Source organism: Emydura macquarii, unplaced genomic scaffold (genome assembly GCF_026122565.2).
Source record: "Emydura macquarii macquarii isolate MOO-44397 ecotype Brisbane River unplaced genomic scaffold, CSIRO-AGI_Emac_v2 contig_2890, whole genome shotgun sequence".
In the NCBI taxonomy this organism is placed as follows: Eukaryota; Metazoa; Chordata; order Testudines; family Chelidae; genus Emydura; species Emydura macquarii.
In genome coordinates, this window is record NW_027133027.1 from 648,459 (window position 1) to 720,547 (window position 72,089).

Genomic DNA, 72,089 nt, shown 5'->3' on the forward strand with positions numbered 1-72,089 from the left:
CACAGCATGACAGGCTCTGTGGGGCACTGCTGCCAACGGAGGTGGGAGGTGTGCAAATGTAAGCGTTGGTCCCCGGGTGTCGGAGTCTCCTGGAAACCCGCTGTATGCCACTGATGAACTAGGACACTTTATTGGTACCTGGGCAATGTGGAATTTCCAGAGTGGATTACTGGAGTCTGAGCTCTCCTTACACTTTTCCTGGGCTCCTAAGGAGCCTTTCAAAATCTCCTAGAAGCCACTTCTTCAGGGAGCTGTGGGGAACAGTGCCATTTATAATCCGAGGGACTGCAACAGTAGTTAACAGTACATTACAACTGTTAATGTAGGGCAAAACTGGAACCCAAGCAGCACTCATTAGGGTGAGGACACTGCCCCACAGCTGCTTACCCAGGCGCTATCACACCCATTCATTTACAAGCGCTTCAGGTCTCTAACAGAGCCACAGCCCGAAGCTGAAGCAGAAAGAAAGGAGAGAACAGCATCAGCAGAGTATTCAATTCATTTGCATCAGTCTCTGCCCATGTTGTGGGGCACTGAAGAATTGACTCATATGCATAATAAAAAAGGCCGGGAGCTGAGTGCTTCATAGGAGGTGCCCATCCATTCAGAGCCCCAGAACCAACCTAGGGATACCAACTGATGCCCAGCCACAGTCTCTCCCCAATAATCTAACTTCCCTGCATGACTTTATTTATCACTAATCCTTTTTTAAATGCTTTGGGGTCCCTGACAGACCTATTCACTATGTGGCCTAGCTAACAGGGCAACCTAGTGCCAAATAAAGCTGTAATATTTGGTGTCTGCTCTTTGTAGTAGACTGGTTTGAGCCCAAGAACTATAACAGCCTATTACTAACAGGCAGCCAAGGGAGTTTTTGTTTAACTTGAATAGTAAAGGCCTGCACTTGTATATGTGGCCCTTATTCCATTATACTAAAAGGGACTGAAGAACATCTTTTTCTTTATTTAAAAAAAAAAAAATTCCCTCCCCTTCTAATAGATGGGAAATAGCCTGCAACATGAGTAACAAACTCTTCCATATGGAAATGATCAGGATAATCTATCATGACTGACTCATCTAGACTGATAAAAAATAATCTTCCTTTTCTCTCATTTAGCATCCACTTGTCATTGGCCAAATCTCAGTGTGGTGTGGTTACACAGTGTGTATGTTCTGTTAGAATGTTGTGCAGCCAATATACATTGTCTCATAGGGAAATAAAGGTTTGTTAGGGTAACGTAAGTGAGTATTAAATACCTATATATTAACGCTAAAGTAGCACACTAAAATGTGATACTTCCATTCCATCTTTTGCTTCTATAGTAGGCTGATTTCTGCTGTCTTCATCTAAGTGGTGTGAAGGTCTGAAAATGTCTGTGGTCTTAATATACATACATATTTTAAATTAACTTTTTTATAATTAAGTGTAAATGAATTAAATTGAAGGTGAAACTTCCCTCAAGTCTCTTTAACTATCAAGTAATCTGCACATTCATAGCCTGTTTGATCAAGGTGACTGCAGAAAGCATGGATAGCACAGCAGATCACTGGGAGTGTTTGAAGAGTAAGTTCTAAAACACAAATCACAAGGAAAATAAAGGAAGGATTTTTTTAAAAGGAGAGGGACTACTTCATAGGACTATAAAAATTCCACGCTCAAGCTACCTTCATTCAGAGTGAAATATGATTTCCTAACTTAGGGTCTGATCCAAAGCCCATTGAAGTTAAGGAGAGTTTCTCACTGACTTCACTGGGATCAGTAAGATCAACTGTCTTCTAATTGTGCTATTTTGAGTAGTGTCAGCAATGTAACTTTTCTCTTCTGTATACAACACTGGCTCCTGGCTTTGATATGATGTTTGTCACTGTAGCCAGAATTTTCAGGCGGCTCCCACACTCATGGCCAGATTTTCAAAATTTAGGACCAAAACTAAGCCGCCGATGGGCAGATCCTCGGTTGGTGTACATTGTCATAGTTCTATTGCAAAGCTAAGACAACTTACATCACATGAGGATTTACCTCCAAATGTTTAGATGTGATCAGCACATTGACTGAGCTCTTTTGGGAACTTTTGAAAGCCTGGTCTTATTTTGGTACCTAAATGGACAGTAAGCACATGGAAATTTGGTCCTGAATTCTTTTTTGAAAAGGTAGCCCCATGTCTGTATGTGAAATGTGTCCTATACAAATAGCATTATAAAATTCCTTCCTGTCTCGATAGACAGTACAACCTAATATCAGAGTATCCATAATGCTTTATATATTGTTAATACATACATTTCACAACAATATGAATATATGCTGGAATTATAACTCTTAATACTCATTGTTCACATATATCATGCAAAAGTATTAATGATCAGTTATTCGTTTTCCAGTGATACATCATAAGACATATTATTGTGGTAATCTTTGTACAAAGTGTGCAGGGTGTGAATACAGGGGTGCTTAGTGTCACAACTATACCAATGGCCAGATTATAGTGCATCCATATTTGGCATCCTGGAAGGGTGAATTTGTGTAAGTCTATTCCTTTATCTTATCTTTGTGACAATCTTAATCTTACCTGAATGACACATTTTATTATGACATTTTTTATTGAGTACCAAAACCTGTATTTCTCCAGAGCACAAAGAGGCCACTACTGTGAATTTGTCATTAACATGCTAAAGAGTTATGCTCCAAGAATAGTGTGACCTATTCGTCTCTATTTTAATAGAACTCTCATCTAGAAAGATTTGAAAGTGGTCTTTGCCAGACACAGTGTTCATTAGAACACTGAAAGGGGTTCATGTGAAATAATAATACTTTGTACTTCTACAATGTATTTCATTCAAGCAACTCAAAGCACTCTGCAAATTAATTAGCCTCACTGCACTACTGTGAAGTAAGTATTAGCCCCTGTGTGTCTCAGGTCTTCTAGGAAGTAGTGTCTAGATGCTAGATAGGGGAAACTGCGGAAGAATGATTTGCCCTAAATCTCATTTTGAGTCAGTGGGAGAGCAGGGAATGGAACCCAGGAGTCCTGACTCTCATCTTCCTGGACTATTATTAGAAAACATTGCTAGACACAACACAAATATACATAGATAGCACTGAAGATTTGGAAAGGAAATGATTGATGAAATGTTCATATAGGACACAATTTTAAAAAAAATCTGATTGATTTTAAATTGATTTTTATGCACCCAAATGTAAATGGCCTGATTTTCCAAGATACTGAGCACACGCAGCTAAAAATCAGGCCACTTACATTTGTGCCTCATATGGATTGAGATGCCTGACTATACGCATCCACTTTGAAAATTTTGGTATTTTGTCAGAGCAAAAGAAAGAAATTGGACTGTTGAGTGTTATAGGCTTATTGTCACTTATCAGTTTCACACATCTTCACATCAAGGCTACGGTGCAATATAAATAGGTCAGGCATTCTCATACGATGTGCTTCTGACAGGAAAAGGCCCAAGCCTACAGAAGGGAGCTTAAACAGGCTAAGAGCTGTGGGCCATAGCTGACGACATATTTATTGGTGATATTTTCTGTGTTTTCATAGTGGGCCATATCATCAGCTGGTGTAAATCGGTGTGGCTCCATTGAAGTCAGTGGTGTATTGCACACTTACAAGGAAGAGAATTTGGCCCTAAAATCCACACTGTAGGAGGCAACCATCTGCCTAACTTATCTGGATGTTGAGGAGGTGTCTTAGTAGGAGGTGGCAGAAAATTTTGGAATGAATGCCAGCATCCCTCGAATGATCCCTGTCATGTATTTCCCATGTACCCTAATGCCCTGCTACTTGGTTCCTGTCCCAGCTGACTCCTCCAAAGTGTTCAGTGCATGTTAGGTAGAACAAATATTCTTAACATGCCCACTGCAGAATTTAAATAGATGTATAAAACTTCAATTATGAACTCTTATCAGTTCTATTAAAGAAGCCATGCACTTGAGGGAAATAAATCCAAAAAGTCTCTGCTGGAAAGAATGGAAAAAAGGCTTTTCTCCTTTTCTATTTGTAGTTGGTTTAAGCAGGGTTATGAAAAAAGCAATTGCCTTTCATCTTTGGGACCACAGTTAAAATACGCATCCAAAGGAAAACGGTGAGCTGCGCCCTCCCAGCTCACTCCATATTCTTGACAGCTTTTCATATCACATTAACTGTGTACATGGGCTCAATTAAATTTATTAGGTCAGGACAGAATAGGGACGTTCATCCAGCAGCTTTTTTGTATTGTCTGGTTAAGGAGATGTAGGTAACTTTAAATCTCTGTTAGTCATCCATATGAGTGGATTAGTGAGTGATTCTGTGAATTATCTCTACATATGCTGTAGAAACTGTTTTATCTTGAGATGGGGGAGGGGGAGAGACCCTGTGTTCTGTCTATGTAAATCTTATTTGTATATATGTTGCACGCTACCAAAGTGCTTAGATTTCCAGAGGGGTAGCCGTGTTAGTCTGTTTACAGCAAATACAACAAAAGTTCTGTGGCACTTTAAAGACTAACAAATTTAATTTCATCAGGCATAAGCTTTTGTGAGCCTCAGCTCACTTCCTCAGATGCAATAGGTAGAAATGATACAGCAAATGGATAACATATAGGAGGCATCGTGTATATGTATATGATGCCTCCTATATGTTACAGCAAATAGGTATCATTTCTACCTACTGCATGTGAGGAAGTGAGCTGAGGCTCACGAAAGCTTATGCCTGCTGAAATTAAATTTGTTAGTCTTTAAAGTGCCACAGAACTCTCGTTGAAAGTGCTTAGAGTTACACGGAACATGGAGTAAGCAAGATCCCTGCCTTGAGGAGGTTCTAATCTAAGAGACATGAGAAACAACAAATCAGATGCATAGTTACCTTTCTCTGTGAATATCCGTACTGCTCAAGATGGTGGATTAAGATTGACTAGTTTCAGGACAATGTGTTTTGAGGAGGAATTTGTGGGAAGGTGGGAGCCTGCCTTGCCAGAATATGGTGGATGGTAGACTTAGCATTGAGGAAGGGGCAGAGATTGGAATACAAAAGGAATAACTAAGTAATAGTCAAATCATTCTAGTTAATGTCAAATTAGGATCTATTAGAGGTCAAACAAAAGAGGTATCACCTTCTGAAGTACATAGTGAAAATTTTCTCATTGACAGGCCTCTCAGGAAGGAGCTGGTGCCCTTTCAGGGTTTGTTTGTTCAAATTCACTGTGTTCTTTTGATCATTGACTTTTGGTGCATTGTACTTTCTTAGAGTGAGTGCCAGTAGTAGGCAGCGTATGGTAAGCAGATGAGCATGTTTGATTGAAACTGAGAGAGTATATACAACTCATACATATGCATATATCTGGTTTACAAACACTTAATTCATAATTCCAGCATGGATTCATAAGTCTTAATACATATTTGCATACATATCATGTAAGAATATTAATGATCACTGGGTTAAGTCTTCAAATGATCTCACAAGGCATATTTTGTATAAAAACCATTACAATAGTGTGTAGGGTGCAAATACAGGGTGCTTAGTGTCACCCTCAAATGTTTGGCACCTTAATTTATATTCTTGTTTGTGATTGTGATGATGTCACATACTTGAATAGAAGCTCCAGACTGAGTGATAATGCTAATTTACTGCTTTGTCATGTGACTGCTTTAGGCTGTTGCAATCCAGGATATTTTTAAAGCCTGTTTTACCAATGATGATCAGTTTCCCATTACAATAAAGAGATATTGTGTTTACTGTACATACTTCAGCCTAGTGGCAAAACTGTAAATGAACTTTAATGGGGAGCGCCATGTCAATAAGAGCAGTAAATCGTGAGGTTTACTCCAAGTTAAGTGATGAATTAGCTGAGTAAAAATTGTCATTAGCCCCTGACAAAACTTGAGAGATGCTTCTCAGATGGTGAGGGGACATTTTGGTAACAGACATAAAGAAATAGATGGGGGTTAAAAATGGATTTCTGTTAGCAAGAAGGAATATCAGTAAAGTTCAGAAAAGTAAATCTTGTTGCATCTAGTATAAAACTGCTTCTTTATGTATTTATATTTTTCTGAAAAATAAATGCCTTTTTACATTATTAAAATAGCATGAAATTAAGTAGCAAAGGTCTTTTCTACTTCAGAGGGAAAATCCTGCAAGTACTTTGGCTGTAGGCCCGGGGGGGCTGTGTAGGAGCACAGTAAGTGGAAGAGAGAGGAAGGGAGGAAACAGAATGTTTAACATTCAGAATTTGTCCACAGCCGATAATTTATTGGAACTCATCTGTAACAAGGCCTGGCACTGATTTATAAGTTGATTTGAAAAATAAATAAAAGTGATAGAAACCTGCATTCGGTTTTAATGATAGACTGTTGCAGCGTGAAAAGTAAGGATATGAAACATTGCAAGGAAATTAGATATTATGCCCTCAAGACAACTGCAGCTACCAGCCCATTAATTGTTAGATATTTATTAAAAATTTCTTTTCATGAGTGACTGCAGAATATTTGCTCTGTTAAAGTTGTTGAGTTCTGACATGAATGAAGTGTAGGGAGCTCTCCCTCCCCCCCGTGCGAGTGTGTGTATTTGTGTGTGCCTGTGTGGCCAACAAGGCAACTGAACCAAATAGGTGATGAATCTTTATGGCACAAACACACAAGTGCTGTCTTTAAATTGACATAGAATAGGGCAAGGAATGCTGGGAAGTTTGTTGCTGTTCTTTACCTTAACAATGAAGGGCTGGATTGTAACCTGAAATGCTCCTGCTCCTGCTCCCAGTGAAGTTGATGGCAAAACTTGTGAAAGACCTTCTGCTGGTGTAAATTTTCACAGCTCAATGACGGTTTATATCAGTTGAGGATCTGCTCCATTGTGCCTTGCATTTTGCCAGATGTTAACTCATAATGCAGTACAGTAGCTGTGGAAAAAAAAACACTCTGCAGAGTGTTCATAACAGCTTGAAAGGAGGAAAAGGAAGGTGTATATTTTAAAAACTGGTCCATAGTAGCACATTATCTTATCAAATTAGATGCTGTATTTTTATCACTGTTCACCAAGAGCTTTTTTAAAATAAAATTCAGCACCAAAGAAAGCTCTGCAAAAATGAGACCATCAAATGTTTCCCTCCTCTTCTCCCTCACACTGCAAATCTGCCACTAAAAATGGCCCTTTAAAAATGCAGTATGATTTGGGGGAAAGATTGAGATTATGCACATTTATGGAGACAGGATTGATGCTTCCATAAGGCACTGCACGGGGAGTCCTGTTTCTTATTCCAAATTTTACCACTGATCTGCGATGGGACTTTGGGAGATCATTTCACTGCCCCATGCCTCAGTTTCCCCATTTGTAAAATGTGGACAATACTTAGCTTCTTTCGAAAAGCACTTTGAGATTTATAGATGAAAAGTATGGTGTGTGGGGGAGGAAATATTTGCTATTTGTATTCAATAGCACTTAGAGGCCAGGGCCCCATGATACTGGCATTGTATGGACAGAACAAAGATCTTATGCAGATCTTATGGTTTAACTGTGAAAGACTTGGATTATTTTCATTATGAATAATATAGCAGTATTGTATTAGAAATAGTCTGAAGTAAGATAGAGCTGGGCAGGAAACATTTTCCTGTCTTGCAAGAATTTTTGGGATTGCAAAATGTTCTGATACTGAATTGGGATGAAAAAATCAATCTTTAAAATCTTCATGAACTGACGAGCTGAAAAAAATAAAAAAGGCACATTGGGTCAATCAAAATGTTTTTGATTTTGAAAGGTTTCATTTCGGTTTTGACCATTTTTTGTATAAATTAACAAATTTCAAAGCTTTTAATTTAAAAAAATTTGAAATTTCAAAACATCCAATTTCAACCTTTGTTTTCCATAATTTTTTTTGAATTGAGAATTTGACAAAACTCATCCTTTTCTGCAAACAATGTTGGTTTTGATGAATCCGCATGTTCTGATAAAGTTTCATGACAAAATTTTCTGACCAAGTGTAAGACTTAAAATATATCTAGTCTGTTTGTTACTTAGATCATAAGCTGTTTGGGGGCAGTGACCACCTTACCATCATTGGTATAGCACCTAGCACAATGGGGCTCCAACCATGACTGGGACCTCTAGGCTGTATCACAATAAAAATGTAAGTAATTATTCTTGTATCTGTGCCTCCATTTTTTCCTACTGACTAACACATTGTAACTAACCCCATATTTCAGTCCATTAGACCGCTTGTATTTTACTGGGGGGGATTTTGAAAGGCATGAGGGGAAGTTAGGTGCACAGTTCTCCCACTGAAAGCCAGTGGGAGTTGGATGCCTGAACTGTCCTTTGGGTTTTGAAACTCTTCCCTTACATAATCAAACACAATTTACAGTTTGAAGCAAATCTCTATTTGTGTTATATGTTCATAGGCATTTCTAATGACAATGAAGTCTGGGAGGCCACATGCTTTGTTTTCAAAATCTGGATTTAAAACGGGAACATAGTTACATTTTATGCAGTACAAGAAAGTCAGGCAGCTATTAAAGAAGATTCACAGTTACAGGGGCATATTAGTGTTGAAATTGGCTCTTGAAATGAGAAATTATAACATGAATTAACATACTCCCTCATTCAAATAATTTATTTCCTCCCTCAAGGCCCCACATCACAGCTAGAGCTAGGCAAATAATTAATAACAAATTATTTTTTTTTATCAATTTCACCTTTTTTTCCTGTTTGTAAATTGTAAACAAATGCAATGTAATTTCCTTACATTTATTTTTTTATTCAAAATTAGTTGCCAAATAACTGAAGAATTCCTGGTCTGAAGCTTATTCGCAAAGGGTTAGGTGCATGTATTAGCTAGTTCTAGGTGTTTTGGGTGGTTGTATAGGCCATATGGTTTGGTTTTTTTTCCCCTGAGTGGTTGAGGGGAATTTGTAGAATCCGCGTTATAATCCTGTGTGTTAAATTGACTCTGAAACTTGCTTTCTATGAAATAAAATGAATTGTTTCCATGAACATTCTAATCCATAACTCATTCAGTAAGGCCTGGGTTCTCAACCTAGGGGTCATGACCCCCAGGGTAGTTGTTAAAAGAGCCAGAAGAAGTATATCCATGCTCCTCCTCTTCTTCTTCTTTTTTTTTTTTAAAGCAATTGCTCAGCTCTTGTCACAACCACCCTTCTGCCTGCTGTGGAAGAACACATAGGAGGGACTCTGCTCAGTACATGTGGCAGCTGGGGGATTGAAAGGCAGTGAAATGAATTGGGGTCTCTGGCATGGCCATTCAGAGCACTATTTCTGGGCCACCAGGGCAGCCCTGGAAGGTATTTTTAAATTACATTTTTCATTTTAAATCAGCTAGACCCAGCGTGGTTATCAAGCTAATGAAATTCTCACATCCCTCTTTCTGCTGATGGGAATAAAGCATGCAGTACAGTGTCCTAAAACTACAGCATAAAGGAGAGAATGAAATGACACCATGATATAAGAGTAAAGGAGGAGAGGAAAGGCAGTCACGTTGTTACGGTGCCAGGCTGGGACTTGAGGGTTTAGGACCCAATTCCCAGGTCTGCCACAACTTTCCTGTGCGACCTTGGGCAATGTCTTGTTTCTATGCCTTGTCTGTAAAATGGGGATAGTGATATTTCCTTCTCTCCTACCCTTCATTTGGGTCAGTTTGTTTAGATTATAAGCATTTCTGGGCATTTTTGCTTTGGGGTTCTATAGGGACTACCACATTGTGGTTGCTCAGCACTTCTGTAATAAAATTTAATGGCAACCACTGGAATGTCTGTCTCATGGAAATCCTTTTAGGGCGTATATTATCCTAATGCCAAGCATTACAAACCCAGGAAACACAGAATGTTTACACTTAAACGAAATCCAAGTAAGGAACAACCTTACTTCTGCCCTGTACTGATGTTGCTTGACTATACTGGTGAATCTGTCCTTAAAAGCTAACTATAACTACACAGTTATGGTTAAAGCATTTTGGTGTTTGAGGTCCCACATTAGATAAAACTGGTTGACCAATCTAAGGACCCGGTCGTGGACTGGGAGTGCGACCCTAGATGGCCCCGCTGAACCTGAAACCCCAAAGAGGGGGTCTTCCTCCTCAGACAGCTCTTTGAGGTCCATCTTTAAATTGTCTGCAAGCCTTTTTAAAAGCTCCTGATGGGCCTTAAAGTCAGGAAGCGGGGTCCTCTGGTCTCTGGCTGTTGTATCGGGGGGGAAGAGGAGGAGGATTGTGGGAGGGGACCCGTGGAGGGGCCTTCCATTGGGTCAGAGTCCTCTTCTGACGATTGACCCTTGTCTTGGCTTGGGGGTGGCGGTTGGGCTGCCACTGAAGGCACTGACCCCGTTCCCTGGGTCGTCTGCGGCAGCCGAGGCCCCAGTAGGGCCATTGCCATGGCCCTTGCACCCAAGTCGGTACTGGTCCCGGTGCCAGATACGAGACAGGCCCCAGGGGCCCCGGGCTGTGAAACCTGTGACACCTAGTACGATCCCTGTCCACCTCGGGTGGGGATCTACTCCGGGGCGATCGAGTGCCGTTTACGGTGCCGGCGAGGGGGCAAATGACTAGAGCTGGTAGACGAGTGCCCCCAAGATTTTCGAGCCCTATGGCGGTTATCCGCCGAAGATCTGGGGCGGTCACGCTCCCTACTGTGCCGTCTGTCTGTAGATAAGCCGCGGCTTTGGATCTGCGGCGCCGAAGGGTTGCTCGGTGCCGAGTGGTGCAGTGCCGGAGCCCGCACCGGACTGCGCATCTGGGATCTTGAGTGGTAGCGCTGCGACGCCTGGGATTGAAGGCGTTGTCGCGGTACAGAGGCATCCCCCGGTGCTGGGGCACTTGCTGGGCTGGGCGTCCGCGATCTAGAGCGGCGCCGGCTGCTAGGTACTGCTGTTGGGTCGTAGGCTGGGGATCTCGACCAGTGCCGAGGGCCGTGAACTTTCTCGTGCACCGGGCTGCGTACTGGGGATCGGGAGCCTCGCCTTTGCAGTGCAGTAAGTCTCGGCACCGGAGTAGGCGATCGGTGCCGAGTGCTCTCGGGTGAATGGGACTGGTGCCGCGTCTCCATGCGTGAATGGGACCGGTGTCTGCCGTCCCTTGGTGAGCCCGACCGGTGGCGGGAGCAGCGCACCGAGGATCGATGGTGCCGAGCCTCCCTCAGTGCTGCGGTGACTGAGCGGTGCTGGGACTCAGATGACCAGTCAACGCGGGATGTGGAGCTAGAGCGACTGCTCCTGGAACCCCAAGACCACACCCAGTGCTGCAGTGTCGAGGCGCTCGACGACCCTTGGTCGGAGCGAGGAGGGGGGGGTGTCCTTTCCCCCTCCTTGACCATCTGGAGGGAGACAGCGATCCCTGGCTCCTCATCCCACCGGGGTAACCCAGCATGGGTTTACCCCGAGACACCGTCCCGGAGGCCCTCGACCGAGGGAGGGATGGAGGTGTGGGCATGCCCATCAGGGTGCGTGCCGCTGCAAACGCCTCTGGCGTCGACGGCCCCTGCAGGGGCACTCCCCCACCCCCCGGGGTCGGGGGAGGCTCCCTGCGCGGAGATGCCGGTGCCGGAGCAGTCTCGACGGCACGTGGCTGGGGCATCTCCTGTATCACCCCCTGCTGTACTGGTCGCAGGGGGAGTCCATAGGTGCGGCCTCCGGCTGCTTCTTCTTTTTAGGCACTGTCTTCTGCCCCGGTGCTGATGTCGGTGTCAGAGGAGCGCTGTGCACCGACAAAACGCTCGGTGCCGCCGGTGATCTGGAGGGGCTCGGAGTCCGGATGCAGAGCTGACTCCATTAAGATGGTCCTGAGACAAGCATCCCGCTCCTTCTGAGTCCGGGGCTTGAATGATTTACAGATCCGACATTTATCTTTGCGATGCTGCTCTCCCAGGCACTGGAGGCAGCGGTCGTGCGGATCACTAACCAGGAAAGCCTTGGCGCAAGCAGCGCAGGCTTTAAACCCGGTGGAGCCAGGCATGGCTCCGGCGGAGCCCTAAGGCTAACTATATTACTAACTAACTTACTAACTAACTACTCTATGTTCAAAAACAATAACTACTTAACAGATTAACTATTAACTGAACGGAGAGTGCTACTTGCAAAGCAAGGGGCAGACGTTCCACTGACTGTCACGGGCGGAAAGAAGGAACTGGGGGCCACGGGGTCGGCAATGCCCTATATACTGAGATATGAGCGCGGTACTCCAGGGGGCACAGGAGCTAACCCGCGGGAGTTGCTAGGGGCAGAAAAGCTTCCGGAGACTCGTGCACGGGGCGCGCACTCACCTATATTGGAATGCATATGAGCAATCACTCGAAGAGAGAAGCTAACTATAACTACACAGTTATGGTTAAAGCATTTTGGTGTTTGAGGTCCCACATTAGATAAAACTAATTTTTTTTTTAAGGACCAATTCACACCCCCCCACACACACATTTTCAACCTCCCCATTCATCAGAAGGCAGATTTAAGGTTATTGGAGTTTGTAGTGCTTTGTTTTGGGGTACCTACAATATCTCTGTAAAGTTCTGTAATTCTTAAATTAAAAAATATCAAGAGTAATCTCAACCTTACTTCTATTTTAACTAGTTTTTGTCTGGAAATTTCGTTAAGTATTTTAAATTATTAAAAAATTCATACAAAAACACTAAACAAGAAATCCAAAGAGAATGCTATCATATAATATTTCTAAAGATTTAAAGATCCATTTTATCAATCTTAAGTCATTAATTTTTTTTTAACTTTTCAGTACACTTTCACCACAGGACAGCCAGTAGAACAAGCCAGCTAGTGCACATCAGCCAGTTTATTTGGGTTTACATCTCTTTTGCATTTTCCAAGAGAGTGCAAATCAGGCAAAACAGACTGATTTTGACCCTTAATTTGCAATTAACTTATTGGAGTAGTGGGGCTGTGCTAGACTGATGCTATGTGAAAGGAGACCCCAGTCCTGAAATCTCAATGTCTTTGCGCTTTAAGGGCTTCCCCAGTGCTCCTGCCTCTGGTCCCCCTGGCAGTGCTGTACTGGACCAGAGGTGGCAGTGATGTGGGCTGTCTATCAAATATTGAAACCCAAGCTGATATGAAGCCTTGGAACTTCTAAAGAAAAAACTAATTAATGTGAATATTTATATGTATTTTCACCAGAAGTTCAAATTGTATTTAAAAAATGCTGTAAAAGTGGGGAGGATACACTGACTTTTTCATACAAAACAAAGATGTTGAATCCCTGCTCTAAGTGCAAAACAGAACTCCTTAATTATGGAGGTGCCTCCATAATAACCTGTACCATTTTTTGTTTTCCAATTATTTTCATGGGCTTCAATTTGTACCCAAAATGTTTCTTCAAAAATGATTAATTGCTGTTAATTCTGCATAAAAAATGATTGTTTCATGCATATTAAACATATAAGCTGTAATAGGACTCCTGTACTTCATCTATTAAGAAAAGTACTTGAATTATTTACTTTTCTTTAGGACAGATGTTGTTCCTGGAGTGCATAATAATCCTAGCTCTTTTGTTTCAATAGGAAATTGCAAAGATAGGGGGCTAGCTGGTGTAGTTGAATGGTATTCTGAGGCTTCTATTTTCCTTTCAGTGTAAGTAGGAATTACAATCTTCATGCCATGAAATGAACAGACCTGCACTGCATACTGCTTACTTGTGTCAATGGGTTTTATGTTAGTTTGTGAAGCGTGCTATTTCTGATTGGGTCTGCAAGGATTTGACATCATGCTTCTTACAAACCCACCACCTATATTTGTCTGTGGAATGCTAGAATTGTACGGAAACATCTGATTGAATGGAACATAATGATCATGGCTGAAACCTGTGAGTCGGATGAGAAAGAAGTTCCACTCCCCAAACTGACTTCAGTTCCCTCCCTTAAAATGGTTAATACTGGTTCCCACACTGTGATCCCTCTATGATGGATAGCGTGTCCCAAGACCAACCAAAGCTGACTGATATCTGTCCTCTGCAGAAAGACATGATTACATATTATAAAGGGCTGTTTGAAAATTTCCCATAAGAATATTTTTGGACAGAAAACAGGTTTTGAGTAAACTAAAATTTTAGTGGAAAGTGCTTGTGCTTTTCATAAGAAATTTTGATATTTTGTCAGAAAACTGGCATTTTTTTCACTCAGTTTTTGGCCAGATTTTTTTTGGCTTTTAGATGACAATTTTTGTCTTTTCAACTTTTCTTCAAAACACTGAAACCTTAAAATTTTCCCTGGAAAAACCACCATTTTCCAACCAGCTCTAATACGATCATATCTATCTTGACATTTTGTAATTTATCCTCCGACCATCCTCACCTGTGGGTATCAAAGCTACAAACCAGAGTATTCTCTGAAACAGAATTAAAATATTACTTTGAGTTGGGAAACAAATAATACCAGTTGACTTAGCTGACCAATCACAACAGCATCAACTATTCAGATGTATTTGTTTTTAAACTATGGATTGATTATTATTTGCCTCTACTACTTACGAGAGAGGGATTCAATTCCTTGCTTTGCCTTAGACTTCTTGAAGCATCTTGGTCAAGTCACTTAATCTCAGTGCTTTAGTTTCCCATCTATATAATGATATAATAATACTTCCCTACCTCACACGAGTGTTCTGGGAATAATTCAATAAATGTTCAAGATGGTGCTCAGGTAGGTAGTTACCTTAATTACTTCTTTACTTGACAAGTAGGACGGCCACTCACGCATCCCCAGAATACTGGGATCGGCATGTGAGGTCGTGCTGGCAGGGGCTGGGTGGGGTAGGGAGATCTTCAAAATGGTATTTCCCCATCTGATACCAGACAAAATCATGTCTGGTTTTGTCTCAGTACTGAATGGGGGACAAACCTTAGACAAGGAGTGTCCAGCTTAAAACCAGATGATAAAACCAGATGGCCTGCCTACTGACAAATAATCTTTCTGGTCCAGATTGTAAAGGTTTTTAGGCAGAGAGGATAAAAGGTTAAAAACAAAAAAGATTTACTAAGAAAACTGGTCTGCACAAATCCCAATTAATATAAAAAACAATTGTGACTGAAAGTGGCAGTGATTAAAACCACACTTAAAAAAAACCAAACTACTGCCAAAATGAACAGAGCATTAGAAGAGGAGACTTGAATTGAATCAAGGTGGGAAGGTTGAAGAAACTGACCCGTTTACTGCTGCTTCATGCACCAAGTGCTGTAGATAAGGAAAAACTCTTCCTTATTGCCCCACATATTAGGAACATCAGTGATGAAATGCTGACACATTCTAACGTCTGCATGTCAGAGCAATATCATTGTATCCTCTTGCAGTGAGACTAAACTGCAAGAGACCAAGGTGCCACCACTTGCTACCCTTAGCTTGGAAAGTGGATTGTACTGAATGACTAGCTATACTAAATGACTCTTATTTTTGTAATACTTTACGGTTCATCTGTTACTTCTTCCCCTCCCTCCCTCCCTCCCTCCCCTAAGTACAGTCAAGGACTATTTGTAAGCACCATTACAACTTTCTCCACAGAAGTCTCGGTGTGCCTAGAACAGAAGGGTCAAGCTCATTTTGAAATTTTCAGGGCCAAATTTCATTTTTAACTATGCTCTGTGGGCCAGGGTATCATATGAGCCTCTGTCCATAGTAGAGCTCCCACTGATGTCAGTGTAGAACCACAAAAATACATCAAATGGGCTGGATCCAGCCCCAGGGTGGGAATTTGACACCATTGACCTGGAATCTTGATCCTTCCACCAAAGCTCTAGGTATACCTATAGTGCTATACGTGAATGCTAAATACAATTTCCAAACATTCAAGTTTACAAGTCTGATGGATTTTAAAAAAAAAAAATTGAGAAAAGTGCTTTTATAACTGTAATTTAGCTGTCCTTTCACCTGTGGAGAAACTATATCATATGCTGCAAAAATACAGCAGAACATCTTGTACCAGTGTCTTTTTCTTTGCACATCTGCCACCCAGTTATTTGTATAATTTTAACTCTTAGGTGCAAAGGGCTAATGTATTTTCTCTAATTACTAATAGAACTGCTATTTATAAACATAATATTTATACATACTGTAGTACATTTTCCAAGTTATTGAAAAATCTGCTGTTAACTGAAAAGAACTATCTCAGACTTTGTTAATTCAGGCCTGCTTTACCCCTATGCCTGGGAAGCCAAAAGTACTAAGTGATAGTTGATCTTGCTGCAGGCAGGCATGGCTGATTTGTTAATCTGAGATTGTTTTAATCCTAGGAAAAATGAAGTTTGATTATTGAGCTGTTATAGCTAGGATTCACCCACTTACTAGGGGTGTGGAGTCAAGGGCAGGAAGAGGACCGGGTATGATTCATAACAGGGATTAACTGCCTTTGAAATCTCTTCCCTATGTATTTAGCGCTCAAAGGTGAGGATTTTTTATCATGAATGGTTATGTAGCACAACAGCAAATTTATAGTTCCTTCCTTGAACAAGCACAAACATTTACAACCAGATCTTACCCTCAGTTACACCTGCACAGTGGGGTTGTACAGGTGTAACTGTGGGCAGAATTTGACTCTCGAGAAGCAATTAATTTTGAATTGTGTATTTAAGGCATCCAACGCATTCCTTGACTATGATGATCTGTTTTCAAAATATTTGAAAAACTATTTTCGGTGTGAAAAATACATGATCCAGCTTCAGTTTCTTACTCTGAGGTGGAAAGCAGCAAATACACGATGCCTTCTGATATATTTTGGATTACATATTTCTTGGAGCAGGAAGTGGCATCCTCTGTGTGACCCAATCATGAAAATTAAGGCTGGATTTTCAAAGGTTGTTAGCACCTGAAGATGCAGATATGTGCATGATGAGATTTTTCAGGGGAGCCTAATCCGCTTAAGTGCTTTTGAAAATCCTGCTCAGCCCCTATCTACATCGTTGGATCCCTAAATAATATAGAAAGTCTGGGCCTTAGTCTCTCATAGAAGCTTTCAGGACTGAGCCCTATTTGTGTACAGCACATGGATAGTGCTCAAATAAGTTATATTAAAGCTACTTGTAATATCTAAAGAGTAGGATGTGGGCTGGGGAATGTTTCAGATGCTAAAATTGTATTTCAGGGCATGTTATTGACAATTTTATAAAGGACCAGGATCATGGGACTTTCACAGCCTTTGATCCGTGTTCATTTTATAGAGCAAATGCCCTGTCATTGCACTTTGTTTTATTTCTGGATGTGGAGTGGGAAGCAAACAGACATTGACAATGCTGTGAAAAACCTGTTGATCATAACCCCACATGAAAATCGTTTGTGTTAATTCTGAGTGTAAATACTTCCACGGTTGGGAACTACAGGAAATGATTGGAACAGGAGTTAACAATTTTACCCGATTAAAACCTTTGTCTTGCTATCTATGCAATATTGATTTGTGTGAGTTGAAGTACAAGAGATCTGCCCACATCTAAATTCTATTGCAGGCAAGGTTCCCTTTCTGTATTTTGCTAGCAAACGCGTACCATGTATCTAGCACTGCCCCCCCTCCCCCCTTTATAATGAATGTTGGGCCTGTTCCACTGAGCCAGTCTTCAGTTGCCTCTCAGTTACTGATGATTATTGCAGCATTTACCTTACTGGAGTCAATTATTACTCACCCCACGCCCATCAAGTCTCCCGTGTTCCCCTGGAGATGGCTGGTTTTGACAGCCCCCTCCTGGGATCCCAGTGAGGTGCCTGAATCTCTTGAGGAAACAGGTAGGCTGAAAAGGAAGCAGCAGTTGAGATGCTTTTTACCCAAAAGCCCCATAGTCTTTTCCAAGTAGCTCCAGTCTATGGCACGAGCTACCCACCAGAGGCCAGGGGCCGCATCGTGCATTGAAGTCAATGGAGCTATAACAACTTGCATTCTCACAGCCAAGAAAGTGATTGTCCATTACCACCAGCTCTAACTAAACAATGCTGAAGTTTTAGTGTGCCTGTACAGTGCTTTAAAACTGACGAACACTACAAAAGAGGGTCAGATCCTCAACAGCTGTAAATCAACAAAGCTCATTGACTTCTTTACCCAGGCAGAGGTACTCGCCATAGTTTCTGAGCACTACTCTAAAAACCTGGGTAGGGGTAGAAGATTAAGTTATATGATCCAGGTAACATAATGAAACGGTCACTAACAATTACAGATAACTCAACATGTTAAATAAAACACCAAACATAAAGGAAGCACAAAGCCAAGAAACTTAAAAGAAAATAGTTTAAAAAGCCACAAGTGCAAATATGATAGTATCTCCGTCTAGAAAAAAATTAGCAAAAAAGGAGAAACTGATCAAAATTTCAAAGAACAAGCAATACTTTCTTTGTAACTGAATAGTTGTAGATTTGTATTTTAGTGTGTTCATTGCAGTTTACTACTTTTGCTTCTCTGCTAAGAAGGCTAAATAAAATGGTGGTTGATACCCTTCCATTAAGATCATATGGATTCAAACCATTAACTCATTTCACATGGGCCCCTGAAACGCTGTCAAATGACAATGGACTTTTGGTCACTAACAACCTGGACAAGATTCAAACCAGTAATATTGAAAACAAAAGGCTCTATGCCTTCTCTCGTGACAGCCAATATCCCCTACCCTCTTCAATTTGTTTCCATAGTCTTGTTAAAATAAATGCAACTATACTAAAATGAAGCTTGTGGCAAGAAGCATAGAAACTCAAAATTAAGGTGGTCATTCCCCTCTAAACTCATGGAGCATAATACAAAAGTTGTATGTAATTTAGAAATCCTTTTAATATCTAGGTACAATAGGATTGAGCTGAAGATTCTGGACTTGAATCTCTGAAGGACAATCTTGGACTAAGTAATTGGAAGGGGGAGTCGCATATGAATTCTAGTCCCAATTCCCCATAGAATAGGCGACTTTGGCACGTTGCAACCTCTCTGCTGCCTCATCAGTAAAGATATTTTTCTGCCTCACCAGGATCCTGTGAGATTAAAAGTGCTGGTAAAGTGCTTGGGTTGTCAAGTAGAAAGAACTATATAAAATGTTAAATTTAAGATACAGTATTAGGAAAATATGAGTCAGGAGAAATCTTTCCCCTAAAAAAACTGAGCAGTTACCTACACTATAGGAACCGCTTCAAGAAAGCCTAAGTCATCCATTTGATTCAACTAGTTTGGATTTTGCCAGCTCCCCAGGCTGTACATATAAACATGATCATGGCCAAGAAGAGTATAGACTTTGACCATTGCCTGTTTAGACTTGGCATTTTTAAACACACAAGCTGGTTTGTGTGTGGGAACAAGAGCAGAAGGAAACCCACCACACAGGTCAGGGAGGCAGGCACTCATTTCTATGGATATTACTAGTTTTTAAAATAATATTGCCTTCTACTTCGGGTCTTATAGATAAGATGACAGATAAGAGATTTCACGGAGATAGTGAATGAGAGATGGCTTGGTGAACAGGTCTGAGGAGGGCATTCTAAGTGTGATGGGAAAACATGAAAGAAAGCATGGAAACACTTGCAGAAGTGAACGAAAGGGACATCAAAGCTGCTGTAACTGACACGGGGTAGAGACTAAATCAAAGTTGTAGGCAGGGATTGTGGGATTATGTAGAGCCTTAAAAGTCAGGAGAAGTTAAAACTTGAAGATCCATGCCAGAGTGATTTAAAGAGGAGGAGGTGACATTGACGACAATCTGAGAGATGAGTTTTTATTCCTAAATTTCACATTAAACATAACCACTGCCTAAGCAGGTAACAATGGGATGACAGATTAAATCTACGATAGTGTCAAAATGCTGAATATGAGATTTTTTTTGAAAGTTAATTTATAGGTTTATATAAACACACACAAACATGAGAAAAATTAATACCTTTGCAGAACTGACATAAGAAGATGAAGGAAGAAATCCAGTTAATGGTTATCAGTTACTTTAATACTTTTGGCATACAAAGGTGCCCAGGAAATGCAGTAATGCAACCTCATGTGGGAAAGCAATAGCAGGTGTAATCTCTGAGCGAATTGGGTCCCAGTTTTGCAGTGGTGTCTCAGTGGATGGCAGAACCCAGAACTCCTGGAGTTTAGAATTAGCTTTAATCCCATTTTATCGACATATAGGATTTTAGGATTAGTCCACGTCTCAGACATCCTGTAAAGGGAAGGAAGCTCTGGGGGGAGAAGGTGGGAAATAGTCTCTCTCATTTCATGCTTAGTGTAAGCTTTTTCAGACGGGTTATCTTTTTGTTCTATTTGTACAGTGTTTAGCACAATGGACTCCTACTCTGACTGAAGCTGGTAGGTGCTAATGCTATACAAATAACAATCAGCTTTAGTGACCTGATATAAAATACCATTTTATGAACAAAAACAGGCACATAAAGAGGAATGTTCCCCAAAATAAGCCTTAAATAAAGAACAGTTGAAGGTTTGTAAGTTTCTCTTATCCACTTGCATTACAAAGCTTATTATAAAATGGTAATCCACTGAAGTGAATATTCTCTTAATGTCACTACACCATAGTATAAGTAGCATTCTGATTATAGGCCATGAAATTGAAACAGACCATGACTGGTGACAAATTATGGGTTTCTTGCTTTTGTGAAGTTTTCCCTTACATAACTCAGTTACATACAGGGGATTAATGAGTATTAAAACTCACACCTATGAAAATACCAAAACCCCTTTAACTTGCTCTAGCAACTCTAAACCCATGAGATTAGTTTGCTTATAGAGTCTAAGAGAAAGTATTGTAAATACCAGAACACCTATAATATAAAGCAAGCAATTCTGAAAAATGTCAAGATGTTTAATGTGTAGTCCACTAGCTCAGTCAATAATCAAACTGTGAATAACTTTCTTTAATTCCATTAACACTACACAGTTACCAAATGGTGAAATTTCAGACCAAATGCTGATTAAAACAAGATACAGATTGCAGTGACTGACCATGTTCTTTATAATTTCAGTTAGAAATTGTGATTGGACTGATGTAAGATGTATAAATGTACCACCTGTATAATTAATTCTTATATAGTACTTTTCATTTGAGGACTCCAAAGAAATTTAACAAAAGTCAGTATTATTCACATTTTACAGATGGAAAAAATGAGGCACAGATACAGAACCCAGTAAATCAGTAACGCTAACCACCAGATTATAGTGAGGCAGTAAACACTGCACTTTAGATTCTATTACTGTTTTCACTTGCTCAAAAATTGCCTGAGAAATATTCCTTTGGGATTGACCTCTTCTATGCTTGCTCTCAGCCCAAACGTTAAACATTGTCATCAAATCTGAGGGGAATCCATTCACCTGTTCTTGAGTTCAGACTGAAATAACACTTTCAGAGTCAGTAAAAATTCCCAGAACCCACCCCTTTGCAAACTTGGCATGTGACTTGCCCTCATTGGGGAATAGCTGCTTAAGTCTGGCATGGAGAGGAAGGAACAAGAGCTGTGACTGGAAAAAATTGCATCTGAACTCATTTCAAATCCTGATTGGCTCCTACTCCACTATTGCATCAAATTTAAAATTGTCACCATCTTCAGTCTCCACCTTCTCTGTATTACACACACCCTACTTATCGCTTGACATTTTTCATGTTGCCTTCCACCCCCTCCTCTCTGCAACTGTTTGTCTTATCCACTTGTTTGTCAGCTCATCAGGACTTGTCTACACAATCACTTAGTTTGATTTACACCCCCGTTTATCACAGTGAGGTATATCCAAGCACACTAGGGAATCTCTAGCATGCAGCAGCAGGGTCCACGTAGACACATAGGGCCCAGGAGATTTAAACCCCAGCTTGCCACAAACTAATGTTCATGTACACAAACCCTCATACAATCACCAGCCCCATAGTACAACCGATCAATGTTGTGAGTCCAGAAGCTGGGGGCTTAAAAGAAACATCCAATATTGAGACTCATGAAATCATGAGAACTGGCAACAAGGGGGACATATACTAGAATTCTTTGATGATGTCAAGCTTGTGGACAAGTGTAATCCAGGTGATATGTGTACTTGGACTTTCAGAAAGCCTTTGACAAGATCCTATGTCAAAGGCTCTTATGAAAAGTAAGCAGTCATGGGATAAGATGGAAGGTCCTCCCATGGATCAGTAACAGGTTAAAAGATAGGACACAAAGCATAGGAATAAATGGTCATTTTTCACAATGAAAAGTGGTAAATAGCAGAGTCCCCCAAGGATCTGTACTTGGATTTATGTTGTTCAGCATACTTAAATGATCTGAAAAAGGGAGGTAAACCGTGAGGTGGCAAAGGTTGCAGAGGATACAAAATTACTTGAGATAGTTAAGTCCAAAGCTGATAGTGAAAAGTTACAGAGGGATCTCATTAAACTAGATCACTGTGCACAAAATGGCAGATGAAATTCAATGTTAAGTACAAAGTAATGTACATTGGAAACAATCCCAACTATAAATACAAAATGATGGGTTCTAAATGACCTATTACTACTCAAGAAAGATCTTGGAGTCAGTAGATAGTTCTCTGAAAACATCTACTCAATGTGCAGGGGCAGCCAAAAAAGCTAACACTGTTAGCAACCATGAGGAAAGGGACAGAAAATATAACACCACTATATAAATCCAAGGTACAGAAAAGGAAACAAAAATGATCAAGAGTATGGAACAGCTTCCATATAAGGAGAGATTAAAAAACAGACTATTTGGCTTGCCGAGAAAGCAGTTAAGGGGTGGAGGGATATGAGTGGTCTATAAATCAAAAATGGTGTGGAGAAAGGCAAGTGTTATTTACCCCTTCACATAATACAAGAACTAGGGGTCATCCCATAAAATTAATAGGCAGCAGTTTTAAAACAAACATCAGCAAGGACTTCATATAACAGGCAACTGAACTGTAGAATGCATTGCCAGAAGATGCTGTGAGGTCAAAAGCATAACTGGGTTGAAAAAAAGAAAAGTTCATAGAGAATAGGTCCATCAATGATTATTAGCCAAGATCGTGAGGGACAAAGTTGTATCCTCTGGATGCACTTACACCTTGGACTGCCAATAGCTGGAAATGAATGACGGGGGATGGATCACTCAATAACTGCCCTGTTCTGTTGATTCCCCCTGAAACATCTGGCACTTACCCCTGTGGGAAGACAGGATACTAGGTTTGATGTACCATTGGTCTGCCTCAGTATAGCCATTCTTATCTTATATAAACTAGCTATTATTCCCCATTCCCTGACCTCTGCCTATTTTTGTCTGTCAGATTGTGAGCTCCTTGAATGTCTGGAAAGCACATAACCACATCATGGGTTTACCATAAAGAGGCAATATTGGCTGAAGCCATGCCACAAGTATGACAGCACTAGGTTCTACAGAGAACTGAACATTTTCTTTGATCATGCGCTGCTCTCTCTTTGTAGACAATTTGCATAAAGTGTTTTTCCCCAATTGTCTTACAGAAACAAGAAAATTTAAAAATAAAAAAAAAAAATTTTTTCAGCTGCAAGAGCCTTTACAATGTAAACTGATCTGCTGGTTCTCTGACAATCCAGCACTGAAAAAAGTGGTTCCAGCCATGCAATAGAAATATCAAGGACATAGATTCCATTTTCACTTCACCCCATTCACTTAAATGAGTGTGATCTTTGAAATCTAATTTACCTCATTTAAAATTCAGACAGTTTCCTTTTAAATGCTCATAGAAGTGAAATACTAAAAACCCTATGTTAAAAAGTCAGGAAATATACGTAAGTCTGACAAAGATTGTAAGGATTTTTACTAGTGTACATTTAAGAGTCTATCTTACAGTCCATATTTTGGCACTAGCTCCCACTGAGATTTAAATGGGAGCTTTGTCCCAAGAAAGATTTGCAAGAGCAAGCCTCCAATTTTTGTAGCATTAACATAGGTTTTTTAAATTTTAAATTGTAGGTTTATATGTGAGAGCACAAGTCTATGGCACAGGCCAGAAGTGGCTTTACACAGTCACTTGGTTAAATGAAAACAGTAAAATATTTGTTAATACTTCAAATTTCTTTTAAGCACTGTTAAATACTGCAAAGTGAAGGGTAGTATCAATGCAGAAATAAGCCCTGAATATAAAAAGCCTTGGCAGTGTGAGCGACTCAGAAGTGTTTTCATCCGTTGCCTTACGTCTGAGCGAACTCTAGTTTCAAAAAGCAGCCCTTATTTGAAATGGGATGTTAACTGTCATCTACTCAGGTTTGGAGTTAAAGCTTTAATTTGAGGACAGTGAAGCAAAATCATATGTTTAATATATTAACCTATGTGCTGTTAGAAAACTTTCACTCACTGCTTTACACTAGTACAGTAGGCAGCAGACAACTCTTGTGAGGTGAGGTAATATTGCAAGAAGACACAGATCTTGGTACTTTTTTCATACCGGGATAAACAGCAATGTCTGTGTGTACTGTTTAATAATTTTTAAAAGCTGAATGGGGGGGGAATGGAAAACCATGATTCTTTCAGTCTCAAATTTAAACTGTTAACCAGATTTTGCTTTCAATAGATTGCCTCAACGTTATACCTTTGTTAATATAATTGGCATATCTCATCAAGAATTTAAAACTGAATTTTATTTAAAATGAAAAATCACGACATACCATATTCTCTTTCAACTTTAAAATCTCAATTTGGTCAACCAATTGCTGATCAGCTTCCATTAAGCACTAATACAGTATTACTTTAAATAATCCCACTCCAACAATAAAAACAAAGAACCAATAATCTCAAATCAGCCACACCTGATGTGATAAAAATGCCCAAATTAATCTTCTATTGTCCCCCATTTGGGGTATAGTTTCTCAGCCGTCTGCCACGAGTTGCTTTCTTTCCTTCAGTGGCTTGATAATGTCTTCTGAGACTAGGCTATAACACCTATGATGAATTCAAGTGCTCTGAAGAGAAGGCTCACATAAAAATGTTCGTGTCTAACTATCCACAAGCAGACAATACGCCTTCAGCTCCTTTGGTTTTAATAATGTTCCCTTTGGAAAGTGAATCAGTTGAAGACTGTTCCAATAAAATAAGAAGTCAGAGTCAAGACATGGCATAAAACCACTGTCTACACAGTTTGCGATAACGTCCTTATCTTTCTTTCTTCCACAGTTTTGTTCCAAAGACCTCGTAGTGAAGGCAGCTTGATTTTATCCATATTCTTACTGTAAACATTGAGAAATATACCCAGGACAACTAATAAACCTGACCACACATACCTAAAGGGGAAAAAGGAAAATCATTATAGTATTAACAGTTTATTTTTAATGTGCCAATGATATGCCTTGCATTCTACAAGACAAAAATAAAGTATCAACTTCTTGAGTCAGAGAATCTAAAAGATGGTCTCAGATAAGAGAAAACCAAGTGGTAGACTCAGCCAATGTGTTAGCTTGGATCTTTAATTTTTTTTTTTATCTTCTCTCCTTCCTCTTATTATGTAAGTAGGCTGGAGAAAGCAATTTATTTGATATAGCTTAGTATACGTGGAAAAGTTTTAATTAATTGTAACTGTTCTGAGCAATATGAATAAAATAACCTCAGAATTTAAGTCCTGCTCTGCTGTACATTCCCATGTTTTATAGGGCCTATATTTTATGACTGCTGCTCCTAAATGGGGTTCTCTTCTCCATTACCTTGGATTGCCTGATCTCAGCACTTTTTTTGTTCCACTCATAAAATTGTTTGTTTACTGTTATGTTCTTTTAAAGCCTACACCTTTTTCAGAGGGACTAAATGACGTTTAAGGATTTGGATGAAAGCTTTGCTTATATTCCTCCAATAAAACTTATTACAAGTACAGTGCAAAGTTAAACACTATTTTATTTCAATCCAGAAGTAATTAGGCTTGATAGAAATCATTTAGTCTTATTTACCAATGTAAATCTTTTAGAAGAGTTTTAGAAAATTTTCCAAAAAGCTATGTCAGTGTTGCCAATAAATTTGCAAGTAATGCATCAAGGTAATAGAAACTTAATTATAAAAAAGTATTTTGGGTAAGATTTCAAAGTTGAGCCCTATTCAAGGAGGAAATTGCATCATTTTACTGGAGAGAATACAGTTCTTTAGCAAGTTTTCTCTACAGAATAAGCCCCCAACCAGCTAATTAATTAACTAGTAAATGCTAGATGTTGCATAAGACTTTCTTAAAATACAAAAATAAAAAACAACACCTTCCTTCCTTCTCATCCCCAAGATGTACAATGGACTTGTCTTATGTTTTGGGGAAAAAAGAAATCACTCTCTGGCATGATAATCATTAACCACCAACCAGTCAATATTTACAAAAAATTACAAACATTTGTAAGGGAAATGAGAAAAAAACATCAAAATGCCTGAGTAAGATTAACTGGTAATGTTATTCAATTTCAATGATCAAGAATCTGATTTTATGAAATACACAAGTCATAAAAGAACAATTCAATACTTACTGGAATGTGAACGGCTTTGCAAAGAACAAAAAGGAAAGCACAATGGTCATTGCCTTTCTTCCTGTTGTTACTGCAGAGGAAAAACAATTGTTAACTCTAATTTAGATCTCGTTATAATCCAATTAAAGCTGTTATTAGCTGATATTAATAAGCTAGGTAATTAAGGGTCTATACATAGCAGGGAAATTTGTACTTTTAACTAGTGAGCTTCCCTGGTGCAAACTCCCAGATACTAGATACCCCCACTGTACTAGATACGCTCAACCAGCATCAAATAAGGCTTGCACCGGTGTGGCTTCTCCTGGTTTGAAACTGGTGCAGCACATCCACAATGAGGTTTGCATCGATGTAGCAAAACCATCGCCAGTGCAGACACTCCCAAAGTAACCAGACTCATTTATCCCAAAGCTCATTTATTCTCACCAGATCACAGGTATCACGGGAAAGTGATAAACCATCTTTGAAACAGTTGCCAGTAAAAATTGTGAACTAGATTATGTACATTTTTAAAACAAAATGAGTATAAAAATGTTAATAAGCCTTAAGATTTAGATGTGCTGTAGTACTCATATTACAATCTTACTTTTTTTGGGTCACAATTTTCTAGCATGGACATTTTTTTCCGGTTTTATTTTGACGGTGATAGGTAGTTTTGAAGCTATTGAAAGTCTTATTTACATAACAGCATGCCTCAGTACAGATAAATAACTTTGGTCAGGGCACTGAACATGATATGGATGTCAGAAGGCAATTATTAACTTTAGACGGCACCTGTATTTTACTAATCTGAATCTACCTGTGATCTTGTCACTAAAGAAAATCTGAGTTGTAGTTGATGAGGGCATAATCCAATTAACAGATTTAGGTAAAACCAGAACCTGATGGATCACGCCAAAATTAACCACAACTTCCGTAAATTGCATCAAAACCTCACAAATAATCTAATATAGTCTACATGATCATATTCTGACTGCATAAGTATAGAAATACTGGTTAACAGATGAGACTTGTAATCAGCAAGTGCACTAACTGTTTATACAGTAGTTAAATATGAAGCTACTCAATAATAACTTCTGTAGCTTCTTTGGTAAACCTTAGATTTTTCCACAAACGTTCCTGCAAAACTAGGATTAACATGGGCAGAAGTATTCTCTTACACCTTTGCTTTATCTTCATCTGATCTCAATTTTTTTCTAATTATCTTTACATTTTAAGACATTTATGCACATTAAATAAAATGATTTTCAATTACATGAAAAACAAAGGGAATAAAAAAGAAAACAGTTTTAATTAGAAAAGTTTACAGATGAATAATTTAAAAATGATTAAATTACTTGCGTTTTTCTAATTAAGATTATTTCTGTTCTTTCACCAAATCAGTTATTAATTAAAATATTTATGTAACCATTTCCTTCTAAATTAAGTGGCTTCTCTTCTTTTTTTCCAATTAAGTCTGATAATTTCTCATTCTGCTAATAGAAATACAATTTTCATTACTCTTTCACCCCTCTCGCAAATAAGAGGGAGTATAGGGGCGTTGGGGTGGGGATGACAGTAATGAATGTGATATTCTTCCAAGACATGGTAAACATTTTTCCATTGCTGCAGGCAAAGTAAAAAGGGCTAGAGTGCTAAGACAGTCAAGGTCAGGTACAGGAATCCCTGGGAAGGTTTTGCTATTCCATAGCATTCCTTAACACAGTAAAATACACTTTTTAAAAACTGTTTTAAGGCATGAAACAACTCTTATCTGTGCTCATCTGAAATCAATACACATAGTGAACTTGGCTAAAAAAGCAAAATTCAAAATATTATACTGTCAAACTGGATTAAAACCATTCATAACAAATTAGATAATATTTTAGGTCAAAATTGTCCATATTCTCCCCTCCACTAACATAAAGGAAGAACATTACCTGACAGAAAATCAGCTTTGGGGGCACAGGGAAGGGAAGAAAAGTTCCCTGGCATCCTCCTACCTCCCCCCGATACCTTGTGACTGAGGTTTGTAGTTATAAAAAGGGGTAACCTGAGGAAGGAATGAGCCTGACATAACTGTTCTTGCCACCTGCTATTACATCTATATAAACTACAGGAGGATCAGGGACACAACTTAGTTCTGAGAAATACATACTAATGAAATTTTACCCTCTAGAAGTCTCTCTAACAATTCCCTTGTTTTGAACAGTTCTGGATATCACTATATCATCACTGACTATGACACGGAGCATTAATTTGAAAAAGATTTTGGAAATAGGGAAAAAAACACTGAATCTCTCCTGTCTTTTTGTTAAAGTCACTTAGAGCGACCCTAAGAAGGTTTTTTCTCCCCCTGCCTATTCAAAATCACACACAACTTTGATATCCAAACAGCTTCTATGATAGCTTCTATGACTTACAAGGTCACAGTGGTACAGGTTAATGTTCACTTAAAGATGTAATTTTGCTGCAGCTAGTTATACTACATTAAAGTAACATTATATACTAAAACATACCAGCTCAGTGATGATGGCTGAGTGAACACAGATGGAAGCCACAGTAAATTAGTACAGATAATTCCTAACTCATGGTTTCTGTCATACTTGCCATTCTAGCTATACCTTTGATTTAGAAACAATTTAACAAATTGGTAAGTAAATATACTACTTCTGAAAGTGGAATCATCCTCCATTAAGATTGTTAGGCAGACCCCTAAAAAATGTCAAATGGAAGTGTGGACCCCCAGGTATCTGTGGACCACAGGTTGAAAACCACTAGACTAAATTAATACTTCCCTGTTGGGAAAAAACACTGGTGTCCTGTGTTTCATGCAGGGTATGTTTAGCATTGATCATTTTCATTATTTTAAACTACAGCCCTGCTCTTCCAAATAAGGAGAGGAAAAAAAAATTCATTACTAGAACATTCTGTATGTGAGTTACAAAACAGAGTTAAGACTGAACTATTTTTAGTGTACACATCACCCTGTTGCATTGCAAAGTCCATGCATAAGCAGATAAGGTTCCTTGCTGCTGTGATAAGGGCTTAGCAACTTCTTCATTTATGTAGATGGCAAATCTTCTGAGTTGGCTCAAGATTTTCATGCTCACTACACAACTATTCCAGATAGTTGACAACTCAACATACGTAGCTGGGCATATTCTTGATATACTACTTGGGATGGGATCAAATGTTGAGAGACTGGAAATTCTATCTAGGTCATGGCTGTCTCATTGCCACAGATCCCCTTGATACGTGTCCATCTGGGTACTGACCTGCGTATGGATGTAGATGGCATGGCTAGTGCTGATAGATCTTCTCCTGCCAATGAGTGGAAGTCAGATGTCCATGCTATCTATAAATGATACTATCAATACAACTGATCCCAAGATCAATGATACTGTTGATGCTACGGATCATAAGATGTGCCTTTGTACCCTAGCAGGACAGGACAAGGGGATCCTAGGGTGGCTTTTTTCTTTTCTTGTGGAGCATTCCTAGAGAATGGTATTGGGCATCTTCTCTTGTTGAGTTCCACAGGATTCCCTCATCACCTCTCCTGTTCTTTGTATATATGTTAATCTTAGAAGTTTTAAGTAATTAGCTTAAGTACTTGCAGTATACCAATGATACAGCACTATGTAAGTGTGTCTTCTGACATAAGTGGGTGCAGTCATGTACCATACTAAACATCAGGTATAAAAATAGAGCATATAAGGACTATCTGGAACAAGATGTGAGTAACACAGGAAGGTTGGACAAAGCATCTGGAAGACTAGGCAAAGAGTTTATCTGCATCTTTAATAGAAAGCATTGTCTGACACCTCCCAACACAGGTTGCATTCTAGAGATACGGTAAGATTTCCATCTGCTATTAAGAAATCAAATAGCAACATCCTTGGTTTAGAAGAGAGGGAGATGATGGCAAGGGTATTCAGCTCTGGAACTGACACTCTCCCTTAGTTTAAAATAGCTATCATCTGTTGACCTACACGGCATGCTAAAAAGCCCATCTGTTTGTACAGGCTTTTGTGGTGTAGTAAAATGGAGCTGGTGAAGATTGAAAGTTGAGTTGGTGTTGTGGGGAGGGAGGAGTATTGTTCCGGTTTTGCTTCTACTTAACTGTTTATTTTTTAAACTTCTGAAGGAAGGAGATGGATTGTTGGACTTATTTATATATGGTATTTTTAATGGCTGTCAAGTGTGCCTAGAGCACTGGACAGACATTTTGTATGTATAAAAAAATTCTACAAATCAAAATTAATATAATAAAAGTCAGATAGGATAAGAGGTCCCATATCTCTGACCTAAGTCTTGACACCTGGACCTCAAAAATATCTAATCTTATTCAGGTGAACAAGCAAGATTGCAGGGGCTGAAATTTGATTTTTTTTGCACCAAACCTGCAATGTACATGTATCATTGCCTTAACGGCATCAAACTACAAATGTCTGTAGGTTCAAGGCCTTAAACACAGTGTACAACGTTAATCTATTAAGCAATTGTGGAAAGGCTTCCAGGAATTTCTCAGAAACTGGGATTTTATGTTTGGGAAGCATGATACTGCATTTTGCACACCTGTGTCCCATTTTATTTTAATACTTTTTCCTCCCTGTCCCAAATAAGTCTTACCTTTTTTGCTTATATTTTGGTGTGTATTTCTGATTCCACAGATCTGTCAAGTGTACTGTTTATGTATCTAGCAGGGTTCCTGGTGTTCATATATTTGTGCACAAAGCCCTTCTAGGTGAAGGCACTGGGTTAGAGAGAACCATGAGGTTTCCAAATATACTGCAACAGAGAAGCCATGCTACATGAACTCAGGTAAATCAGCTCAGATAGAAACAAAAGAGTCTGAGCAAGAACAATTCTCACAAGCTTTGTCCTATATGGGAAAATGGGATTAGATTGTTTTTATATTAAAATACTAAATATGTAATTTGTTCATACCTGTTACAGCTAGAAGGGCACCGAAGATTTTAATCAATGCTAGAACAAAGGATATTCCAAAATACCCAGTCAGGGAAAAAAAGAATGCATAACCATAAGTCTGAACTGGATGCTGCAACAACAACAAAAAACATGTTAGGAAAATGCAAAATAAACCCTGAGGTGTTGCAAAATGAAATAAAACTATAGACTTTAATCAACTGCGTGAGCAATATTAAGCTGTTCAACAATGCATTCATGCAAAGAATCTTATTTAATTTTCATTAAATAATGGAAAAATAACCACAATTATTAACTCAACCCTGGCACTTTCTTAAAATTCACATACTTCGTAGATCAAGGACTAAAAAAAGGATTAATTTAGCATCAGGAGTACAGGTAAACTTGTCCAGTTCAGAATGTTATGTTAAGAGAATGGCAAGATTTGCCATGGTATATTAATAGTAATCTTTTCAATGAGGAGTCCTCAGTACACAGAAAACTATTTAAACATTTTTATTTTAAAGCAAGATTAATCAGTGTTTACCTTTGAACAAAATGTTACTGCAGGGCTTAATCCACTAGTGCATGTCAATCCCAATAAAATGTACACAAAACCTATTGAATAGGAATATAAAACCTGGAATAGTTAAAATAAAAAATAAAAAATAATTAGCTGGTAATACTAAACAATTAAAATAGAAAATTAAATGCTTTCTAATATGTGGCTCTGTTACTACACTAAATTAATTTTAGATGACTCTGTAGTACAAAACATCCTCAGACAGTAGAATTTAAATAAGTATGAAAAGTGAGAGTGGGAAATAGGATCATGACTTCCATTCTACCATAACCCCACACAAAATAAAATCTTTCATATGTGGGTAGTCAGTTACTAACATCCTCAGGCCAGACCTAAAAGATAGTAGATACTTCAAATTCAGGATTTTGTTGCTTAAGTAAAACTTTGACAAATTACATATATCTAAAAACATGCAGTAGTTTAACTATCTTTAATTTACAAAACTCCAAGTAAATCTACTTATAAATTAACTTTAACAAACCTCGTTGTTAGCAAAGCCAAGCATTCATAAATGTGGAAATGCCAGAACTAAGGTTGCTTGTGCAACCTTAATTTAGTCCCCTTGTGCATGTGCATCATGAGTCTTTAATCACATGACCACATATTTTTTCCACAGAACCCCTGCCTCATTTAGTGAAGATGGACAGTGCTAACTAAATGGTTAGCTATTCAATATTTCTTTTTATCCTCTTTTAGTGTGCATCTGAACAATGCGCTGAATACAGAATTATTAATTTCCTCATGGGATTTTCTACTATGATCTCATAGTATCTTGGTTATTTACCAACGTTAATGAGTATATTTTCACAACATCTCTATGAGGTGACATGGTATTTTTATCCCCATTGTTCATATGGGGAAATGAGGCACAGAGATTAAGGCCAAAATTGTCAGAAGTGTCCACGAATTTTGGGAGGCCAATTTCAGACACCAAGGTCTTAATTTTTCAGAGTACTTAACATTTTATGCATTTATAGCACAGCTCCCACTTCATTGTGAGCACTCAGCACTCTTGTGTCTCCTGCTGGGCATTGAGAAAATGAGGAACGTACAATTAGTGGCCATCTGTAAATAGTTTGGTTTAAGCAACATGCCCAGCATCATATAGGAACCCTGTGGCAAACAGGATGGCGGAAGGCAGTGGTAGGTTACCGTCCCCACAATGGAAATATTGTCATAAACTTGTATGTGTGGGTGGGCAGAGGCACCAGCAGGACCTGGAGGGGATGTAGTGGCTGCTGTGGTTCCCAGGATAGGGGCCAAGGAGCAGGCAGGAACCATCATGACTCCCATTCTCAAACTGGAGCTTGCTCATTCCTTGTCCTATCCCTCTGCCCACCAGGTGACAGTGGCAGGGATAGAATAAAATTCTCCAGGGCAGCATTCAACTGTCTTGACCATGAGACCGTCTTTTCTCTTCCCACCGTAACCCCCTGCCTCATTCACTACACACTTTCCAACTTCCTCAACAAATGAGGCAAAGGTCCTATAGACGACAAATTCATACGTTACACAATTGCAAACCATTCCCAAAGCACCGTCCAGTGTGTGCACAGAACAAGACAGATATCCTGTGGAGAAAACAGTATGAATCAAAAAGGTATTATAATGCACATGAAACAAAGGGGTCATGCAACCTTGATTCTTGCATTTCCTAATTTTTGAGTGCTTGACTTTGCAACCTTACTGTTCTAACATCTTTTTTGAATGCCGCTTCCTAAATTCTTTAAAAACTTAAACAGGAAAAACAAATTACATCATCATGTAGAACCATATTGATCTCTTCCCTCCCATAAGACATCAGAATAGTCCTCTCCCACTGGAGCTAAAGGAGTAACTGCTACCATTAGAAGACTTATTTGTATGTGTATCTGCCACTGCAGGCATCTGGACACATACTTTGCCAGTGGGTTTCACAGCTATTTGTTAGACAGCAAAGCAATGTGGATACTGCTGTAGGGGAGTGTTCTCTAGTGGTCAGATCCTTCTGTCACTGTTCCTATGACAAAGTATTAGGGAACCTTAATTATAGGCATCACTACCTTCATTGAATATAATTTGAAAAAACAAATGTAATTGAAGAAAAAAGTTTTAATTTTATAAAATATGTACTGCAATATGCTGTTGAAGGAAACTGATATGTATACAAGTTACAATGCTAAAAATCACAAAAAGTTAACTATCAGTTTGAATAAAATTCAGCAATTGCAACATTTTTTAATTAGGTTAACTCCAAAAATATCCAAAAAAAAGTGTCTGCTTCATCTTGCCTTGTCTATTATGAAAATTATATTCATTCCACTAAGGGAAGAAAGCCTACAAGAGTTCTTGGAACCATATTTAACACATTTTCACTTTGAGTTACAGATTAATGGATTGGTTATTAATGTGTGTTTATTGCCATTGAATATCTACTTTTTTGAACTCTCACAGGCACTGAAGTCAGTTCACACTTTCACTTCACTAGTACTAGATATTTGTTATTTGATTAGCTGCATGCAGATTCTCTCAATTGGAACAACTTTTTCATATCCCTTCTGATTTCCCCCTCCCTTTCTGCTATTGTCTTCCTATGTAGCAAGAAGACAGTAAGTGTATATAATGGTAAAATTGCCAAATTTATTTAATCTTTACCAATATTTTGTATTGGGAATCATTCTTTCCTCAAATCTTGTTGGCACTTGGGAGGACAAGGATTTTAAAAAGAGCTGATTACTGATTCAAAAAGTTATGAAGAGCTTCTGGGCTTGATATGGATTTTGAAATCCCATACTGCTTGTTATTATAAGGCACTTAATTTTACAAGATCTGATTATTTTCTAAAGTAATTTCTAATGGGGTTAGTCATAGTGCCTCTATTCTGTACTGAGGATAGACTGCTAAATTCTCATTAGGTAAAGTTTTAATGGATGTGCCTCTATTGATACCTGTAGATAATGTAAGTTTTATCGAAGTTCAGAGGAGTTCTCTAATCAAACTTTTCAGCTGCATCTGCTGGTTCTTTTATTCTAAGCTTTGTGCATCACACTTTGTATCTTTTGGGACTGATTAACATCTGTCAAGTCAATCTTTTTAGATTTTTTTACTGCTCTTCAGAAAATTAGCACTGCTATTTCAGAGTGTGTTTAAATAAAAGGTGTCAGTACCTTTGGTTTCACTTTAACAGCAATCAGTCATTTTTCATGCTTAGTCTGTTTTTTTACACTGCTTATGGAAAATGTAGCTTAATTCAAAGGTCTGGATTTTTAAAAAAAAAATCAATTATGTTAAATTCATTAGGATTCTGTCCGTTTTTTCAGCAGCTCTGGATAAAATTGACTACAGCAGGTGTGCATGTGTATATATGCAATACAAGCATCAAATATTGGACTACTATCTTGACTTAGATGGAATATCTTTCAAAAATAGGATAAAAATTCCAACTCTATCTATTCGTATAGTCTGTGACAAAATACTAGATTAAAGAGTCCGGTATTTACCATTTCTGAATTGGAACCATTGTGCAACTTCATAGCTTTTTCTTGCACATTTCCTATAACTGCATCTGCACAGAGAGCAAGGGATATAAGGATCACACCTCCAAGAAAAGAAAAAGGGAGAAAAAAATGTTAATTATCAAAACAAACAATAGTAATAAATGCCATTCTACACTCATTCTGTAGAGACTAGTGTAAGATGCTAGCTCAAGCAATTTTCACTTTGCTTATATGAGTTTAGACTAAGTTCTAGAAGGCAGGAATTATCTTATTTTACCCAGACCAGCACAATAGAGCACCAAATCCCAAAAGAGGCATTTATATTATATGAGAACTCAGATATTTAATAATGATTAAATTTTAAGATCAAATTAATCTATTCTGAATATTATTAATGTAAAATAATATAGTATGTCCTGTTGGAAAGAAAAGAAAAAGCAATGTCCACTATATTTAATAAACACAAAAAAGGAAAAACAAGGAAATACTGACAAAACAACAAAAGTAAGAGGACTCACAGTGAAAGGTTTTCTGCTTTTTGAATTTTATTTGCCCAGGTGCTGCTCAGATACAAGATGAATGTGTGTTTTTATGTATATACTACAGTACCTAGCCACAACAAAATCACTACATTGCAGACAATGTTGTCAGCTTAACAATAACAAAAATTACTAACTTTTTATCCATCAAAGTCAACTAATTTCCAAACTTTGATTCTTTCACTATTTTATCAACTAATATCTCTACCATTCCAACAGTTAGAGGTTAATGTTGGATACTCTTTGAAAACAGATTGGAATCCCAGCTTTCATAAAAGTATAACATTAAATTAACTAATAGTACACACTGTCAGCAGTTAAAGTCATGTCTATTTTCTATTGTTTCTTATATCATGACCATCATTATTGAATGTGAGAGCAAAGAAAGGAAACAAGTAGGCAATCAGCATGACATTATTTTAAGATTTCATCTCTCACTGGTAAATATTTTGTTGGAACAATACAAAGACCTTAAGGAAGAATACACTTTTCCTATCAGAAAGAAAAATTCTTGATGCTTGGGACTGTCTGAATTGGAAAAAGTTCCTAATTTCCTTAAAAATTATAAAGTTGTCTCCATACTACATTTCTGGTACTATGCCATTTTCTAAGCACCAGGAAGAAAGCAGAGGGGGAAGAATCCATAATCTGTTCAGTCCGGTATTTAGGGGCACTGTTACCACAATGGCATTTTATGTGCCAAAAAACTTCTTTATAACTAGTAGCAGAAGCCAGGACAGGAGTTATAAACCTGAAGAAACATCTGATGTCTGAGTGAACTGATGGGAAAACAGAGCTATGGGACTTGACTAGTATATTTATAATTTTATTTTAAATAAAATTTATTTTCTCTCAATGAGAGAAGCACATAGTATCTGGTCAAGGAAGTCTTGAGTCAGTTATATTCCCTACATTTTTATATCAAAACTATTATATTACTTTAAACTATACTTTTTCACATACTATATCGATCTGTAGCTTGAATCCATTACATTGTCAATATGGGTGCACCAATATAAAATGAGATGATAGTTCACATTAGCCAGTTTAATCTCATAATTTGATAGTTTTACTTAAATGCACAAGTAGTCCAATCTGACAGAACAGACAGAATTTGAAAATTTTCTTTAAAAAATTCAAAACACTCCAAAGGGCCTGATTTTGATCTCACTTTACACAAGTATAAATCAGCAGTAACTCCACTAAAATCAGTGATGATAAACAGTAAGATCTGAACCTGGCCCAAAGACTTCAGACATAGCAGGGCATGCATGATTTGAATCAAATGAACCATACTCTTTGTACTTTTGTACCTCTCAGATTTTGGGGAAAAAATTCCCCCCCTCCCCAAAAATCTTTTCTATGTTAAGCTAGTGCAAAGTTTTAGTCCATGCAAAGTTTCTAAACCACATACCTTGCATTTAAGAAAAAAAATACTCTTCCAACATGGATTATTTAAAATTAATGAATAACAAAATTATCTCCCAATTCAAAAGCTTTATAATATATTTTAAGAGTCCACTCTGAAGGTTTTTAGTTTAGTCAGCCAAACATCATTACCGTAACATTAATGAAGCTAAGGGCTAAATTGTGTCTCCTCCTGCAGATGTAGGCTTGAGGGGATATGTGTGCAAGAAACTTTTTATCCCATATTGCTTCCATGCAGGGACCAATCATGATAAGGCTCACAGCACTGGAGAGTGGATAAATTGTACTGCCAGTAGAATGACTAAAGGAGGAGTTGTTTCTCTTGCACAGATGTATCAAGATGTACCTCCTCCATGAATCCTCCCAGCCAGTCTCTCTATATATTAGGTCTTTAAAAAGGCATGATACTGTTTGGGCAATGTTCCTCCATCTCTTCAGTCAGACAATGCCCAGAACCATTACGGAGCCCAAAATATCAATTCTACTTTTAAAATATCTCTCTCTCCTAGGTACAAGGCTGCAGTGGCAAAAGCCAACATCTGTTTTCTTTGCTGACAACATCTTTAGTGCATGAATGGAACACTGAATGGGGTATATTTCATTAAGTCTATCTGTTGCTTTTGCACAGCAATGCTTATCCTGGATCCATAGCTATTAAAGAGCCTTAAGTGTAAGTTACAAAATTCTGGATTGCACAATATGGGGAAAATTGTTCATCCAGATGATGCTTTAAACCCCTCAGGTTTTGTTAGTAACATTCCTATCAGACAGCAAAGATTACTTGTTCCGTTTAACCTCACAGCATAGTTTTGCTTCCTTAGGCATAACTGTGACATGTAAATAGATTTGCCCTTGACAATGTGCATGTTTAAAGAATTTTGATTAAATAATGAGTAAAAATAAAGCTTCAGCCAGAATCATACTAGTTTGTGTGTAAATGATTCTAACAAATTTGATTATAAATCACCAGGAAGAAATCTGATATTATTTAGTGACTAGCAAGTAGGCAATATCATAAGACAAATGAATTCTTAGGAATTTGTCATTTTAAAGTTACACTACAAAGTAAAAAGTTAACATTGTTTTGAAAGCTTATGTCTGTAGCTCATTTTTCTTTTCACTCTGATTCCATCTATTTCAAATGTCAATATACAATCTGTTTCAAAGGGGCACCTTTATGGTGCTTTTTTTCAGTCCCTTCGCAGCAGAAAATATTACAAAATTATTAAAGGACCAAGTACACCAAAGAAAGAAAATTACAGCCTGAGAAAATTCTTTAATGAATCTCATATTGGCTATGCGCCAGGTTAATTCCACTGATTTCAACCGAGTTACTCTTGGTTTATACTGGTATAATTTCAGAAATAAGCCCACCTTTTGGGAAATGTACTAAGCTGCCTCCTACCTCCATCATTCAGCTAATAAAATAAAATATCCAGCTTCTAAACTGCAGAAGTCCCCATTCAGACTACATTAGATGACCAGGACAGACAAGTTAGGAAGAAGGTACACAGCGGTAACTTGCTCAACTTACACAGCAGCTAAATAGCAGAGTTGGAAAGAACTCAGACCCAGTCTTCTGAGAGAAGATTCGGGCCTTGTCTACACTGCTGTGCTGGGTCAACTTGAGATACGCTTTCCCGTCGACGTACTTACGTCTGCACAGCGTGGCGTCCTCAAGACGTTACGCTGGCGGGCTACGCTCTCCTGTCGATGCTACCTTCCTCCTTTTGGGTAGGTGGACCAATTCAGTCAACAGGAGAGTGCTCTCCCATTGACTGAGTGAGTCTATGGACATGCCCTTGATCTTTTAAGCCCCTGTCCTGTGCCCTAACTCCTCAGACCTGTCTTCCTTCACCCTTTTGTACTGTGTTTGTAAGATATATCTTTGGTTGAAATGGGTCCTAACTATGTTAAAGGAAAAAGTAGTGCTGTTTGTGGTCCTATATTGAAAACACTCAGACAATATACAGAAGATGTACTTACATCAAATTATTGAAGGTGTTCAGACCAACATGGTCCTCAGTCCTTCACTTTGTAGAAATATATTTTAAAACAAATAAAAATCTAAGACATTTTAAAATCTGATTTTAAAAAACTCCATTTAAAAATAGCTTTTAACCATTAAAAACCATCCTAAGAACAAATGCCTAGATGTGTTTTTTTCCTGAGATATACTTATTTGGTGGGTGCCAAAAAGGAGAGTCTCATGTTGTACCCAAAATACATTTTTTGTTTGTTCAACTACACATCCTGTCTCTTGTCCCACTATGTACTTGTATACAGTAGATCCTATAATTTAGAGAGATAGTAAGTCATTTTTTCCATTTGTAATACCACTAAAATGACACATTAAAAAGCCAACACAGCAAAATTATGACAAGGCTAAATAAACATCTGAGTTCAGACAATAATAAATCATTACTGTTTGAGCACTGCACAACACTAGATGAAATAACATTTCTGAAAAGGAAAAAGGTTTCCTCCCTAATAAAGGGCTTATTTTGTTTTAGGGTCAAATCACATTGGTTAACCAATGCCACAAATATGAAATGTAGGTTCTACAATGAATTGTCTAAGCAATTACTATATCTCATCTCACTCTTTTGAAATAAAACAATTTCAAAATTGACCGCCCTAAATTCCTACATTGTACATACATAATATTACTATGATGATATTATCCTCAATGCCTTTTTATATAGCACATACAACACGACAAATTCATGGTTGCTGTATGAAACAACTTTAAATTTCATGATATAAGCATTATTTAAGTATATGTAACATCAAACAATCTTGCAGTAGAACTGTTTTATTTAATGTCCTTGTTAAATTACATAAAATATGAAGCAATGTGTTTATGCAATCCTGAGAACATATGTGCAATTTCAATTATGTACACTGTGAGATATGCTTTCCAGAGCTGTACTGTTTAGAAAGCATGCAGTTTTAAAGTAGCAGCATGGAGAGCAACTGAAAGGCTGAAAGACTTGCTCGACTCAAGAGATTTTAATGGTGATGGATATCAGTTTATAGTCCCATCCACTTTTAAAATGGAATATGAAGAGGCCCTACTTTTCTGTTGGAGATGGGTAATACTGATTTCAAAGGTGGAAGCCCTGTAGTGCTTCAGGTGCAGACACACTGAAATGATTGCTTATCCAAATACATATATTTGAGATATTGTAGAGGAAGCACTGAGTTAACTTTAACTGTTTCCATTTAAAGGAGCCTTTTTCAGTCACTTATAACTTTGTGAAACTTAACTTTCAGGGTGAAATTTTCCAGTTTGAGTGTCAGAGCAAAAATGGTTAAATTTTTGAGTAAGAACGTAATGAAAATAAGTAATTTTGTCTTTATTAAAAAAAACCTGCTACCTTTTCAGTACAGTTCTAGTGCTTCAGTGGGAAGAGGCAGAAACATGAAATTAGTCCTGAGGATAGACCTGTGGTTTTTTGGTGTTCCAGTGAAAATTCCTTTTGATTTGGCTAAGTTATACAAAAATGTATGTTATGAATGCATAGCTATTTTATTTTTTCCTTTTTAATTTTATATGGGAATTTATGAAGTATCACATCAGTTAAAACATTTTCTTCTATTTCTAACTTACATGAAGAAATTGTATGCCAAGAGCACTAGTTTTCACTGAGGACTAAATCTAAATCTAAAGCAAATGTGAGGTAAAGAAAAAAGTTTCAGTTACCAACTGCTAGAAATAAGTCTGAAAAAATTTAACAAAACCCACCTTTTTATTCTATTTAAAGTGTTTCAAAACTGGGTCAAATGGAATTTTATCAAGCTTCTCAAGATATATTTACTTCTGGACTGAGATCCACCATGAGATACTTCAGCCCCAAGGGTAGTATCTGGGGAAGTTATAAGCACTTGAGAACTGAGGCCTAAAATGATAGTCTCTCTCTTCTATTATACTATAGTGCTGCTAGTACAATGATATAACAAAATCTACCATTTTTTAGTATGACATCCCAAGGCACTATCATCAAAGACTCCCAGAAGTTTTATGCAATGCTCAGTCTAGGCAAAATAAGAATTATTAAACCATAAAGTAAAATGCTTCTTTACCTGTCAAATTGAAATTTGGTGCGACTGTGCTGTCAGCTAAAGTAAACCATATTAGGCCAAGACTCATACACATTGCAGCAGACACATCTGCAATATTATAACGTTTTCCTATACAAAAAACAATACAAACAACAAGAATAAGGCCATGTAATAGTTTTAATTTTAACTCCTTTTTATGGGAAATGGCAGACAAAGGAAAAAAACTTCCATTCAGTCCTCCACCAAAATATATGGACCAAATATCCTGCCTCCTAATATCTGAGTAGAAGATCTGGTTGTAACTCTCTACAGCAGCAGTTCCCAAAAACTCTTCCATAGTATATCCCATATTTCCATAGAGAGATCTTGTGGGCAATAGCTGTTACCATTCACAATGGCACAGGCCACATCTCCTCCCCTAAAAGTGATTACATATCATCTCTTTGGCAACTACAGCAATTACTTACATGGAAAAAGTAGTATTAAGAATGTATTTTAGTTATCTTTAATGTAAGAGACGAAAACAAGGACAGCCAGTGATATTTGGTCAGCCAGCTGCCTGTAGAACATCAGCAAAGGCTCACCAGACCAATTTGGGAAACGTTGCTCTAGAACTCAGCAATGCCAGACAGATGTATTCTTGGAAAGCCCGAGAATATCATTTGAATAACATATTTCCTTCCTTCCCACAGGCTGTGTCACCATGTAAGCTGCCAGAAAAAAATGGTTTGACACCTATCTTTTAAACTATGTTCTCCTCTTTCAAGAAGCTAATGCTATATAATCCAAAGGCATTATAAAGTTACCTACAAAGACTCGCATGCCCCAAATTTAAGTCGCAAGAAGATTCAATCCTAAAATAGATCTGAGTTAACTGCATGTACAATATTTACTTTAGTATGAATTTGCATATTTGATTTCCTTCTCTCAACTGGTTTATTACTGCTTCAGTCTCAATACCGAAGTGTAATGTTCCACTGTAACTACAAGACACACAACTACAGTAACAGAAATACTACATTCTGGGCTCAGTTCTATAGTCCTTTTCCATGTGGAGAATCTTAGGGTACATCTCCATTGAGTGCCTGAGTCTCAGCCCCTGGGTCAACAGATTTGGGTTCGCATAACAGCACTAAAAATAGCTATGTAGACCTCCCTCCTCCCCCAAGACTTCAGAGCCTGACCCACAATATCTACAGAGCTGCTTTTAGTGCCATAGCGTGAGCCTGAATCCACTGGCCCACGCTCACTGGCGCTTGCTGTGCAGATGTACTCTTATTGACTTAGACTAGCAACAAATCTACAGATACAAGTGAGAATTTTTCATAATATATATTATGGGAATTATCAAAATAAAATATTGAAATATGCCATCTATTTTATTTACATGGTCAGAGTTATGAACTTCAGTTAGATTAGCATTAAATACAATTTTGGAGGCTAATCCTGTATTCTCTGAGCACCTCAAACTAAAGCTGGACACAATTTTTTTTTTTTTTTTTTTGTCAAAAATGTTTTGTCAAAACTGAAACATTGTGTGGGAAAAGGTCTCTCGAAAAATTTGCCTTTTCAAAAGATTTTAGAAATTGTCAATGTCCCATTTGGACATTTTCAACATGAGAAGTTCTGGTTTTTGGGTTCAAAATTACTTTGTTTAAAAACTCAAGTTAATTTATAGCAAAATATTTTGTTTAAAAAGGTTAACATAGAAATAAAACATTTTGATTGATACAATCCACATTTTTTGGGTGGAAGGGATTTAAGTGGCAAAAAGTTCAAGATTTGACTTTCTGTCCCGATTCAAGATAGGAAAAGTTTTGAAAACTGTTTTCCTGTCCTGGGAAAAAAATTAGCTTCCTGCCCAGCTCTACCCAAAACTTCCATTAAAGTCAATGGAATACAGGATCTGGCCCTTATGTGGTTATCTTCTAATAAGAATAACATTTAATAGCAAGAACAGTGCATACCTTGTATAAAGACTCCTCCTATCATAACAGGAATAAGTTTACAGCACTTAAAGATGACTTGAGTAGGATAATTCAGATATCCTAGGGAGGTATTTGACAAACCCATAGTCCCTACAGTTAGAAAGGCTATCATCATGTAGGTTTTGCCTGGGATTCTGCAAAATATAAAAGTGTGAATCTTGGTATTATGAGCATATTGTATTTCTAACAGGTGAGACTTTCATACTGAGATAAACTAGAAGAAAGGGTACATAAATAATAGAGCTTGTTGAAAAATGGGTCAAACTTTCACTAAAATTTCATCCCTTCCTTGAAATTAACAATCACTATAAAAATTGAAGTTTTCCATATTTTCAACTAACGAACGAATAATGCTTTAAACTTCTACAGTGCCTTCTATTTAAGGATTACAAAGCATATCACAACTGTTAAAAAATGGGTTAACATGACCCATCAGGAATTATCCCTATTTCAGAGAAGGGAAATAGAGACATAAATGGGTTAAGTGATTTATCAAAGAACACACAGGAAGCTGGGAACAATACCCATGACTCATGCATCTGTTTGTTCTTTAACCACCCTTCTCTCATAATGACTGTGTAACAGTTCTCATTGCAACCACTGCCATTTTTAATCGCTCGTAACTTTTTGAAATGTCTCTTTTGGACTGTCTCTGTTTGACTATGAATTTCTTTTTGAAGTTTAAATAATAAGCTTTCCCATATCTGAGTATGCAGAAAATGAGGAGGGGGAGTAGACGGGGGGAGGGAAATACATACCCCCTATTTACAGAGTAATTCTTGTGCCTTTTTATAATTCCAGAGAAATGAATGAAGAAAAAAGGTTGAGATTTAGCCTTGAAATAAGTCACTGAGAAGTAGGTACCTTTGAATATTCTGGTGAATACTGCTTTTGATGTGGTGAGTTATCATTTGCTCTGTAGGTTGCACACGAGCAGTACTTTTAAAATAATTATGGCACTAAGTTTAGGAAGTGAGCACTTAATGGCCATGTTGTGGATACACATGCAGCTATCTTAGCCGCATGAAAAAAAAAAATTCAGCAAAGGGGGGGTAGTGAATGAGGAATTGTCTTGCTGGAACCCTTGCCTTATTCACAGCACATTTTGTAACACAGTTATAAGGATGTATTCCACAAGTTTACAGGTGGTTTTGTTTGTGAAAGATATTTCTTTCTTTTTAAAACTAAGCGTAAATTAACTGTTCTGTATAACCTGATAAATCTGACTTCATTTTAGAAGCACCTTTAGATTTTCTATAATTTAGAATCTGTCAGCATTTAAAACATAATGCATTTTTTTTAGAAACTTGTAATTTAAGTGTAAAAGTGTACTTTGAATGAAAATGTAATATATAAGATTCCATCTGAGGATTACCATTGGTGGGGAAAACTGGGGATGTGGGGAGGAAAACAACATGTTTAATTTTAAATGTCAAAAAGTGGACTGTCTGAGATGTTAGCGTGTGTGTGAGAGAAGTGTATGGAGACTGTGGTTGTATACTACAGAACACAAAGAATTGTGAGGGGTGGAAAAAGAGCAAAATTTGGAAATGGTTTATTCTTAAATTCTCTCTAAAATAGTTAGTAAATATTTTACTAAACAAAGAAAATGCAATTGACCTATATTTACTGTGCCAAATGTGGAGACTCAGTTCAGTCAGAAAAGCATGAAACTGATTTCAGTCCTCCTTTTAAGTGCAAATCTCAATATAACTAACTATGGAGTCACTATCAATGTTTCCATAAATCATATTTAATAAATTATCAGAAATAATTTGTGTAATACGAATCTGAAAAAACAAATGAAATACAATGAAAAAATTAAAGGTATGCTAATTGAAAGGGAGTAGCCTAAACACCTGCATCTCCAGGTTTCAAAATTCCTACGGTTCTGATCTCATAAAGACTTACACATCTGCTTAGCTTTATGCATTGCGTGTTATCCCACTGACTTCAGTAGGACTACTCACAGTTCTTAAAATTAAGCATGTGCACGCCCATACTTTTTTGCAGCATCCAGACCTAAACCTGGAACACTAACCTTTTGCTTACATAGTACAGTACATAGAATATAATATTAATGCTATGTACTTGTTCTGTGACTTCTGAAATACATGTATACAGTACAGTAACTTAGTATGTTAACCTGTGCACTCATATGTAGCATTATATCCTGATATGCATTGACACGGGAATGCCAAATTAAAAGCTTCCTAACACATATTCCAGAATTACTAATACATTAAAGTTGAAAAATTCTAGGTATTTGATCTTAATCCTCATTCCTTTGTAAGATAGGTAAAATGCCCAGTTTATAGGTGGGGAAACTGAGGCAGAAGGTTAATTGAGGTTAAGTGGCATTTCCAAAGCCTGAGTGGGTTTGTGTAAAACCACAGGATTCGAATTTGGGAATTCCTGGGTACAACTCCTCTAGCTGCATCACACCCTTAAGTGAATTGACATAGTGTTTATATATATATTTAAAAAAAAGTTAACTTCTGGTGCTAGTGTTCCATTTCACTATTACAACAGAAGTCTGCCATAATAAATAGAAATACAGGACATGAGTATATTGATGAAAACAAACAGTGATGTATATCTTCAATTTCAAATCTGCTCACCAAATCATACTACATTTTATTCTGTCACTATTCATACAAATCAATTCAATTATCTATGAAATAACAGTAATATTCATACACAAATTAGGGAAGTCAAATTTATCAAACTGATTGGCTAACTTAGAAAGTTTTGATAACTTAAATATGCTGAAGGATAAATCTCTTAAATACATACCGTCTCCTTTTGTCCTGAATAAGTTGCAGTTCTATTAGTCCAAAAATGGAATAAAACCCAAATTGCACTAAAGTAAGGTACCAACCAAAGGGCTTAAAACCTTCCACTGAAAATATCAGTTCCTATTAAAAAAAACAACCACACACCATATTAAATCAAAAATTAATTAGCAGACCTATTCTCTCAACATGAGCATGCAATTCTCATGCTTTTAAGTTGCAAAGAATTTAAGTAGAGATAACTTAGAAATATTGGAGAGGCATCCATTTAAATACTGAACAAAGAGGACCACATTTATTGGTGATATATTTCCACTTTTGTTAACTAAGTGATTCATCAGTGAATGGCATTTGGCCCATAAACATTCATCTCAAATTAGAGAGGGCTTCATTGCTTTTAACTTGCTCTTCAATTAATTTTACTCAGTATTTGACTGTTTCTAGAGAGCACTCTCAAATGGCTAATAAATGATTAAGTACAAATTGTTAACCTTTATTTAAAAGACAGATTTACTGGTAATTCTAATTTCTTAGGAATCCACAGACATTTAAAACAAAAGATTCATATGTTATGGAAAAACATACATCTTCCCTAAAGAATTATGTAGATGTATCAATTTTAGCCAGAGCTGGCAGCAAGGATAATAGTTAAGGCTGCCTAATACCTTCTATTATAAGACCCTGTTTTCAGTTACTGATAACTTTGCCAAATTTAACTATTGGGCTGCAATTATCCATATCAGGTGTTGCCTCAGGCTGTTTAAGTGTCAGCAAAAATTTCTCTCTCATTTGAGAATAAGGTTGGGAAAAATGATTTGCCAATGTTAGAAAAAAATCTTACAACCATTTCGTTGAGATGCTCTAGCACCTCAATGCTTTGCAGCAGGGCTTAGAAGTTTAGAATCAGAGTTTAAGGCCAGGAGGGACCACCAGATAATCATTCTGACCTAGTATACATCACAGGTCACTAACACTACGCAGCACACGCACACTAAACCCAACACTAGAAATAAGACCAAAGTATTACAGCCAACAGAAGACTAGACTATTATGTGCCTCAAGCAGAAAACAGAAGGGACAAAGGTGCACAAGTGCTTGAGGCCCCTATAAAGGCAGGGAGAATGATTGAGCCCTGGTCTACACTTACTTGGAGATTTGGCGGCAGTCGACAGGAGTTACACAAACTACACAGTAGCTTACATAACTCTCGTCGACTGCTGTGCTTCCCTTCTGCGCGCCATCTTCACTTGCACTGTGCTACTTGAGGGGGTGGTTTTACTCAGTCGACTTCCTGATTGATTGAGCGGGTCTACACTAACCGCTCAATCGATCCAGAAAGATCGATTTACTTTGCTGCCATCAGTATAGACATACCGTAAGTGAGATATATCTAGGTAATTCTGGCAAGTAACCCACACGCACACACTGCAAGGGAAGGCAAGAGAACCCCAAAGTCACTGCCCATCTGACCTGGGTAAAAATTCCTTCCAACCCCACATATGGTAATCAGTCTCTGAGCATGTGAACAAGAACCAGCCAGGCAAACACCTGAGAGAGAATGATTGGTGCCACCTCAGAGCCTAGTCTTAGCCTGCCCAATGTCCTGTCTCCTGCTGTGGCCATTCCTGATGCTTCAGAGGAAGGAGACTAAAAACAACAAAACCTCCTCCCAGGACAGCTGGCAGATTGAAGACAGGAGCAAAAAGGTCTATAACCACTAGAGAAGAAGGTGGAACAGAACCCAGGATTCATAAGTCCTAAAATTCCTCTGCTGTCTAGCAAACAGCTGTGAAGCATGCATCTCAGTCGACTTCCTGATTGATTGATCTAACCGCTCAATCGATCCAGAAAGATCGATTTACTTTGCCACCATCAGTATAGACATACCATAAGTGAAATATATCTAGGTAATTCTGGCAAGTATGCATCTCATCCCACTCCAGTGAATATGCATAAAGGATAACTGCCTAATAAGGGTTAGTGCAAGTGGCAGCAGTCCATATTGTGGTCCTAAAGATTTCAACCCTGATGACCCATGCAAAGATTATTACGGTCCCACATGATCTAAAATCTGTTTTTTCAGTTTGCTTTTGTAAAAAATTAGAAAATCACAAAAATGTTAAGAATATGAAAGATGCAAAGTCATGCACTCAAAAGTTAAGGAAAGAATTAAGATAGTCCAAGCAACCTTAATTAGGTCCTCTTGTGAATATGCATTATGATATAGTTTATAATTACATGATCATGTACTATTTTTTCCCCTAAATTCAGTGTTAGCCTTTGTTAATATTCTTTTAATATATATATATATTTTAAATGGATAGATTAGGACAGATTTTAGACTGATCAAGCTACATATTGTCCTTTTAGAAATAGATATTGTTCAACAAAAGAAACAGAGGTACTAGCATAAAACAATTACAGAATTTACCTGTAAATATCCATAGATTAGATAAAACATAAAAACTCCAGAAACACAAATAAAAAACTGAGCAGGTTTGTTAAATTTGCTGAGATTCATGCCGAGAACTATTACGTCATCTACTGATTTGATATGAGGTGACATGGCTTGTGATTTGGAAGGTACACTGATGGAAATATATTTCCTTGAGGAGTTGAATTTCAGATCCATGATTCCTAGTTCGCTGCATTCGGTGTCAATGGAATCTTCTCCTTTTTCTTCCTCTCTCTTTTTATGTCCTTTGTTTGGAAGCTGAAAGAAACTCTAAAAATGAGAGAGGCCATAGGAATATGAAATTCAAACTTAAAACAGTATACAAATATGAAATTTAATAACATTTCTTCACTCAAAAATTGCACACAGAAATATTTTCCAACTTAATTTCAATACTTCATGGGAATTCCTAAAAACTACAATAGTGCAGAACATGTGTATTATGTGTCTCCTATGATACTATTGCCTGCATGCTAGATCTAATGAAAGACGTAGAATCAGCAACAGCATTATGGCACTATTGCTAAGAATTAGTGCATGAGTATTTTATAGGGAGGGTTGGTCTACACTTGTAAATGCTGATGGCACACCCCAGACCACGGCTGACATAGCTGAACCTACACTGGGGTTATGTTGACAGAGGAATTCTTCCTTTGACTTAGCTACTGTCGTTTGGGGAGGTGGTGTTCTTGCACACACAAAAAAACCCTTCTGTCAGTGTAGGTTGTGTACACACTATGTAGATACGCCAGTATAACCTTCATAGTGTAAACATACATAAAGATGGAAAACTTGATCGGGACAATCTTAAGTCTGACTTTTTATGTATAAAAAGTAAAACACCCCTTAAAACCTTTCAAAAATAGTTTGCTTAAAGTTATAGTGCAGAGTCCTCCACTTAGGACGGAAGAATCCCATGCATAACTACAGACTGGGGACCGACAGGCTAGGCAGCAGTTCTGCAGAAAAGGACCTGGAGGTTACAGTGGATAAGAAGCTGGATGAGAGTCAGCAGTGTGCCCTGGTTGCCAAGAAGGCTAACAACATATTGGGCTGCATTAGTTGGAGCATTGCCAGCAGATTGAGGGAAGTGATTATTCCCCTCTATTTGGCACTGGTGAGGCCGCATTTGGAGTACTGTGTCCAGTTTTCAGTCCCCTACTACAAAAAGGATATGGACTAATTGGAGAGAGTCCAGCGGAGGGCAACAAAAATGATTAGAGGGCTGGAGCACATGATTTATGAGGAGAGGCTGAGGGAACTAGGCTTGTTTAGTCTGCTGAAGAAAAGTATGAGGGGGGGGATTTGAAAGCAGCCTTTAACTACCTGAAAGGGGATTCCAGGGAGGATGGAGCTAGGCTGTTCTCAATGGTAGCAGATGACAGAACAAGGAGCAATGGTCTCAAGTGGCAGTGTGGGAGGTCTAGGTTGGATATTAGGAAAAAGTTTTTCACTAGGAGGGTGGTGAAGCACTGGAATGGGTTACGTAGGGAGGTGGTGAAATCTCCATCTTTAGAGGTTTTTAAGCTGTGGCTTTACAAAGCCCTGGCTGGGATGATTTAGATGAGGTTAGTTCTCCTTTGAGCAGGGGGTTGGACTAGATGACCTACTGAGGTCCCTTCCAACTCTAATATTCTATGATTCTATAGTTATAGTTTACTTAAATTGGTCTTTCTACCATCTGCAGAAAGCAATGGTGCACAAACCTGTGTCATCAGTTCACAGTGCTATGATTAAACCTGCCCCTTCAGTGCATGGCCAAAACCAGCCTGTTATAACAATGCTCACAGGCATGAAAACAAAATATATTGTCACGGGATGATCCCATTGCTGAGATCACACTGAAAATACTGGTGCAGAGGTACTGTGATTATGGCCAGTCTACTTTATTTGCATGGCAAGGTGCACCACATTCAATACATCAATATCTATATGCAGAAAAGACTTAACAATAGTAATGTGGTAACTGAAGGATCAGATCCTAACTGTGAAACTGGAAAGAATCCTTCCCTCCACCCTTTGTTTCCAACGGTCAGTTTTGCTTGAGATTACCTGTTAATGTTCATGAAAAAGGGTGTGTAGATTAGGAAAAAAATCTTAGTGATTCTCCAGGAACAACCAGGGTCTCAAATCTGGCCATATGACAAAGAATATGGTGGCCCAAATTTTTATAATCATTATCAGCTACAGAACCAAAAAGAAGGAATGTAGCAGAATACTGGAGTGGGTGGCAAATCATCCATTTCTTCACTTTGATTAACTATGTGGTAACTGATATTTGAGGCTAATTTTTCATATTTCAGCCTCAGGCTAACTGCACTGGTCAATTGCTGCTCCCAGGATTTTTAAGTGCAGGTCAACAGCTTGTTCAGCCAGCAGTTAGTAATTACATTTTTTATCTAGACTGTTTTTGGTTATTCCAGCACAACAGTATTTTTTCCTCACCGGAGTATCTCCAAGACCCATCTTCCCAGCAGTCCTTTATAGCAATCATTTATCCTACTAAGGGAAACTGAATGAGACTCCCTCCAGGAGTCAATTAATGCTGCTCATTTAACTGCGAAGACAGATAAAGAGTTAAAAGAGCTACTACGTTCACCAGAAGAGGAGTGGTGTGCTACATAGTAGTGCTCTAAACTTCCATGCCCAAACAGCAATTCGGTGTGAAGGCAAGATACTGTTGTTTATAAACTAATATGTATTGTCATTGCCGTAGTTGGCCTATTTTTGTCAATCTCTCTTCCTCCTTTTTGTACATTTTTTTTCCTCTGACACCACCAGTACAGTATAACAAGCCTGGTGCATAAGAGGGAAAGCAGTAGATGTGAGATATCTCAACTTTAGCATGGCTTTTGATAGTGTCTCATATGACCTTCTTATAAACTAGGGAAATATAGCCTAGATTAACCTATCATCAGGTGGGTATGCAACTGGTTGGAAAACCACACTCAGAGTATTTATCAATGGTTCAGAGTCAAGCTGGAAGTGTCAAGTGGGTCCTGCAAAGATCTGTCCTGGGTCTGGTTTTATTCATTATCTTCATAAATGATTTGGATAATGGCACAGAGTACACTTATGAAGTTTGTAGATAATACCAAGGTGGGAAGAGTTGCAAGTACTTTGGGGGACAGGATTAGAATTCAAGATTATCTTGACAAACTGGAAAAATGATCTGAAATATACAGGATGAAATTCAATAAAAATAAATGCAAAATACGAAGGAAGGAATAATCAATTGCATATATCTATGCAAGCAGGAGGGCAGAAGACATTATGATTTTCTCTGTGTGTTGGTGGATCAGAGCACAGCAACATTCCATTTTTTAAAAGTGTCTGCCTTAAAGGGACACTAGAGAGACAAAGTGGGTGAGATAATATCTTTTACCAGACCAACTTCTCTTGATCCTTGCTAACCCTGATTCTGCAGCTGTGAGAGACAAGCTTTCGAGCCGCTATTGTGCCACACACTGTGGGCAGACAGATTTTGTGATTCGGGCTGTACTGAGCATGCACACAGGAACTGATCATGCTCAGTAACATTTGCTGCAGCCGCTGCCCTCACCCTGCCCTTACTGGGAGTCAGACTCCATTTCCCGCCGTTTAGAGGGGCTAAAAAGGGGCAAAGGGGGCACACTGGAGGCAGGGATGAGCAGGATGTAATCAGGGGACAGAATTCTATTGGCCTGGGGGGTGAAGCCGATGGAGATGGGAGTAGGAGAGGGGCTGAGGAGCAAAATGGGGGGGGGGGGGGTTTAAATAAGCTGGGGTTAGCCCAGGGTTGAGGCGCTGCCAGCCCCTGGCAGAGGCAAAACACAAGCCCAGGGAGGGGCAGAGGGGGTAACAGTGACCCTGCTGGAAAACACCAGCCCAGGGAGGGGCAGAGGGGGTAAGTGACCCTGCTGGGATGAGCCACCTGTGACCTGCCCTATTTGCAAAAATAATGCAGGGTGGGGAGGCTGAGGGGCTTTTTTGTTTTTGCTCTCACAGGAGTCTGTGTCTCAGGGAGTCTCTCAGCTCTCGCTCCCCAGGGCTGGGTTCTTAAAGGCACAGGCATCCCAATGCCTAAAAACAGCAGCTCCTGCTATACTGCGGGGGTCACAGCTTTTGTCTGGTTTTGGCATCAGCATGCTGTGTGACAGAAACACAGACAGGACAGAAACTGTGGTGTTACTGCGTGGGTAACAGGTTTTGTCATCAGGCATCCTATGTGCCAGAAACAGAGACGGGTAACAATCTGTCTGACCACAGTTTTTGGGGCCCCTGTTACAAGTTTGTACTGGGCCTTAAAGAATTATGCTTGGACCTTGCTCCCCAAAATCCTGGGACTGACACAGCTACACCATGCACTGAAAGGATACAGTCAACTTGATATTTAGTCAATTACAGAAAAAAAATCAGAAGTCGTGTCAGATAATACATCCACCCCTACCTCCGCTCTGTGTGTGTGTGTGTGTGTGTGTTTCTAAAATCACACTTTCCTCATTTTTCAAAATGTTTTTTCCTCTCCCTTTCAACATGGACAGGAGAAACTGCCTGACTTTATGATCTAGAGGAAACAACGACACTAAAGTGGAGTCAAGAGCAGGAAGCACTGTAAATAACGGCGATCACAAAAGAAAGGAAGCATTATTTTCTCCACTGTCTTTTCGATCCGGTCCTGGGGTGCGGTCCTGGTAACGGGAGCCGGTGCCGTCTGTTCAGAAGAGGCCCGATGTCTTAAGGACACAACCCAGGGCCGAGGCAGAGGCAAACCGGCCTCCGCTCTGGCCGTAAACGCAGTCAGTCGTTCAGCGGCCAGGACGCCACCGCAGCGGCGGGCGATACCCGGGAACGCTGCTGCGGGGAGGGAAGGAGGGAAGGACCGCGGGCTGGAGGCCCAAGGGCCCCTCCTAGCCCGGTCCCCACGGGAGGGAGTTTCGCTGCAGGCCGGCAGCCCCCGGGAGCCGCGCTGGGCCGGGGCCGGGTCGCGCTCGCCGGCCGCTCCTCGCCCCGGGGCAGCGCGTCTCTACAGCACTGGGGGGTCGCCCTGGGGTGGGCATCGCCCGCGGCCGCCGCAGGGGCTGGTTCCGCCCCCCAGCCAGGGACGCGCCGCGGAGGGGCAGGTGCCCAGCGGACCCTCGCAGCCCCTCCCCCCTCGCCCCGCCTCACCCACCGCTCCGCTCATGGCCCCCGGCTCCGGCCGACGCCGCCTTCCAGGAAGCGCCCGCGCCCTGAGGGGAGGGGCCCAGCAGTACCTGCTCGCGCGCCGCGGGGCGGGGGGGTGGGGGGAGGGTTGCGGCGACCGCTCCGTCTCCGCCACCTGCCGCCCCCTCCCCTCAGCCAGCGGCAGCGCCGGAAATGGCGGGCGGGGCTTTGTCGCTGGCCTGTGTCTGTCTGCGGGCGAGCGCCGAGCGCATCGAGCCGATGCGATCCGTCTGCTCGGCGCTCTCCGCCCGGCCTGGGCCGGGTCCCTAGTCGCGGCTGAGCAGCAGGCACCCTCCGCAGGGAGGAGCCTCCAAGGGAGGGCAGGAGAGCAGAACCCCCCCCCCCCACACACACCCACACCATACACATATGGGGGAACCCGCCTGTAGGAACCCCTCCAGAAGAGGAGACCCCCCCACTCCGTATTGGAACACCCCACCCAGGAGAGGAGGTGGCCCCAGGGGGGACCCAGTATGGGAATAGCCCCCTAGAAGAGGAGACCCCCCCACCTGGGAGGAACCCCATATAGGAGCCCCCAAGAGAAGCACAGGCGCGGGAACTCCTGGCCTCAAGCGGTTTCCATTACATACAGGGTCTACAGTTTGGTTCAATGGCTTTCAGCACCCCCACTATAAAAATTGCTCCAGCACCCTTGAAGAGAATGGAAGGGCCCCCCCCATAGGAACATCTGTCAGGAGAGGAGACAACTCCCGCCACACACTGGCTGTGCCACCACCACACACAGGTGACCCCCCGCCTCTCCCCCCAGGCTGTGTCTGCACGGGGGAGACAAGGGGGGTACGTGTGTTTTTATTTTTTAGGTGAGATCTACCTCTTTGTATAATCCCAGTGTAGACAGAGCAAGCGGTAGGTTCAGCTCAGTGTAGTGAGTTAAGGTGAATATATATAATGGGAAGCTCTAGGGTTTACCTCACCCAGTTAGGTATTGATTTTACAAACACCAGTCGTACAAACCACCAATTATATGGATCTTTTTTCCAAACTGCAGAGGTGAGGAGGGGAATCCCATAACAAAAATGAAGTTGATGAGGAACAAGTTGACAATCCTTCACCTGATGTCTTCAGTGCATCAGAAATTGCTTTGCAGCGGTGTGCAGGATGAGAATTAAGCAAGGCCATGCACCATACTGCAAGTTATACACCACATCTACTGTAATTTTGAGGTGTTCACTTTTATGAATTTCTCACTCCCGATTAGTTCATAAAATAGAGGTTCTGCTGTAAAACTACCACTACATCCATATTTCTTTCTCTACACTAGGACATGATTATAGCTATTGTAAAAATACCTTTTTCTGGCAAAGGCATACCCCTAGCATAGGTGCAGAGTAACATCTTCAGCTCAGTTCTAGCATACAAAATAAGCAGGTTTAACCCTGCATTTATCATAGGAAAAAGTCTCATTTAAGAGGAGACTTTACTAAGCCTCGCCTAAATTTAGCCACTTTTCTTGGAGGGAAAAGGTGGGTGAGTTAATATCTTTTATTGGACCAACTTCTGCTGGTCAAAGAGATAAGATTTTGAGTTCCCCAGAGCTCTTCTTCAAGTCACCAAGAGAAGTTGGTCTAATAAAAGATAATACTTCACCCACCTTGTCTCTCTCCTATCCTGAGACTAACATGGCTATAACAGTGCAAAAAGTCAAGACAGTGGTGAACATTATCTAAGAGATGTTGCTGTTGAAGTAAAGAAGACCCAGCTGTGGCTTTTTAAAGCTAATGGGGAATAGATTATATCTCTTGATTGAAAAATTGTATTAACATAATCTGATGTATCATTAAAACAGCTAGTCAAACAGTGATCTCATCTCGTGACCCTTTTTGCCTGGCTGACTTTAAACCGTGAGCTCTTGAGGGCGAGAATAGGTCTTTCTTTCCTGTTTGTAAATATACTATGAATGCCACCAAAAAGAAATAGCTCTGAGACTCCTACTGAGCTTTGAAAGTGAGGATGAGGAACAATGTTAAGTTACTTGCTACATAACTGCCTTAGGCTCAGCTTATTTTTCAATAGAGTAGTAAATTGGTATGATTAACAAGATTTTTCCCCCTTGAAATTTGAGTACATTGAAGAGGGCAGAGGACTATTACAGATAAAAGATCACCAACATGAGGCTGTTTTTACAAAAGTCACAAGATACAATTAGCTGTTTAGAGGGCATGAGACTGCCCTACTATTAAAAGAAACAAAAAACAATACAGTAACAAAAACTTTGAAAAGCAGTTTAATGAAGACACCAAAAGGGAAACAAATGAACATATACAGTTGAGGACACAGCAGCCAAAACAAACACACACAAAAACCCAAACCCAAATAAATACTTGCTTAGAAGAATGAGCTTAATCACAAAAAAGCAAAACAAGATAGCTAGAAACACTTTCTATTTAATCCATATTTTGCTGTGAATTACTTTAAACAACACACAAAGTAAATAAAGTGTAATTATTAATAATCCATATCAAACTGGGATTCTGCAGGAGGTTTGTGACAATGTACTATTGTTTCTTAAACAAGGCTGGTTCTTACCAGCTGAAAGAAAGAGATATTGCCTAGTTACACAATAGCTACTTTTAGGCTGATATTGTTGAGCTATGCCAAATTTAAAGGATTAGCTCCAGAAAAGCATGCAGGTGGAAAATGTTCTTATAATAGGGCAAGCCTGTTTTGGACATAAGTTAATAGAGACCAGGAAGTTAAGGAGAAAACAAGGTAGTTTTGGTGGTGGTGATCATAAATACAATATTTTAATTAATGATGTTCCTAAGGTAATTAATGCTTCCCAGGAAAGATTCCTAAAAGTTTCATGAAGATAGCATGGGTAATTATAAAAAAAATTCTAAAATTGGCTTGAAAAATCACAAGATTTAAAAATAATACATTCTGGGTTTTTTAAATTTGTTTTCTGGTGTTGGCGCATCTAGGATTTACTTTTTCAAGCTTTTCTCTGCAAGTCAGAGGATTTATTTATTTATTTTAATGAAAGATGAGATTCCCAGTTAAGCTAATTCTAGAAAACTCCCAAAATTACTGTGACATGGTAAATAGCAAATATCCATATAAAGTTATCATTAAATTTGTGTTAAAACAGTGTTTATTAGTAACTGTTATACAGAGGATTATATGTTGTTGTCCTTTGCCATAGAAAGTTATGCAACATTCAAATGAAGAAACAAAGATCAGACATCTGACTTAGCATCTTCATTTCTCTTTCACTTAGTTGTTTTTCCTCTTTGGGGTTCAAAACTGCACAAACCCTTGCTGGCTAGCCTTAATACAATTAGAATAATCAGTTTTTAAAAAATTTTAATAAAAAAATGAAAAGATACAGAGAGAATAATAAGAGTGAAAAAATCACCCCCTTTGGCAATTTTTTATGGGATTGCCTTTTTTTTTTTTTGGTAATTCCTTTAAAAGAAATCTGAAACATTCTAGGATCTGTGCTTTGTCCACATTGTTGCTTCTTGTGTGATGATTGCCTACATATAACTGATATTTGAGCATTCTTGTGTATTTTATGACCTTTTAGCCATAATCGCAAAGTTGTGCACCAAGATGACCCCACCAAATTTGATCACAATTCTCCTGCAGTATAAACACTCACACTCATTTCTAGGGTCAACAAAAAATGAGAGAGAGAAGGGGGACTCTGACCAATTACCCGTGTAGCCTAGGGAGAAGTTCAGTGACTTTAGCAGTGTTAAAACAGAAGAACTTCCCAAATGCATAGAATGTCTGACAGATGTGCTGGTCTGATATAATTAATTTAAGCACATGAGAACTGTTAAGGAGTCACATTGCAGTGCAAGATTGATTAAGTGGAGGCATGTATTGCTTTTTTGTATCTGCTTGAGATGGAAGCAAAAGCCTTATGGAGGGTTGGAGTATAGTAATAATAGCACTGTAGGTAATATGGAAATAGAAGGGAGTTCGCAAGTCTTTTCCCTTTGCTCATTTCTATGCTTTTCAGATATTGGGTGAATGCCGTTTGACCTGATGTAACCTTAACTGTTACTGAAGTACTTTAGTGGTTGCACAGAGGTTTTTGTATGCTAGTTTACTAGTTGCTGCAGAGTTGCATAGAACATGCCTCTGAGTTGTCAATTTACAATAGCAAACTGATTTGAGAAACATTAACATTTTCAAAGGTGTTAAAATAATTTTTTTTTAATTGTATTTTTAATAGAAACTATGTAACTGCTGTAGTGCTTGGAAAATATATTTTAATTTTTTATATTTAAAATATTGTTTTAAAGGCTTTTATTCTTTGAATCAAACAAATCCAATAAATCAATGTTTATTATATGTGGAGCTGGTAGTGCCAACCTATAGTTAAGGTTGCCTGGCACTTTCTTCTATAAGACTCTAAAGAGTTAATCTTTATTGCTCATGATTCATCCGCATGGTGTGGGTGTTGAGCAGTGGGGCTGTCTGTCCTATGCTCTCAATTCTCCCACCTTTGGCACTCATGCAGCATGAGAGAGGAAATTCTGATTCAGTTGCAGAGGGGGCATGAGCTAGATCTAGGGTGGGTCGAAATGGATGAGTAGATTGGGAGAAGACACCTGTGGGGACAGACTGGGAGCTGGTGGAGCACGTTGGGGGGGGGGGGGGGGATACTGGGACTGGCTGGGCTGGGCTGAGAAGTGTTTAGACTTTAGAGGGTTGGAGATTGGGACTAGTTAGGCTCTGGTTCAGATTGGAACTAGGAGCCGGGTGCAGAAAGGGGAGACTGCCTGGGATGAGGAGGGGTGCACAGGCAAACTTAATTCTGGAATTTCCTAACTTTTGAGTGTTTGACTCTGACATTTAAGATTCTTTTAGTGTAGATTTTTGACCAAAACGTATAAATTAAGCTGCTTGTTCGTTGTCATATAAGAAGAAATCTTGGGTGCCCTGTCTATCTTTTAGGAACATGCTATTTTTCCACTCTAATATTTTACCCAAACTGGAAATTGTAAAGGAAAATAGGCATATACTGGAGGACATTTTCTTTAAATGGAGTCTAAGTATGAACCACAAGTAGGATGTTTGTTATTGATCTCACAGATGTTTTTGCTGTCTGCAATATGAACACAGATATAGAGTACTGATAAAGCCAGAAAGCAAATTACATTTTCTCCTATAGTTTTTTAAAATGAAGTTATGGTTTATGAAAGTCACTGAATTCACTCCTCTGGAGAACAAAGTTCTCTTTTTTATCCACTGAATGGATATCGTATAGCACAAGCAGTGGCAGTGGAAGTATTAAAGTTCTGCAAGTTTCCACACTGTCAACCAGTGTGCCTCATCCTTGACTTGGAAATGCCAACTCAAGAGATAAGTGGTTTGGTCTCTGTGCACATTTGATTCTTGGTCTCCCCTCCCCGTTGAGATTGCTAGCAATGGTGCCAACTGAAATGGTGACATTAGTGATGTGAATTTTTGTCCACTAGGATTAGGATAGAGAATGCCAACTTCACATAGGCTGGGCCAGATGGTAACTTGTGCATATCATAGGCTTGATATGAACATTTCGTATATGCCTATGGTTGAGAGAACCAATAATAGCTTTGCTACCCATTGAATAGGGTGTGTGCAGTTGATGGATTTGTACCATGTTTTAACTGAGGAATTAGAAACGCACAGGAAATGAAAAGTGTGAGTGAATGTTTCTGAATGAAATATATTTATAAATTGCTTGTATTTAAGGAAAGAAATTGATACCTACAATGTAATTTGCAAGGGACTAAATGACGGAGTACTGAGATTCAGAACCATTCATTCACACTTCTCATTGCTTGTGTGTTTCTGAGCCTAAACATCTACACAGCAATTTTTAGCCCCGCACCCTGAGCCCAAGTCAGCTGAGCTGGGTCAGTTGCAACTGTGCTGTCTTTTATTCCACGGTAGACATACCCTGTGAGTATGTTTCCCAGAAGAACTCTGTATAAACTTGTCTCTCTCACCAACAGAAGTTGAGCCAATAAAAGATATTACCTCATCCACCTTGTGTAGCTGAAACTACTACCGATTTGACAAACTTTCCTGACAACACAGCTGCTCTATGGTCCACAGCTGAGACAAGGAACTTACCAGCCTCTGGACCCTCAGCTGATCCAGGACTGGTGGCTGGCAGACTCCCCATTCTGTGGCACCAGCCCTGGGATTCCTGGTTGTAGCTGAGACTATAGGGGCTGCTAGGCTCCGTGGCAGCCTGCCAGGCTTTGGATCCCTGGTGGGAGCAGGCAGGCGTGACCCCAGGAGCCCCTTCAGGCCAACGAAAGAGGGGCCCCCATCCTGTAACTCACATCTGACCTGACCCACTCATTGCCCCAACACTCTGTTGTCATAATATATATCTCAAAGGTGTCATGTAAGGTATCATATGTAAACTGGTGACATGCTGGTACCAAAAATCATTGCGTGATGTATGTATGGGTTGGGAACAGAGAGATATAGATGTGTGCTGGAAATATGTTCTTAAAATGCATTTGGAAGGCAGAGCATAAAACGCAGGCTGCCCAAGACAAAGGAATGGGTATTTACCTTTTTGAGCAATTTGGTTACTGGCAGAAGACAATGGAAGTGCATTTACACATCAGTAAGGTTAAGATTTTGTCATAGTTATTTTTAGTGAAGGTCACGGACAATTCACAGGCTATAAACAAAAAATCATGGAAGCCCATGACCTGCTGTGACTTTTACTAAAAATAACGGGGGTGAGAGGTTGAAGCCTGATCCCCATGTTGGGGGACTCTAGACCTCACCACAGCTGTGGGGGCTGACAGCTCTAGCTCCTGCCCCTGCTGTGGTGGCAGGGGATGAAGCCAAAGAAGTCATGGAGGTTTGTTAAACTCATGGATTCTGTGACTAAATGATATTCTTACATATAAGGTAAACAAAGCCATCAAGCTAAAGGAGCGATGGAGAACACCATTTAACAGTCACCCCGGGGAACAGAATCCTTCCTTGAGGCAGAGACAATAGACTTTGAGTAATAAAAGGGGAGGAAAAGGACCTTGTAGTTCTCCATCACTAAGGGGACACTAGAGTACAGCACCTTTTGAACCTATGAAAGCTGGATCCTATTGGCCAGAAAGGCATGAACTGCTGGAAACTTGATGTAAATGAGAAACCTGCTTAAACAGATTGTAACTTGAAAAATTAAGTTTTAGTCACGAGACAGCACATTTTGTTTTGTTTTTGTTTGTAAGCATACCTGTCTTTTTTATCCTTGCTTAGCATAACTTAAATTTCTGTTCTTTGTTAATAAACTTATTCTTGTTTACGTATTCTTGGTGCTGTGTATTAAAGTGGACTGAGAGTCTTCAACTAAAGCAACTGGCTTGTGTGTATTCTGTCTCTTTGGAGGCATCAAACTTGATAGTTTCTGTGAGTGTCACTGCAGAGAGATGTCTCTGGGGAACTCCGGAAATGGGGTTCACTAATTGTTATCTGTGTGAAGCAGACTTAAAGGGGAAGGTGACCATTTACGCTAATATGGTCACTACTGTTACAATATTGTGATAACCCTTGTGAGGTATCATTAAAAAAGTTGTAATTTGCTAAAGTATTTTTATCCTGTTTAAATGTGTGTATCATCATTTTATATGAAGTTACAAACACACAGCAAAGTTTCATATCTCAAACGCCGTGAGCTTGAGTAACGCTGAGAGGTTAGATTTTCAGAGATAACAAACAAATGGTAAGCAAGGTCGAAAACACCTTGGACAGGAAGTTGCAGATGGATGCAAGCAAAGATTTGCAGTTCATATGAGGAACTGATGGAAAAGCACGTGTGCCATGGAGATGCTTGCTCCATAAGACAGCCAGTATTTTTCCAGCAAAAGAGTCAAGATATAAAAGAGAAGAACAAAGGCCCCTGACCGCCTCTTTCTTATCCCATCTCTGGACTGGTGAATTCTAACAAGGGGAAATTTTGAACAAAAGGACTGATGTCCCCCAAACTATTTGGGCAACCCAGAGAGACTCAGAGAGAATGAGCAGATTTAACATCTCTGTTATTATTTTGGACTATATGCTCTGATCCAACTATAAAGTATTTTATCTGCTTTAACCATTTAATAACACTCATTTCTTTTTCTTCGTTAATAAATCTTTAGTTAGTTTCTAAAGGATTGGCTATAGTGTTGTCTTTGGTGAGAGCTGAAATATATTTTGACCTGAGGTAAGTGACTGGTCTTTTGGGACTGAAAGAACGTAATGTTTGGTGAATTTTGGTTTTAATAACCTTTCATCATAAAGTCCAGTTTGTCTGGGTGGTAATATGGGCTGGAGGGTCTAAGGAGACTGTCTGTGGTTCCATGTTAAGCTAGTATAGTGATCCAGGAGCACACATTTGCTGCTGGTTTGGTTAAATCTGATTATAGAACAAACCATCAGTGTGGGAGTGTCTGCCGAGTTTTTATCAGTTTGACCAGAAATTGGCTTTCTCAGCTGTGATCCACACCGAGTAGCATGACAACCTGCAAGGCAAGCTTTGGAATGGCAAAATTCTGAAGAGTTTGTTGGCAAGGCAGACAGGCTGGTGAGTCAGGGAGCTGACATGCAGCTTCGCAACAGAAAACTCACTTGCTGAGGCAGAGAGGGGTAACACAGTTGCTCACAATTCTGGGTGCCCTGACCCCGATGTCCGAGCAGGATACTGCTCCGCAGCAAGAGAAATTGCTGGAGCCAGGTGTCTAGAGGCTGCTTCACTTTCACTTCACTTTCTGGGAACAGTTAAGTAAAACTGACATTCAGTTTCAGGGCTGCTGTTCAATGAATGTCAATTTCTCCTTTTCCAGGATCACCTTATTTCAGTGTTTCTGAAACAAAATTTTCAGGGATTACCAGTTCACTGAGAATGAAAGTAAATTAGAAAATACTGCAACTTCAGGCAACCTGAAATCCCTGAGTTTCAGCCAGCTTTAGGAAGGCGATGCAGTGTTTCTGCAAGAGAAAGGTGATAAGATTGGTGGGTTGCTTGGAAAGGAAGAGAAAGATACTGTACCAATCTGGATGCGAACAGAGAGGGACGTTCGCAAGGCCTGTCTGAGTTGCTGGTTTGTAGTTTTTAGGGGGAAAAAGAGAAGGTTCATATAGGCCTGTTTGAAGAGAAGAACCCTCCATTATTTTTAGTGATATTTTCAGATAAGCATCGCATTACAGTATGTTATGTGTATCCAAATGTGTTCATCCAAATTCATTTGAAATCAGCTTCCCAAGTTTCTTTAGCTCATTCATCATTACCTTTTAATTTGGCTTAAAACTATTGATGTCATTTTTACATTTCAGTGGTTTCTTCTGCTGAATTAGTTAATAACTTGGGTCAAGAAACTCTCCACACTGTGCTGATATGCTGGAAAAATACAAACTGCTGGGAATTAGATTAGTCACAATTGCAGATAAAACCAATGTACTGTACTTATTACTAAATAAGCAGAAAGTAAAGGCTTGGTGCAATATGCATCCTTACAACACTGCTATGAGGTAGGGAAGAATTATTATCATTCCTATGAAAGCCATGAGATGTTTAATTCCTACTTAACACAATTAATATTAACAACAAGAGGTAAGGAACACAAGCAAGAATAGGGACAGAATAGGTTAAAGAACATTTAGGTAAGTATATGTATTCAGGTTGGCAGGGCCTGATTAAATTCATCATAGGGTACTTAAGAAATTAGCTCCAGCAATCTCATAACCTGTTAGCAATGATCTTTGAGACCTCTAGTAGAATGGATGAGTCAAATATAGTAACTATCTTTAAAAAGAGGAACAAAGAGGGCCTGGGAAATTATAGATCAGTAAGCCTAACTTCGATATATGAAAAGGTATTGGAACTTATTAAACAATCAATTTGTAAGCACTTAGAGGATGATAGAGTTATAAGGAATAGCTAGCATGGATTTGTCAAGAACAAATCATGTCGAACAACCTAATTTCCCTCTTTGACAGGTTACTGGCCTAGTGGATAGAGTGGAAACAGGTGACATGATATACCTTGGTTTAAGTAAGGTTGTTGTCACAGTCCCACATGACATTCTTATAAGCAAAGTAATGAAATGTGGTCCAGATGAAATTACTATAAGGTGGTTGCACAATTGGTTGCAAGAGAATTCTGAAAGAAAGAAACTACAAAGAGTAGTTATCAATGGTTCATTGTCAAAGTGGGAGGGTGTATCTAGTGGGGTCACACAGGGATCAGTCCTGGGTCTGGTACCATTCAATATTTTCATTAATGACTTGGATAATGGAGTGCAGAGTATGCTTATAAAATTTACAGATGACCCCAAACTGGGAGGGGTTGCAAGCACTGCCAAGGGCAGGATTAGAATTCAAAATGACCTTGACAAATAGGAGAATTGCTCTGAAATCAACAAGATGAAATTCAATAAAGACAAATGCAAAGTACTTCATTTAGGAAAGAAAAATTAAATGCACAAGTAAAAAATAGGGAATTATTGGCTAGGCAGTAGTACTGGTGAAAAGGATTTGGGAGTTAGTGTATTACAAACTGAATATGAATCAACAATGTGATGCAGCTGTGAATAATGCTAATATCATTCTGGGGTGTATTAACAGGGGTGTTATATAAGATATGGGAGGTAACTGTCCCATGGTACTTAGCACTGGTGACGCCTCAGCTGGCATACTGTGTTCATTTCTGTGTGCCACATTTTAGGAAAGATGTGGACAAATCGGAGAGATTCTGGAGATGAGCAATAAAAATTATGAAAGGTTTAGAAAACCTGACTTATGAAGAAAGGTTGAAAGAAGTGGATGTGTTTACTTTTGAGAAAAGAAGACTGAGTGGGGATCTGAGAACATTCTTCAAATATGTTAAGGGCCCGTTATAAAGAGGACTGTGATCAATTGTTCTCCATGTTCACTGGAGGTAGGACAAGAAGTAGTGGGCTTAATCTGCAATAAAGGAGATTTAGGTTAGATATTAGGAAAGATTTTCTAACTATAAGGGTAGTTAAGATCTGGAATAGGCTTCCAGGGGAGATTATGGAATCCTCATCACTGGAGGTTTTTTAAGAACAGGTTGGAAAAACACCTGCCAGGGATGAGTAGGTTTACTTGGTCCTGTCCTACCAGGAGGGGCTGGTCTTGATGATCTCTCAAGGTCCCTTCCAGCCCTACATTTCTATAAGTCTATGATTTTACAGTTAAGGAAACTATAGCAGAGGTAAGAAGAAAACCCAGATCTCCTGAATCCCACCCCTGTGCCATACCCACACAATTATCCTTCCTTTCTATATACCAAGGGTGATTGAATTGCAACATATAGGCAAAAATTTCCTACAACTTTCTACGTTGTGATTCACAGTAGCAGCCAGCATAGATTTAGATGGAGTGTTGCATTCTGGGGCCAGTAGTCTCCAGTGAGTTACGCAAAATGGTAAACACACTTTTCTCTCCATTCCAAATAGGGATTAACTTTTATCTTTAATGTGTGAAGCTACATGTTAGGGAGTACAAAGAACTTCCTGATAAAGAAGGAAAAATCCACATCAAAGACATTACTCTCCAGCTATATTTCTCCATTAAAAGCGAACAGTTTGAGGAGCATATAGGGAGAAAGAAAGATAACTTTGGTTTCCCTGTTTTTCACCTTCACCTGCTGGGTGGGAGTGAGGGGAGCTTTCAATATAACTGAAAAAACGACATGAGCATCTTCCATTCCAATCAAACACTTTTAGATATATCAAAAACTGGGTTGTCTAAGTCAAATTAGAATTACTACAAGAGCCAGCTTCACTACTTCTGCAAAGGCGTGCAAGAGTAACTCAGGGGAATCTATGAGTTGTTAGCAATATATTTATGGCAAATTAATATTGCATGGGGACAGATCCATGTGTTGTATATTAAATGGACCCAAGACTGATGGTGTATAATTTACAACAGAAATTATTTGTTTTAGACTTAGGCCAAAACCAGAAACAGTTATCTGAACCTACTTAATCTCAGAGCATAAGGGGAGTCAGTAAATGAACTACATATCTTAAGTGCCTCTGGCAGTTTTGGACTATTTACCTGAGACCAATCAAGTAAAATTTCAGGGCAAATGAAAAATGTTTGAGAAAGTTACAAGTGACTGAAAAGATGGGTTTAAATTGAAATGTTCATCACAGGCTTCACTATAGTACTGGTGAAACAATGGTATAATATGTGTAGCAGGCAGATATTTCTATGTGGGAAGACCATATTTCATGAAAGACCTCTAGACACTTTGTTTTCATAGTGTAGTTATTTGGACCAAAATCACTTTCAACACACTTCAGATTTTTGCTGACTATTCAGGAATAATATAATTACCCTTCTGGTGTTTCAAAATCTCCAAGTAAATGGCATGCATATCTTGCAGTACAGAAATCTGCTAGAAAGTTAAATAAGCTTCCTGGAGCAACACCTTTCCCCCACTTTGCTATACAGTACAAGAAAAGGAGTGACATGATCAAATTAGTGGCTTATTGTTATTTAGCACCTACAGGGTTCAACCAGATTGGACACCTTTTGTGCTAGGGACTGTACGAATGACAGTCCTTGCCCAAGAGAACTTAGTCTAGAGGTAACTTAGAACAAATAAAAATAAAGTCTTTCAAACAGTGCAATTAGATCTTTAAAAGAGGTAGATAATGTTATAACATTTAGCATCTAAACATTATGATGATGGGTGCTGTAGAAAAACCTAAGACAGACAGCTAGAAATATGGGGTAATAGCATTCGTGGGCTATGCATATTCTAATTGCTTTCAGGGGTTTCTTCTCCCACACCCTTCCAACACCACACTTTGAAAATTCCATTATTGGTGTTATGGATTTATTAGTGTTAGGATAATGGATACCATGGGTTCTTTCCTCCTTTTCCTTTCTTCCAAACAATCAGGTATTGGCATTCTGGAGACAAGACAAGATAATAACAATACCTAGCTCTCATATAGTGCTTTTCATCAGCAGATCTCAAAGTGCTTTACAAACAAGGTCAGTATTATTATCCTCATTTTACAAATGGGGAAACTGGCACAGTGAGATGAAATGACTTGCCTGAGGTCACCCACCAATGATCAGTGGCAGAGCTGGGACAAAAACCCAGACCCCCTGACTCCCAATCCGGTGCTCTAACCACAGGATTTGATGGACCAAGACCCTGATCTAATATGGCAAATCCTATCTTCCTATAGAAGAATGGAGTGTGATATAACTAGAATAGCTGGCAAAACTGCATTGTTATCCAAAAGTTTCCATTGTCTTTCCTGCACAGCTCCTAATAAGTTGCTCCATGCTGCACAAAGCCCTATTAACTTCACTGAGGCTCCATGCAGCTGCAGAAGTCAACCTGTGCAGAACAACTTGTAGGATCAAGGTCCTAGTGGGCATGGTTCATGTCATATGTATCCATATTTGAAGAAAGACAACAGGAAAGTACAGTACAAAGCTGCTTTAGATGCTGAAACCTAGCAAGGACTTTAATATTAAAGCACAACTATAGGGAGTTGGATGTTATTTATATTGACTTCTAAAAGTCCTTTTTTACAGTTTCATTTGCATCATTATAGGAATTGTTACTTCTTTGGGTATGAACTAATGTGAAAAAATTACAGTCCTTTAAGTGTTTGAGCTTTATTTATTTTTTAATGTTTATTAACAACTCATACAATAAATGGGGAAAAAGCATAATGATTTTGCATGAAATTGTTAATTCCATAGCAGGTGACTACTCATCTCAGCATGCTCTAAAATATATTAAGTTCCTTGCAACTTTCTTTTAAAAAATTCCTGCAATTTCCAACCCTTAATTTACCATTGGCATCAATCATTGTAGTAAAACAGCAACTATCTTTCCAAGCATACTGCAGGCTCAGGATTTTTACTGCTACGGGAATAAAGTATAAAGAAGCAGCAGTGCTGGAGGTGTGGTAGCACCCCCTGATGTGAAGTGGTTTTCATCATCCACAGTTTTGTTCAATGGCTTTCAGCACCTGCAGTATAAACATTGTTACAAAGCCTCTGTAAAGAAGTTACTTCTGCTTTACTGAATAAACAAGCAACTCCATTCTGACTATGAATAAGTGATCATTTATATATGTGGGACAAAAGGCTTCATTTTCCCTATGTCAAATTTATATGTACACACCAACTTGTATCCAAGTAAGATAGTACTATTTATTTCTGAACTTGAGGTACAGTGCAATAGTTATTCTCTTATTACATATGCAAGAGCTTTAGAAAATAATGCCACATGCATTTGTTTAAAGAAACAACTTAAAATCTGCTAAAGACATCATCTAAAGAAAAATGCCTTTTTTGGAAAAGGGAATTTGTTACTCAGCTATTTTAATGTGAATTGTTTCTTCCTTGAAGCATGTCTAGTATATCTTTGGTAGCCAACCTGTATTACCCCATACCATAAAATGTAGTACATTTTTACTGCAGTAGTTAGTGGGTTATTGTTCATTTTAGGGTATAATCAAGTCCATAAATTGCTAACTGAGCTGTTGAAGTTAGGCCAATAATCTTCAGTCTTTTCCGCCCCTGTGGTCTATCTTACTAGCTTTCTTCTCTGCTAAGCAGTGTAAATCAATATTCACAAACAAGTTAAGTAAAATTTATATTATGATCTTTGTGACCCATCTGTGCCTAGGGTAGACACCTGAAAATGCCAAGGTCAGGGCAGGCTATAAAAGGACAGCAGATTCTCCCAGCACTGGTGGGTGACACTGAAGTCAGACTCCCCAACCAGCCACAAACAGTGCTTCTGATTCCCCACACTGGTTATCAAGAAGCCAAAATAAAAATATACACAGTCCCCTTTACTGCATTTCAGTCTCTGGCTCCCAGTTGGCCACTAGGTTTAGTAAAGAGATCAGTTATTTAAAACTCTATGCTCTTTATCAAAAAGGTTTCTCCTGATCCCAAAGGGTCAGTCACAGTATCAGATCAATATAAGTTTGGATCTTACCCAAAATACCACGCTACCAGCCAATCCTTTAGTAACTGAAACTAAAGGTTTATTATAAAAGGAAAGAAACAAACTATAAGAGAAATGTTAAAGGGTTAAAGCAATCAGATACATACAAATGATTTGAAAGTCCATATATATCAGGTTTCTAGTAGGATTGTGGAGTTTGCAGGCTTGTATAGTCCCTCTGATACACATCCAGTACCTGGATGGGTCTCAGTCCTTTATTTCACAGCTTCAGTTCAGTTCAGTTGATCCAGAGGTAGGTGAAGACTGAAGACAAAGACTGAAAGACAAAATGGATCTCAGGCAGCTGCCTTTTATATCCTTTGGTCTTTGCCATGCTGCTTGTGGAATTTTACAGGAATCAGATGGAGTCCAGAGTCACATGAGTAAGTCCTGGTGACTCATCAGATGTGTCCCTGGCTTCTCCCCCTGGCCCTTCATACCTGTGAGTTTCCTTAATGGGCCATTAAGCAGGTGCTTGTGCTGCAGCCATCCTGTCTGGGGTATTGCCCAGACACAGCACAATTTGAAATACAGATATATCAACCATATCCATAACTTCCATTACACATATAACACATGAACATAAACATCATCTTATTTAGCACATTATAGCCTTTCTAACAGTACTGACACGGCATATCTCATATGAATTATTATGATTTTGACATACTGATGTTAAATAATATAATAAATGCTCCCCCCCCCGCCCCCCAATCTAGCCAACGTGACAATCATTACTCTAAGTTTGCTACACCCCCCCCCCCCCCCCCCCCCCCCCCGTGTTGCTTGGTTTTACTGTGGTAGGATTGTCTTCTAAACCTACAGCATTATTCATAGGTGTGCGCAGCACATTACATTTGGGTGTGCACCTATGGAATTTTCAGGCTGCACTGGATTGAAATTAACTTATCCTCGGTGCCTTGCTCTCCGCCGAAAAATCTCGCTGTGTCTCCCCCGCCACTGAAAAACAACTGCCAGGGTCCTTCTTTTCGGCGGCGCCTCGTGTCACATTATGCTTCTCTCGAGCCCTGCATGAGGGTGTGCCTGAGCACACCCCGTGCGCCTGAGCACACCCCGTGCGCATGCCGATGGCATCATTATTGTGGGCAATTTGGACCATTCTACTGAAGTCTTCAGCATGTTCTTTATAGATCCAAATCATATTGCAACAACATGGTTTGGCTACAGTTTGGCTCCATTAATTATAATATTTAGTGGTACTTGGAGCAGTAGCAATATTAATAGTATGGAAAAAGATGAAAATTACTTGGGGCACAAAAGCTGGTTACAGAAATGTCTTCCCAAAGCAGGAACCAGCAGGATTCACAATAGAGAATTAAGACAGCATGGAGCAATACTAACTTTGATAGAAACATGTAATATTTAGGTCCCTTTTACCTATTGCATTTAATCATGAAGAACAGCTAAATCTCCATGTCTTTCTATTTTTCATATATATATTACATTGTCAGAAAAAAATTAAAGAGAAAAAGGTGTGTCTTGCAGATTCATTGAAATGAACACCAGCAGCTCTGACCAGGGTTTTGGCAGTAAGAATAGCTGAGTGATTGGTGAGCACAGTGGGGTACCATTGTGTTAGTTGCTCAAGTATTAATCACAATCCATTCTTCTGAGAATATTCTATGGTTATGAAGAGCACCTGTTTCTATGAATGTACTTATTTCATGGTCCCTTCCCTGTAAGAGATAATGCTTCAAATACCTTAAAGGCCATTATTGATGGGAAGACACTGGATATCTAGAGTTGTACACATGCTGAACTTCTCCATTAGGAATTCTTTGGATGATAGTTCATTAACCAATATAATTGTTCTAGAGCTCATTAACCAGTGTCATTGCTGTTGGCTGAAACATCTGGCCATATTTCCATTATCTTTCAAAGCTAATAGATATTTTAGAAATTTTTAGTCTGAAACAAATTTCTCCATGTCCTCTTATCTAGGATTTTTCAACCTACTGATGCTCAACATTTTTATTTTTTGGAGCCAATGAATGAGCTGAAAGAGGGTCTAAATTCTGTGACTACAAAACTATGACAGAATAGGAATCTAATACTACAAGGTATGGACTGTGTTAGGCATGTACATGGTGGTGATGAGCACACTGAACAGTGATGCTCAATGACCTGGGCAATCCATAGATTATGTATTCCATTAGTCAAGAATGAAAACTTTGTTCTGCTTGCTTTGTTCTTTTAAATGAAAAGAATTATCTTTGTAGAAATGCAGTCTCCTGATAGAACACGTTCAACAGTTAACAATAATACTTCGCAGTTATGAATCACTTTACATGTTTCAAAGGATGGTGCAAACATTAACTAATTAATCCTATAGCACACTTCTGAGCCACTAAATATTATTACCCCATCTTATAGATGAGGAAGCTGAGATAGTGGGTCACGTGCATGCAATGAGTCAGGCAGATGCAGGGTTAGATCTCTTTACTTCTATACTCAGGCATGTGTTCATTCAGTAAAGCACTTTGACATCAGAGAGGGTTTGACCAGGGGACTGGTAATGCGAAAGGTGACCTAAGGTATGTCTACACTGATGGCGGCAAAGTTGCCGCCATCAGATCGACCTTTCTGGATCAATTGAGTGGTCAATGAAGACACGCTCAATCAATCCAGAAATTGACGCTGTAAAACCACCCCCTCAAGTGGCGTAGCGCTGTGCACTGAAGACAGCACACAGAAGGGAAGCACAGAAGTTGATGGGAGTTACGCAAGCTACTCTGTGTAGTTTGCGTAACTCCTGTCAACTGCCGCCGACTCGCCAGGGAAGTGTAGACCATGGCTTAATTTCTTCACTCAGCAGAAGTTAACAGAGTTGCACTGTTGTCAGAATTTTGCGCTATGTGATTGTCACCTTGTTGGAAGAAATGTTTAGGAATGTAAGGATTATTGTGGGAGATATAAGGAATAATATTTGGGAATGTCATTTTTAGTCAGTCTAACTTTCAGACTTAATCAGAGTTACAAAAGCTGTGCTGCCATGACTGAAGTTTGGTGGCTGTGGATGGTAGTTCTAATTAGAGTACTTTCTCCTCATATAACAGTTAGTAGACTAAGGTTAAACTCTACCTGTCTCATAAATAATAGATGAAGGTGAGGGGTTGAATCATAATGATGCTAATGGGAGACCACCGATTTAATCATTTTACTGAATCAAGACTTTGATCTTAGATGTTAAATTCTGTGACCCAAAGAAGCTGACATGGCAATCACTGACATAAGAATCTGAAAAATGCAGTATTAGTGTTGCCCACACAGGTGTGTGTACTGTGTACTCATGTTCAGAGA

At 39.1% G+C, this 72,089-nt stretch overlaps 1 protein-coding gene across 2 annotated transcripts; it reads right to left on the reverse strand.

Moving 5' to 3' along the window:
- Nucleotides 1–20,731: 20,731 nt before the first annotated feature.
- On the reverse strand, nt 20,732–53,926 carry SLC35B3 (solute carrier family 35 member B3). 2 transcript variants are annotated; one of them, XM_067568353.1, is made up of 10 exons: nt 53,839–53,926; nt 48,581–48,862; nt 46,151–46,272; nt 43,334–43,488; nt 41,388–41,495; nt 35,338–35,435; nt 31,823–31,915; nt 31,297–31,408; nt 26,368–26,437; nt 20,732–25,155 (listed from the first exon to the last, which is right to left on the reverse strand). In XM_067568353.1, the coding sequence occupies exons 2-10, from the start codon at nt 48,779–48,781 to the stop codon at nt 25,005–25,007; spliced, it is 1,110 nt and encodes a 369-aa protein (XP_067424454.1). In that variant the 5' UTR covers nt 48,782–48,862; nt 53,839–53,926; the 3' UTR covers nt 20,732–25,004. The 2 variants fall into 2 exon arrangements, with proteins under 2 accessions (XP_067424454.1, XP_067424455.1); XM_067568354.1 differs by lacking the exons at nt 41,388–41,495; nt 53,839–53,926 and having other exon boundaries at nt 48,581–48,874.
- Nucleotides 53,927–72,089: the final 18,163 nt, after the last annotated feature.

Excerpts from the sequence above, each read along its gene's own strand:
- SLC35B3 (XM_067568353.1), bottom strand. The coding sequence starts at position 48,781 with ATGGATCTGAAATTCAACTCCTCAAGGAAATATATTTCCATCAGTGTA. Across the intron at positions 43,489-46,150 it reads ATTCAGGACAAAAGGAGACG|AATCCCAGGCAAAACCTACA; the intron begins GTATGTATTTAA and ends TATATTTTGCAG. Across the intron at positions 31,916-35,337 it reads ATGGTTCCAATTCAGAAATG|GTTTTATATTCCTATTCAAT; the intron begins GTAAATACCGGA and ends TAACTATTCCAG.